Raw genomic sequence first — 72,089 nt, forward strand, 5'->3', positions numbered from 1 at the left:
GAGCTTTATTATAAATACTTTTTTTATAAGATATTCCTTCATTTGATAACTATCTCCTTCTGCCTAAACAAATATACTACCCTCCCTTGAAATACAGATCTTGTAACCATAATCTGCCTGTCGAGGTTGGCCGTTGGCTTGGCATAGAGAGAGAATTTAGAACATGTAAACTGTGTATGTCGCCAGCTGTAGCTGATGAATTCCACTACCTGTTTAAATGTGAAGCTTTTTATGAATGCAGATTCAAATTTATCCCAAATAAAGTACAACAAATTGTTGAGTAGTAGAAATGTAAAAGAAATCAAGAACCTTGCACAATTCATCTGTATAATGGAAAAGTACCTTCGAGTGTGATTGTATACATGAGTACAGAATTTCTGATGCGGATTTTATATTTATCTGTCTAGATTTATATATTCATAATTGTTTTCAGTCACAATATCTTAATGTTGCCAATTATCTGTACAATATAACCGCCATCGTGTAAAGTACAAATTATTGTTATTTTTGAAAAACCTTTCTCCTGTACCACCGTGGGTGTTTTTTTTGTTGAAAATATAATGAATTGAATTGAAAATTGAATTGATACAGCCTCTGCAGGTAACTTACGTGTTTGGACGTGGATTCTGTAGTTCAGCGTGATGAGTACATGGTTACAAATTTGTTATCAGGTTAAGTCCTTTGAGGTGGGCTTCGCCCACATCGTGACTGGTCAGTGACAATTGACACAGCTTCTGCAGGTCACTTACGTGTTTGGACGTGGCTTCTGCAGTTCAGCGTGGTAAGTACATGGTTACGAATTTGCTATCAGGTAAGGTCCCTTAAGGTTGCCTTGGCCCACTGGTCAGTGGCTATTGACGTACATGTATGCCGATTGACACAGCCTCTGCAGGTCACTTACGTAAATCATCACAGTTTACAATACCTTGGTGAAATATGTGTATTCCAAGAATCATCATGTCCGTTCTAAACTAGGTTTTAAACATTCCATCATGGCAGTTTTTGCCTTTTAAATGTTTACGTATCCTTGTTCCACCCTTAAACAGATGTGTCCAAATGACTAGATTCTGCTGTCCCTTCAATACATTAAGCAAACCTTTTCAGAACAGTATCTGCAGATTGCACCTAACTGAAACACGCCCTACGCCCCTGTTCTCTGTTGTGACAGCATTCTGGATTTCATCCTAACTGAACACCTATACGTTCTTGACAAAATAAATAACATTCACAAGAATCTGAGACGCCTATGGAGTTGTAAAGCAAAGATTTTCCCAAACAGTTTTCATTACTTATAAGTATCAGAAGCTCTGCACTTTCGCACAGCAGTCGTAATTCACACTTATCAAAGCTATCGATTACTTCATTGTCTAGTTTGTTTACAGGCTGTCGTCGCATAGCAAGAAATAGGAGAAGGTATTATTCGTAAAGTTTGTTCAATACTGTACTTCCCAACTTCAAAGATGCCACTCAAAGAGGTGTACTAAAAATAGAACACTGTGAAGAAGAAGTGAAACAACATACTCCTGATATTTGTCTTTGTCATTTCTCCACAACGTAAAAATCTCTCAGTTTATTGCATGTGAGGGAAGCTGTGCGTTCTAAAGACCACATACTTATGAACATGCTTGAAGTGAGCTGAATGGAACCACATACTCAAATCTTCATACCTCGTAAAATATGTGATTGTCTTGTAGGAAAACACACCATACATGCCCCTTTTTCTATTGATGTTTCCTAGCTTTTAAATCAAAACATTAAAATGACTATGGTTACCATGCAGTTCAAACTGCAATGTTAACATAACCCAATACGAGCAAGGAGCGTTAGTCACAACTTGACAGTTGGAGATCAAGGTGATGCAAATGTCGTCTAACCATAGCAAATGTGTTTTCCTAATTTTTGGAATCATACAGTCAGTCCGCGGTGACAACTGTAAGGACATGGATTCTCTAGTTCAGCGTGACAAGTACATGGATCACCAGGTGTTCAGAAAGTGCGGGAGTCAGTCTCTCTACACCTGTGCATCAGAATGTCTGATGTCCTCAGCATGTCTGTCCTTTGGATTTGAGAAGAAAACGCGCACCTGCCTACTATACAGTAACAGTAGTGATACTTCTAACGTTGTCGACAGATCGGGATTCCTCTTCAGTGATATTCAACACTGGCCAAAGGTTGGTGCTCACAGTAGATATTGTTCTTTCATTTCAGGTCACCTCAGTTACTTCTGAATGTCTTCAATATATATCCTAGTAGAAGGAGTTTTCCATTTTCTTGGATGTATACTGATTCAGTGAGTCTTTTGACGGCCCCAATGTCAAGTGTTCTAAATTCCTCTTGTGTAGAGGTGCTAGTAGAATCTTCTTAAAATCAAGAGATCAAGAAAAGACTGACCTTAAAGAAATCTAAACTCTTTCATACAGGAACCTGTGATTCACAGTTATATTGTTAAATATCAAACACGAAGGAAAACTATAGTAGAGTTGAAAACAGCTTTTGGGTTGTGTCTATCTGCACTGAAAGTATTTCATTGTCTATAACAGTGACGCCGAGAGTTTGTGAGGACAATGAAAGCAATGGCTGAAGTTTGTATTTATTGGTTAATACAGCATACGAGTGACACTTTGAATTATTTACATAACGCGCGTGTCACAGCTGCGGCAGTTTGCGAAGATGCCGTTTCCCGAGCAAATCTAACCGTACTGCTTAAGTCTTTGATCGGTTGTGGTGGAAGGCTGATGTTTTCACAGATGTGTCCAAATTTGAGCGTTCTGCTCAAGTCTGTCATGGATTAGAATCGCCATGGGGGTGGTTCAAAGATAATTTGGGGTGGGATGAGTGCACGTCAGAAAACCCCCTTCGTTCTTGTTCAGGGCTGAGTATTTGACAGGTTTGGGCTACAGATTCTCGGATCAGTGGCAATTCCGTTTCTTCAGCATCATGGCCCAGGATTGACATTGAAACAGGACAATACCGTCTTCACAGGGCAAGATTTGCAATGGGTTCTGGTCAATAGCAAAATATTCAAATGCTGCCTTGGCCTTCAAATTCATCAGATCTCTCCAATATTTAGCATGTGTGAAAAGAAATGGACCGACATCTACTTTGTGTACCAAATCCTCCAGATAACGTTTGGCAGTAGATATGCAGAGCATATGGCAAAGCGATCACACAAGCAGTTCGTACCATTTGATAGACTGTTCTCGATTTTCCCACGCTGGGCATACCCGTTATCATTATACATGCTTTTCTTCGAATGATCTTCATATCCACCTTCTAAAGTTCACATGGAAACTGTTTGTTTCTGTTATATTTTCAAATTGTTTGTGTGGCTAGTATAGCTTACTGATATTTTCACGACAGGTATCTATCTTCTTTTATGTTAGGGGCGGTGGGGTACGAATCGTAGCCTAGTGGTTAAAGCGTCCTCTCCTCATGCTGAAAACCCGGGTTCGATTCCCTTCATGGGTATGTGTGAAGCCCCTTTCTGGTATCCCCCGCCGTGATATTGCTGAACGATTACTAAAAGCGGCGTAAAACTAGACTCACTCATTCGTTTAACATCACAATGATCCAACCTTTAGTTTTTGTTGCATCATCTTTATATAAGCCAACTCTTTTCATGAGGCATCTTAGTTGACATTTTTAGTGCCACATTCTTTATCAATCGCACTATATTGCAGCCTGTATTTGATTGGCATTTAGAACAAGTCACACGTCAGGCACTGTAAGATATTCGTTTCGGTTAAACTCCTACATTTGATAACAGTTCGTAAGAATTTGCCTGTATAAGATTTGGAACCACTCATGCGCAGTGTGTGTGTATCTAGCCATGTGCTTATGCCGCCGAAGTTGAATACAGTTGAGAGGAGCTCACTATCGCGTCATGTTGTTAATCCACGCCAGCGCAATACAAAACATGGTGTCAGAAGTGAAGGCTTACGACTACTAGACATCGTTTCACGACCTGTGTAATAGTAGTTCAGTCAAGAAATGTCTGTGAAGATCGAAATTCCCCCGATGGACTTCGAGTCGGTGAATGTCGGCGAGGCATGGCGGCGATGGCAGCAGACGATGAAGTTGTTGTTGACAGGACCACTGTCAGGCAAGAATGACAAGCAGAAGTGTGCGTATTTTTTATTGCATATTGGACAAATAGGAAGAGATATATTCAATACGGGGACTTTGACCGCGGACAAAACTGACAAAATTGATGTGTTGTTTGCCAAGTTTGAGCAACATTGCGTACCGCAACAAAACACAACAGTTATGAGATTCCGTTTTTATTCAAGAAATCAACAACGGAGCGAAGGTGTAGATCAGTATGTGACAGAACTGAAGAATTTAGCAAGACACTGTGCTTTTGGGGGAAATTGAGAATGAGATAATTCGAGATCGAATAGTATGCGGAACGAAGGATAAACAGGTTCAAGAACGACTGCTGCAAGAGGCAGATTTAACACTGCAAAAGGCAAGAGACTTAGCAAGAAGTTTCGGAATGAGTAAAGAACAGATGAAGAAGATGGAGTGCGATGTACAGTTTTGGTAAGCATGGCAACCACAAACATGATAAAGATAAAGTGTTTCAGAGTCAGACTTGTCAAATGTGTGGAAAATTTCATTCATGTCAGGAATCATGTCCAGCAGTTGGGAGGGCATGTTTGAAATGTCATAAAATAGGACATTATGCATCAGTTTGTAAAGGTGACAATAGACATTCTCCAAAGGGAGGTAATGTTCACTCCAGACATAGTCGTGGAAGATTCCAAGGTCACAGGAATAGTGGAAATGCTCCAACAAACAGAGTTCATGGAATTGAACAGTCTACTGAGGATTTCTTTATTTGGTCTGTCGAGAAAGGTCAAGAAGTAAATAAAGATGAGATTTATATGCCAATGACTGTAAATGGCAGTGCGGAAACAAACATGAATCTTGATTCAGATGCCCAAGTGAATGTCTTACCAGATGATGAGTTTCACAGAGTTCGTAGCAGAGCAGGTCCGCTGCGTCCAACTCAGACCAGACTATTTGGTTATGGTGGTGTTCCACTGAGGATCTTAGGACTGACAACATTACAATGTCAATACAAGGAAGTGTCGAATAGGTTTGATTTCATCGTGGTGGATCATGATGATAAACACTCACCTCCAGTATTGGGACTCAAAGCTTGTAGAGAGATGGGCTTGATACAGGTTGTGTTGACAATCACAAACTCTTAAGGAAGATTCTTAAGGAATTCAAGGATGTATTCCAAGGGATTGGATGTATCGAAGATAAATATTGCATACAGATTGAGGAAAATGCAGTACCAGTTGTATATGCTGTACGAAGGGGCCCTTTAGCTTTGGATACAAAAATTCAGAAAGAATTACAAAGAATGGAGGATTTAGGTGTGATATGTAAGGTAGATGAACCAACCAGTTGGGTAAACTCAATGGTGGTTGCACCTAAATCAAATGGTGAAATTAGAGTTTGCTTGGATCCTACTGACTTGAATAAAGTGGTGAAGCGTGAACATTATAGAATGCCAACTCTGCAAGACATAACACCAAAGTTGGTCGGACAGAAGTATTTTACAGTGTTGGATGCCAAGTCATCTTTCTGGCAAGTACCACTAGACTCCCAGTCGTCCCTACTGACAACATTCAATACTCCATTCGGACGATATCGATTTATGAGATTACCTTTTGGCATCAAAAGTGCAAGCGAGATCTTTCAAAAGAGAATGGATAGTGCTTTTGAGGGTTTGGGGCATACTCACCCTTTTGTTGATGACATTTTGATCCCAGGTAGCACGACAGCTGAACATGATAGTCGTCTCAGACAAACACTCCAGAGAGCCAGGGAGAAGGGTATTAAGCTGAATCCAGATAAAACTCAGCTTTGTCAACAAGAGGTGAAATTCTTTGGTGAAATTCTTACATCTGACGGGATGAAACCAGATCCTGATAAAGTCCAGGCTGTGAAAGACATGAACACTCCAACTTGCAAGAAGGAATTGGAAGGGTACTTAGGCATGTTTACCTATCTGGCACAATACGCTCCAAGTTTGTCAGAGAAGACACACGTACTACATGAACTAACAAAGCAAGATACTTGTTCTGTTGGACACCGGAACATGAAGCAACATTTCAAGAAATCAAGAATATGATCACTAAGTCACCAGGGCCTATTTTACAGTACTTTGACCCAAAGAAGTCAGTGACTCTTGAGACTGACACATCACAGAATGGTCTAGGGGCAGTCATATTTCAGGATAAGGGACAAGTAGATTTCGTATCGAAGGCAATGACTAACTCACAGAGGAACTATGCCCAAATAGAAAAGGAGATGCTTGCCATTCTGTTTGGTTGTGAAAAATTTCACTACTATCTGTTTTGGAGAAATTTCAAAGTCAGAAACCACTAGAAGTTTTTTTCACGAAGCCATTACATGCTATTCCCTGAGACTTCAACGCATGAGAATGAGACTTCAGGTCTATGATGCAGATGTAGAGTTCACACCTGGGAAGAATGTTCCTGTAGCAGACATGCTGTCTCGGCATTTCATAGAGTCTTCGTCAAACAAAGAAGACCTGTCTCTTGATGAAGATATCCAGTCATATGTACACATGGTGACAAGCAGCTTACCAGTATCTGACAAGAAGATGGAAGAGATCAGAAAGGAAAGTAGTGACGATAGTCAACATTTAATGCTTATGAAAATAATCATGAACGGATGGAAATGAATTTGCATGATTGTCCAAGCAGTATCAAAGAAATTGGGAATTTCCGTGATGAATTGACAGTTATAGATGGAATTGTCTACAAGGGTGACAAAATTGTTATTCCAATTTCCATGAGAAAGGAGATGTTAAAAAGGATACATACAGGCCATATGGGAATTGTCAAGTGCGAAGAAAGAGCTCGTGATGTCATATTCTGGCCGCGTATGACAGCTGACATTGAGAGAACTGTTGAGATTGTGGCACTTGTCAGCAGAACAGGATGAAACAGTGCAAGGAACCGATGATACCCAGTGAAGTTCCTAAGTTACCATGGCAGTTCGTAGCAACTGATTTGTTCTAGTTGAATGGACTTGACTATCTGCTTGTAGTTGATTACTACAGTCGATATATAGAGATTGCTTTGCTGTCAAACACGAAGTCGAAGACTGTGATAACTCACATGAAGTCGACGTTTGCACGGCATAGTGTACCGAGCAGAATTGTCTCTGATAATGGGCCACAGTATGCATCAGAGGAATTCAGAGAATTTGTTCAAAAGTGGAACATTGAACATATTACCTCCTCATCCTTGTATCCACAAGCAAATGGTCTAGCTGAAAAGTCTGTACAGACTGTGATACGACTACTGCTTAAAGCTAAGCAGAGTGGTGATGATCCTTATTGGTCTTTACTTGCTTATCGCAACACTCCATTAAATGAGATGGGATCTTCTCCTGCCCAGCTACTTATGTCAAGACGTCCCAGAACTGACTTACCCAGTCATCCAGATTTACTGAAGCCAAAAGTCATCAGCTGTGAAAGTGTGCATGAGGCAATGGTGGATTCTAAAATGCGTCAAAAGCATTACTATGACAGATCTTCACATCCGAGGCCTGCATTAAGTACACTTGACAGTGTGAGAGTGAGGCAAGGCAAGGATTGGATACCAGGTGTCGTGACGGGTTACGCCAACACACCTCGTTCATACCATGTGAAGACTGATGATGGTGCAGAGTACCGTCGCAACAAGAGAGACTTGCATTCCACCAATGAGATTATCTCCAGTGTACCAGGAGATCATCTGGCTGCTAAAAGCAACGATAGTCCAACCGAGTCAACACATGTGGACAGTACACCACAGTCAGGAGTTCAGCCTATGGTCCCAGTGGACCTCCGACAACCAATTGCCTATTCATCCAGAGGACGGGCAATCTTTAAGCCATCAAGATTTGAATGACTTTAAAAACTGTGGCAGTATACCTGCAAGAACTTTGTTTCATTGAAGTGACTTTTTATTTGTAGTTAAGACAATGTTTAACAGTCAGCTGCTTTGAGCCATAAGAGAATGGACTTCTATAATTTGTTCTTTGGTTAGTGGCTGAGCTTATAAAAAAGAGGGGATGTAAGATATTCGTTTCGGTTAAACTCCTACATTTGATAACAGTTCGTAAGAATTTGCCTGTATAAGTTTTTGGAACCACTCATGCGCAGTGTGTGTGTGTATCTAGTCATGTGCTTATGCCGCCGAAGTTGAAAACAGTTGAGAGGAGCTCACTATCGCGTCATGTTGTTAATCCACGCCAGCGCAATACAAAACAGGCACGATGTCTATCTTCCAGCAACGATTTACAGATATAGGACACCAAAGCTGGCGCAACGATATCAATGCATCAAAATATCTTAATCAATACTCACAGTTCAAATACGATCTTCAACTGGAACCTTACATCACAGAACTAAAAAGAAAAGATCTCATACGTGCTCTCTGCAAATTTCGGATTGCCTACAACGATTTCAAAGTCAACATCTTTTGACATCAGGATGTGCCTCTGGAGAGCTGTACTGTACATTCGGCAATTTCCCACAAATTGAAGACGAAAGACATATTTTCTTTTTCTGTAAACAGTACCAACACTTCCGCGGAAAATATCTCATCCAACTTAGAAATGTATACAAGGTCCCACTCTCACTCCATAATATTTAAAGCTCTAAACATCCACGTATTATATTCATTACTGCTTTATTTATACACCAAATACTCTCCTGCAGATATAAAGCTACAATGTAGTTAATAAGAATGACCACTGTCCATCTGTACTTTATATTATGTAACTGTATTATGGGCCATTAGGCCGACATTACTAAATACACTCTGCCTGTCTGTCTGACTCCATACACTGTTCATGACTTGCTTGATAACCTACACCTGAACGTCGTTCCTGTTGCAATAAAGAAATCCATATATACTTATCCTTCCTTTCCAGTATTGTATAACCCAGACTATTATGAAATGTTCGTGAGCAAGTACATTTTATATAAAGGCCGCGCTTTTTCTCACGTTACAAGAATACCAGCAGTTCCGTGCAGATCACTTTCATCATACATTCTCAGCCTTTGCTTAATTTGGAAGCTTGACCATTTTTGCAGTAAGGTGTATATTATCATCACTATGTTTATTATTATATTCAATGATTATATTGAGTGAGTGAATATGGTTTTACGCCGCTTTTAGCAATATTCCAGCAATATAACGGCGGGGAACACCAGAAATTGGCTTCACACTTTGTACCCATGTGGGAATCGAACCCGGGTCTTCGGCGTGACGAGCGAACGCTTTAACCACGAGGCTACCCCACCGCCCTAAATTTCTGGAAATTAGAACTGTATTTGTAATGCCACTGAATATGCACTGCCACTGTATTCTGTACTGCCATTGTAAATACTTCGTGGTGATTTCTAGAGATTTGTAACCTTAGTTACTTTCAAAATACAGTTGTCAGTTATATTACATTTCTCTCACGGACTAATTTCTGGTTAACGTATTCGAATCAACACGTAACGAATGGGTAATTGTGCAAACAAGTCATAATTCTAATTTTGTCTGTTATTGTCTCTGACAGTTCCTTTGTTTTGAAAAGTCTTTCGGTCTTAAGAATAATATGTTATGCAAAGAACATAACACAATTTGTTAACAATTGTTTTCAATAAGTCGTATTTGGTCCGCTATATCTTAAATAAGAATTTGGCTGCAACATAATTGCTTTCCCCCAAAATGCCATTTAGCAAGTTGATGTGTGTTGGGTGGCTGAAATTAACCTTCAGATTTATCAGAAGTTAACTGTATAAATGTATTACCCTGTTGAGTTCATTATATGTGAACCTTGGTAAATTTGCCTCTTTTACATTGAGAAAGGCGTGCGTGTGCAATGGTTCATTGCTTCAGCTGCTTTTCAGCAATTCTTGTAATCTCTCTGGAATGGAAGCCTTTGGTGTCATTTCCATTGTATGACTATGGTAGTTACGTTTGTTACTGTTTATATACTAGGCACATAAAGAAACTGTGCATACAAAAATTTAAAATCTAAATTTATCAAACCTGTGTAGACACATAAGGATTTAAACTCAGAGATTAGTGACATGAATCCAACATGCATGCACGTGCCACGTTCCGTGACGTCAGTGGGTTCGTCCTTGAGACATGCAATACGTTGTTGCACGTGCATTCCTGGAAAGAGAAACAGAGCAAATGAATGCCACACAATACTGTCACTTTGGAAAGCTCAACCCCTGCCCTTGCGATCGTTCCAAAAATTAAACGGCTATTGAAACGCATAGCATGCCAAGCCTCACGTCTGCACAACGTCATGAGGCCATTGGGATGGTCCGTGGGGGAATGTCTCAACGACAAGTGGCTGCACTTTTCCACTGCCAGCGGAACACCATTCTGCACTGGTGAGACGCTACCTGAACACAAATGACGTCATCGATCGGCCACGTTCTGGACGTCCACGTGTAACAACGCCAAGGCAGGACAGATGGATAAGGGTGACCCATCTTCGCCACAGGTTTCAGACTGCAGTGATGACTGCCCGAACCATCCCAGGACTTCGCCATATCCATCCCAACAGAGTTCGACAACGTTTTCGTCATCACGGGATCAGACCACGACGTCCCGCCATACGGCCTATCCTGACACAACGAATGTGGTGCCGAAATCATGTCCGCAGACACTTGTTTTGGTGGAGAAATGTTGTTTTTACAGATGAGTCCAGGTTTATCATTTCCCATAGTGATTGACGTCAACGTGCCTATAGACGCGTTGGGGAATGTTATGCACAGGCCTGTGTCTTGGAGAGGAATCGCTTTGGTGGTGGTTCCGTGATGATTTGGGGTGGAATATCAGAACTCCTTTGGTGATTGTTCAGGGCAACTTAACTGGTGTGGACTACAGGGATCAGATTCTTCGACCTGTGGCTATTCCTTTTCTGCAACGTCATGTCCCTGGGTTAACATTCCAAAAGAACAATGCCCGCCCTCATACGGCAAGGGTTGCTATGGATTTCTTGCAACACCACAACGTTGACTTACTGCCTTGGCCTGCAAATTCACCGGATCTCTCCCTGATAGAGCATGTTTGGGACGAGATGGATCGACGTCTACGCCGTCTTCCTCATCCGCCAGGTAACGTCCTTGACCTTGCAACAGAACTTGAGAGAATCTGGCGTGACATCCCACAAGCCTTCCTTGCACGTTTGATAGGCTCTATGCGTCGTCGATGCACTGCTGTTCTCAATGCCGATGGTGGACATACCCGTTATTGAGCTTGTGACATGGTCGTTTGACCCCTGTCCCGCTTGTGGACTCGTGACGTCATTGTGAGTGACTTTTCAGTGACTTTTCAATTGAAATTCTCCCGACTTGTTATGGTCTCATGATCCCTCCATTAAAGTTTATATGTACCTTTGACATTGTTATCGTACTTATCAACTGGGATAATATTTTGACAATGCACAGTTTCTTTATGTGGCTAGTATAGATCACATTGTGTTATCTGAAACATAACATTGGCATTTGTTGTGTCGCTGTTTGTACTATAGGAGATCATTTTTATAGTTATTTTGTAATTATCCATACAACTTTCGCTCCTTTAATAAACGGAATCACGTTTTGTCCATACCAACCCGTCACTATAATTCAGATATTGGCATGTTAGTGTTTAATGACAGTTGTAACAAGGGGGTATGCACAATAAACAGCAACTAAAGGGTAATGCGAAACACAGGGATAAACTAAAAACCTTTGCTCTGAAGTATTTTCATTGTCACTGTCACTGTCACTGTCAACTGAAATAACAATTTGACTGATGACATTATGTAAACAGTCTTTTCCCCTATATGAAGCTTCGATTTTGGTCTCAACTTTGTGGGGCGGTGGGGTAGTCTAGTGGTTAAAGCGTTGGCTCGTCACGCCGAAGACACGGGTTCGAATTCTGGTGTACCCGCCGTGATGTTGCTGGAATATTGCTAAAAGCGGCGTAAAACCAAACTCAGTCAGTCAATCTTCTTTCAAGTATTTCTGACCAGCTTCTCCACATCAGATAATTTGTATGTTGTATTGTTTCTGCCAACATCGCCCTTTACAATTCCCCAGACAAGTTCTATGGGGTTTAGGTCACAATGATACGGTGATAGCCTCAGGACCTCGTGTCCATGTTATTGTACGCCAATGTCCACCTTGTACCTTGTTGGCCTTCACAATGTCATACAACACATGTTTGATACTCTTAGGGGGAAATGGAATACCCTATCTGGAGTATCAATATTACATGTAATACCATAAAACGAGCTATATACCACCAGTCACCAAAGCCAGACCACCTTACTGGGGATACGGTAATGGGAAGCATTGTCCATAACGAACAGAGAATTCGGAGGTAGAACATTTTAGAAAGACTTGACTGTTCATTTGGTTACATTAATCTCAGTTATCTTTAGATTTTGCACGAAATACCACAGCACATCCAGGAAGAAACAATGTGCTTTGGCATCCTGAATCAGAAGGATCAGTCTGTCATATGTACCTAAAGGTAGTTTACGAGAAGAACCTCACTGATGTTGCACAGAATGAGATGCATTGCCTCATATTTCATCAAGGTAAATCAATTGATATCCCTGTTTCCGCTTCATGCGTATGGTTTGCAGGTAATTGTTTCCCAGAGACACTACATCCTTCCGTTCACATAAATAGAAGCGACTAAACCCTGTCCGCACTCATAAGGAATCCCTGCTGAAAGCAGAGTCGATTGTACAGTTGTGACTATATGATGAGCACATACACTAAACGCCAAAGAAACGTTACCCTCGTTCCTTAATGAATTTCTTAAAATCTACTCAAGTGAGGATAAAACCTTCTGCTCCATGTTATAGCCAAACAATACGGAATCATCTTGTCACTAAAGGTCTGATAACATTGGTTGATTCTCCTGCTGCTGCAATGATATATTAGGTTAATCCCACACAAAAAGACATCAACACAATGTAAAGTTCATAATTTTGTTATTTCATGATTTTTTCAATATCTAGCGTGGCCACCATTGGCATGCAAACATGCCAGAAGACGTCTCCTCACAGAAAATTTTAATCGTCTGATGAAGGGGGATGGAATACGACGCCGTTCTTCTCTCAAAGCAGTGATCAGTTGCCTACGCGTGTGGGGCTGTGGGTGGCGCGAGCGAACCCTGCGATCTAGATGGTCCCACAAATGTCCTATGGGGTTCATGTCTTGCGATCTTGAAGGCCATGGCAAAACGTTGACGTTTTTGACGTTGAAGACGTTTGTCGCCAATCTTGCTACGTGAGGGGGTGCATTGTCCTGTTAGTAAAGGGTGTTTGGCTGACTCTGCAAGAAAGGGAGAACCACAGGCTGGACGACTTGGTCAATGTAGGCTGCCATACTGCCATCAATGACGACAAGTTCGGTGGCAACGTCGTCCCTGATTTCGCCCCAAACCATCACACTGCCTCCCCCTTGTGGAATAACGTCCTGAACGCAGCATGGGGCTTCTCTTTCACCCCGACGACGGTAAACCCTCCTTCTCCTATCTGCATTGTGGATCATAAAAGGGCTCTCATCGGTGAACATCACTCGCCGCCAGTTCTGGTTCTGCCAACGTCGGACATTACGTGCCCACACAACCCTGTGTTGACGGTGCTGCCGCGTCAGCTGTATCCCCTGCCTTGGTCTATACTGCCGTAAACCTTGGACCCGAAGTCTTCTTCTAACTGTTGTCGATCTGATTAACGTCCCAGAGCTGTCCTTGCTGATGACGTCACCGGTAGAAATCTGTTCCTCAGGTGTATTTGACGGAGGTACTAATGTTCAGCTGGCGTTGTGATGCGTGGACGTGTCCACTTCTCGGTCTGTCTGTAGCGCTGCATAAGTCTTATAACGGTGATACGGTGGCATCCGAGGACGTTGGCAAACAGCATTGTACGTCGACCCCATCTGCACCATCCAAATGGCTCTTTCTCTTTCTTCAGCTGTTAGTCGTGACATATTTCTCGTACTTGTGTATCATATCATGCATTGTAGGCGCTCTTTATACCCTAAGGAATCATTCTACATGTGAAATAAATGCAAATACCGCTTGAATATTGCTAAGTTTTGGCGACTGATTTTGCTATGTGTAAACAAGAAAAATGTACCTTTGCAAGCAAAATGTACACAAAGATAATCTTAGGTGTTCCTAAACACTTTTCACAATATCAAAGACGTTGTGCATGTGTTCACTTATGCAAATCAGCAGAAAATGTTTTAAAAACTGAAAATTATATGTATGATTCTTTTACAAATTTTTCACACTCTACAACAGTTGTTCTTGTTTCAATAGTTGAAAAATGGTCACTTTCAATGGTTTTATCTTTGTTTCAAAGCAGCTCTTTTTACAGTCGATATATAGAGATTGCTTTGCTGTCAAACACGAAGTCGAAGACTGTGATAACTCACATGAAGTCGACGTTTGCACGGCATAGTGTACCGAGCAGAATTGTTCTGATAATGGGCCACAGTATGCATCAGAGAGGAATTCAGAGAATTTGTTCAAAAGTGGAACATTGAACATATTACCTCCTCATCCTTGTATCCACAAGCAAATGGTCTAGCTGAAAAGTCTGTACAGACTGTGATACGACTACTGCTTAAAGCTAAGCAGAGTGGTGATGATCCTTATTGGTCTTTACTTGCTTATCGCAACACTCCATTAAATGAGATGGGATCTTCTCCCGCCCAGCTACTTATGTCAAGACGTCCCAGAACTGACTTACCCAGTCATCCAGATTTACTGAAGCCAAAAGTCATCAGCTGTGAAAGTGTGCATGAGGCAATGGTGGATTCTAAAATGCGTCAAAAGCATTACTATGACAGATCTTCACATCCGAGGCCTGCATTAAGTACACTTGACAGTGTGAGAGTGAGGCAAGGCAAGGATTGGATACCAGGTGTCGTGACGGGTTACGCCAACACACCTCGTTCATACCATGTCAAGACTGATGATGGTGCAGAGTACCGTCGCAACAAGAGAGACTTGCATTCCACCAATGAGATTATCTCCAGTGTACCAGGAGATCATCTGGCTGCTAAAAGCAACGATAGTCCAACCGAGTCAACACATGTGGACAGTACACCACAGTCAGGAGTTCAGCCTATGGTCCCAGTGGACCTCCGACAACCAATTGCCTATTCATCCAGAGGACGGGCAATCTTTAAGCCATCAAGATTTGAATGACTTTAAAAACTGTGGCGAGTATACCTGCAAGAACTTTGTTTCATTGAAGTGACTTTTATTTGTAGTTAAGACAATGTTTAACAGTCAGCTGCTTTGAGCCATAAGAGAATGGACTTCTATAATTTGTTCTTTGGTTAGTGGCTGAGCTTATAAAAAAGAGGGGATGTAAGATATTCGTTTCGGTTAAACTCCTACATTTGATAACAGTTCGTAAGAATTTGCCTGTATAAGTTTTTGGAACCACTCATGCGCAATGTGTGTGTGTATCTAGTCATGTGCTTATGCCGCCGAAGTTGAAAACAGTTGAGAGGAGCTCACTATCGCGTCATGTTGTTAATCCACGCCAGCGCAATACAAAACAGGCACGATGTCTATCTTCCAGCAACGATTTACAGATATAGGACACCAAAGCTGGCGCAACGATATCAATGCATCAAAATATCTTAATCAATACTCACAGTTCAAATACGATCTTCAACTGGAACCTTACATCACAGAACTAAAAAGAAAAGATCTCATACGTGCTCTCTGCAAATTTCGGATTGCCTACAACGATTTCTTGCAAAGTCAACATCTTTTGACATCAGGATGTGCCTCTGGAGAGCTGTACTGTACATTCGGCAATTTCCCACAAATTGAAGACGAAAGACATATTTTCTTTTTCTGTAAACAGTACCAACACTTCCGCGGAAAATATCTCATCCAACTTAGAAATGTATACAAGGTCCCACTCTCACTCCATAATATTTAAAGCTCTAAACATCCACGTATTATATTCATTACTGCTTTATTTATACACCAAATACTCTCCTGCAGATATAAAGCTACAATGTAGTTAATAAGAATGACCACTGTCCATCTGTGCTTTATATTATGTAACTGTGATATGGGCCATTAGGCCGACATTACTAAATACACTCTGCCTGTCTGTCTGACTCCATACACTGTTCATGACTTGCTTGATAACCTACACCTGAACGTCGTTCCTGTTGCAATAAAGAAATCCATATATACTTATCCTTCCTTTCCAGCATTGTATAACCCAGACTATTATGAAATGTTCGTGAGCAAGTACATTTTATATAAAGGCCGCGCTTTTCTCACGTTACAAGAATACCAGCAGTTCCGTACAGATCACTTTCATCATACATTCTCAGCCTTTGGCGAATTTGGAAGCTTGACCATTTTTGCAGTAAGGTGTATATTATCATCACTATGTTTATTATTATATTCAATGATTATATTGAGTGAGTGAATATGGTTTTACGCCGCTTTTAGCAATATTCCAGCAATATAACGGCGGGGAACACCAGAAATTGGCTTCCACTTTGTACCCATGTGGGAATCGAACCCGGTCTTCGGCGTGACGAGCGAACGCTTTAACCACGAGGCTACCCCACCGCCCTAAATTTCTGGAAATTAGAACTGTATTTGTAATGCCACTGAATATGCACTGCCACTGTATTCTGTACTGCCATTGTAAATACTTCGTGGTGATTTCTAGAGATTTGTAACCTTAGTTACTTTTTCAAAATACAGTTGTCAGTTATATTACATTTCTCTCACGGACTAATTTCTGGTTAACGTATTCGAATCAACACGTAACGAATGGGTAATTGTGCAAACAAGTCATAATTCTAATTTTGTCTGTTATTGTCTCTGACAGTTCCTTTGTTTTGAAAAGTCTTTCGGTCTTAAGAATAATATGTTATGCAAAGAACATAACACAATTTGTTAACAATTGTTTTCAATAAGTCGTATTTGGTCCGCTATATCTTAAATAAGAATTTGGCTGCAACATAATTGCTTTCCCCAAAAGGCCATTTAGCAAGTTGATGTGTGTGTTGGGTGGCTGGAAATTAACCTTCAGATTTATCAGAAGTTAACTGTATAAATGTATTACCCTGTTGAGTTCATTATATGTGAACCTTGGTAAATTTGCCTCTTTTTACATTGAGAAAGGCGTGCGTGTGCAATGGTTCATTGCTTCAGCTGCTTTTCAGCAATTCTTGTAATCTCTCTGGAATGGAAGCCTTTGCGTGTCATTTCCATTGTATGACTATGGTAGTTACGTTTGTTACTGTTTATATACTAGGCACATAAAGAAACTGTGCATACAAAAATTTAAAATCTAAATTTATCAAACCTGTGTAGACACATAAGGATTTAAACTCAGAGATTAGTGACATGAATCCAACATGCATGCACGTGCCACGTTCCGTGACGTCAGTGGGTTCGTCCTTGAGACATGCAATACGTTGTTGCACGTGCATTCCTGGAAAGAGAAACAGAGCAAATGAATGCCACACAATACTGTCACTTTGGAAAGCTCAACCCCTGCCCTTGCGATCGTTCCAAAATTAAACGGCTATTGAAACGCATAGCATGCCAAGCCTCACGTCTGCACAACGTCATGAGGCCATTGGATGGTCCGTGGGGAATGTCTCAACGACAAGTGGCTGCACTTTTCCACTGCCAGCGGAACACCATTCTGCACTGGTGAGACGCTACCTGAACACAAATGACGTCATCGATCGGCCACGTTCTGGACGTCCACGTGTAACAACGCCAAGGCAGGACAGATGGATAAGGGTGACCCATCTTCGCCACAGGTTTCAGACTGCAGTGATGACTGCCCGAACCATCCCAGGACTTCGCCATATCCATCCCAACAGAGTTCGACAACGTTTTCGTCATCACGGGATCAGACCACGACGTCCCGCCATACGGCCTATCCTGACACAACGAATGTGGTGCCGAAATCATGTCCGCAGACACTTGTTTTGGTGGAGAAATGTTGTTTTACAGATGAGTCCAGGTTTATCATTTCCCATAGTGATTGACGTCAACGTGCCTATAGACGCGTTGGGGAATGTTATGCACAGGCCTGTGTCTTGGAGAGGAATCGCTTTGGTGGTGGTTCCGTGATGATTTGGGGTGGAATATCAGAACTCCTTTGGTGATTGTTCAGGGCAACTTAACTGGTGTGGACTACAGGGATCAGATTCTTCGACCTGTGGCTATTCCTTTTCTGCAACGTCATGTCCCTGGGTTAACATTCCAAAGAACAATGCCCGCCCTCATACGGCAAGGGGTTGCTATGGATTTCTTGCAACACCACAACGTTGACTTACTGCCTTGGCCTGCAAATTCACCGGATCTCTCCCTGATAGAGCATGTTTGGGACGAGATGGATCGACGTCTACGCCGTCTTCCTCATCCGCCAGGTAACGTCCTTGACCTTGCAACAGAACTTGAGAGAATCTGGCGTGACATCCCACAAGCCTTCCTTGCACGTTTGATAGGCTCTATGCGTCGTCGATGCACTGCTGTTCTCAATGCCGATGGTGGACATACCCGTTATTGAGCTTGTGACATGGTCGTTTGACCCCTGTCCCGCTTGTGGACTCGTGACGTCATTGTGAGTGACTTTTCAGTGACTTTTCAATTGAAATTCTCCCGACTTGTTATGGTCTCATGATCCTCCATTAAAGTTTATATGTACCTTTGACATTGTTATCGTACTTATCAACTGGGATAATATTTTGACAATGCACAGTTTCTTTATGTGGCTAGTATAGATCACATTGTGTTATCTGAAACATAATATTGGCATTTGTTGTGTCGCTGTTTGTACTATAGGAGATCATTTTATAGTTATTTTGTAATTATCCATACAACTTTCGCTCCTTTAATAAACGGAATCACGTTTTGTCCATACCAACCCGTCACTATAATTCAGATATTGGCATGTTAGTGTTTAATGACAGTTGTAACAAGGGGGTATGCACAATAAACAGCAACTAAAGGGTAATGCGAAACACAGGGATAAACTAAAAACCTTTGCTCTGAAGTATTTTCATTGTCACTGTCACTGTCACTGTCAACTGAAATAACAATTTGACTGATGACATTATGTAAACAGTCTTTTCCCCATATGAAGCTTCGATTTTGGTCTCAACTTTGTGGGGCGGTGGGGTAGTCTAGTGGTTAAAGCGTTGGCTCGTCACGCCGAAGACACGGGTTCGAATTCTGGTGTACCCGCCGTGATGTTGCTGGAATATTGCTAAAAGCGGCGTAAAACCAAACTCAGTCAGTCAATCTTCTTTCAAGTATTTCTGACCAGCTTCTCCACATCAGATAATTTGTATGTTGTATTGTTTCTGCCAACATCGCCCTTTACAATTCCCCAGACAAGTTCTATGGGGTTTAGGTCACAATGATAAGGTGATAGCCTCAGGACCTCGTGTCCATGTTGTTGTACGCCAATGTCCACCTTGTACCTTGTTGGCCTTCACAATGTCATACAACACATGTTTGATACTCTTAGGGGGAAATGGAATACCCTATCTGGAGTATCAATATTACATGTAATACCATAAAACGAGCTATATACCACCAGTCACCAAAGCCAGACCACCTTACTGGGGATACGGTAATGGGAAGCATTGTCCATAACGAACAGAGAATTCGGAGGTAGAACATTTTAGAAAGACTTGACTGTTCATTTGGTTACATTAATCTCAGTTATCTTTAGATTTTGCACGAAATACCACAGCACATCCAGGAAGAAACAATGTGCTTTGGCATCCTGAATCCAGAAGGATCAGTCTGTCATATGTACCTAAAGGTAGTTTACGAGAAGAACCTCACTGATGTTGCACAGAATGAGATGCATTGCCTCATATTTCATCAAGGTAAATCAATTGATATCCCTGTTTCCGCTTCATGCGTATGGTTTGCAGGTAATTGTTTCCCAGAGACACTACATCCTTCCGTTCACATAAATAGAAGCGACTAAACCCTGTCCGCACTCATAAGGAATCCCTGCTGAAAGCAGAGTCGATTGTACAGTTGTGACTATATGATGAGCACATACACTAAACGCCAAAAGAAACGTTACCCTCGTTCCTTAATGAATTTCTTAAAATCTACTCAAGTGAGGATAAAACCTTCTGCTCCATTTTATAGCCAAACAATACGGAATCATCTTGTCACTAAAGGTGTGAGAACATTGGTTGATTCTCCTGCTGCTGCAATGATATATTATGTTAATCCCACACAAAAAGACATCAACACAATGTAAAGTTCATAATTTTGTTATTTCATGATTTTTTCAATATCTAGCGTGGCCACCATTGGCATGTAAACATGCCAGAAGACGTCTCCTCACAGAAAATTTTAATCGTCTGATGAAGGGGGGATGGAATACGACGCCGTTCTTCTCTCAAAGCAGTGATCAGTTGCCTACGCGTGTGGGGCTGTGGTTGGCGCGAGCGAACCCTGCGATCTAGATGGTCCCACAAATGTCCTATGGGGTTCATGTCTTGCGATCTTGAAGGCCATGGCAAAACGTTGACGTTTTTGACGTTGAAGACGTTTGTCGCCAATCTTGCTACGTGAGGGGGTGCATTGTCCTGTTAGTAAAGGGTGTTTGGCTGACTCTGCAAGAAAGGGAGAACCACAGGCTGGACGACTTGGTCAATGTAGGCTGCCATACTGCCATCAATGACGACAAGTTCGGTGGCAACGTCGTCCCTGATTTCGCCCCAAACCATCACACTGCCTCCCCCTTGTGGAATAACGTCCTGAACGCAGCATGGGGCTTCTCTTTCACCCCGACGACGGTAAACCCTCCTTCTCCTATCTGCATTGTGGATCATAAAAGGGCTCTCATCGGTGAACATCACTCGCCGCCAGTTCTGGTTCTGCCAACGTCGGACATTACGTGCCCACACAACCCTGTGTTGACGGTGCTGCCGCGTCAGCTGTATCCCCTGCCTTGGTCTATACTGCCGTAAACCTTGGACCCGAAGTCTTCTTCTAACTGTTGTCGATCTGATTAACGTCCCAGAGCTGTCCTTGCTGATGACGTCACCGGTAGAAATCTGTTCCTCAGGTGTATTTGACGGAGGTACTAATGTTCAGCTGGCGTTGTGATGCGTGGACGTGTCCACTTCTCGGTCTGTCTGTAGCGCTGCATAAGTCTTATAACGGTGATACGGTGGCATCCGAGGACGTTGGCAACAGCATTGTACGTCGACCCCATCTGCACCATCCCAATGGCTCTTTCTCTTTCTTCAGCTGTTAGTCGTGACATATTTCTCGTACTTGTGTATCATATCATGCATTGTAGGCACTCTTTATACCCTAAGGAATCATTCTACATGTGAAATAAATGCAAATACCGCTTGAATATTGCTAAGTTTTGGCGACTGATTTTGCTATGTGTAAACAGAAAAATGTACCTTTGCAAGCAAAAATGTACACAAAGATAATCTTAGGTGTTCCTAAACACTTTTTCACAATATCAAAGACGTTGTGCATGTGTTCACTTATGCAAATCAGCAGAAAATGTTTTAAAAAACTGAAATTATATGTATGATTCTTTTACAATTTTTCACTCTACAACAGTTGTTCTTGTTTCAATAGTTGAAAAATGGTCACTTTCAATGGTTTATCTTTGTTTCAAAGCAGCTCTTTTTTTCAACCTGTCTTTTGGACATCGAAATCACTGTTATTGGTTTATTTCGGCATGGTCGAAAATAGGACAATTGAACTCTTCTGAAAAAGATGCATTTCACCTAAATATGAATGCATTTGGGAATTGTTTTCATGATTTGCGTACGGCTGTGTTGTTAAGCTTTCTTGTGAACTAATACCTTGATAGTTTTTAAGTAATTCATAAAGATAGGAGGGTAATGTCTAGGGTTTAATTGTTCACCTGAAATAATTCGGGAACGTATGGTATAAGTCAAAATAGGGAATTGCATCGAACATTATTTTTAATTGTTCTGTTTATTTCTTTCTTCGTTTATTTTTTGTTTTTGTGTGTAATAAAAGATAGTCAGAGATATAATGATGGATGTTTTGGTCAAGACTAACAGAGTACTTATTGTATGCTAAATACTAGCCACAAGATTTATGAGTAAAGTGCATGTTACAACAAATGTAACAAGAGCAGCAATAACTAAACCATCCATCATTACACACACTAGACAATAACATTAATTTGTATAGAAAACAAGGTTAGCCTTAGTTCTAGGCTAATTGTTGGGTGTTATGGCATCACAAACAATATTTGTTACAACTTTCAGCTTCAACTCGCACCTTGCACAATTCACATAAGAATAACTGTCTGGCGAAAGTCATTTTTTGTTCGGTTCCCCTATAGAAAGCCTATGATAAGACATTGAAGTATGGTATTATGATACGAGTCTTTGAGACCATATGCCTGATTTTATTGCACAGAAGCTTGAACGTCAGAGTAGGTTCCACATTTTCTGATGTATTTGATCAGGAAATAGGAGTCTCGAAGGAAGCATTGTATCAGTTACTCTTTTTAGTGTTGCGATAAATAAATGGACTTGCAAACGTTTTGACTGATAATATTGTTGAGTTGATGACTTTAATATTTCACGTATTAATGAATACTCTGAATATCAACAATATATACTATTTTTTTATTTGCTTTCGTTCCTTCAGGCTATTACAGTTTTGTCTTGTCAACATCCACTCATAATCAAATACTTGCATCACATAATGACTGGCAAGTTCTCCCTGGTCTGTTGTATAGTCAGGAGCGTTGGTATTTCTGGTAACAATAGCCGATTTTACTGTTAATGCGGCACTCAACAAGTCTGTGACACCACTTCTTATACCATATCCGACGCAACAGAAGGTGGACACACAAGTAGGTAGAAAATTATACTACATGAAACCAAATATCAGTTACACCTACTTGGGTTGTCAGTCCAGATTTGAAGAGGTTATTTTGTGATTAAGATATATTCATCAGTATTTATCAAAGATTGAAGATCCTCCGTTTTGTATATTCAGTGATGAAAGAATCACGGTCAAGCATGGCTTGCTGTATCGATTTTTCCACCACATGGGATAAATATTTCAGTTTCAAATATCAAAAAGCATGTTTTTAATGTTAATTCTCATTTGATTATTGCATTTTAGAATATACACTTAGGGGCAAAAGAAACGATACCAAGTAAATTTCACAACGTGAGAAAAAACAAGACGTCATAAGCATAAGGTGACAAATTATATTGTCAGAACAATCAAACAACTACAACATATCGTAAATTCATACAGTCATAACCAAAGAAGGTACAGATATTCAACAATTAAAGAGGGTGGGGTCGATTGTCCAGTATTCGATCACGTACAAGTTTACACAGTCCCACCGAAACAGTCATTTGAGCACATTTTACCACAAGTTAGAGTCAGTATCGAGTGTGTGCTCCTCCAGCATCGATACAGGCTCGAACTCGACGTCGGGCAGATGACGTCAGACGTCTGATCACCGGACGTTGGATCCTGTTCCACTCGTCTTGCAGTGCTCTGGCAAGAGCTCTCCTGTTGGCAGGCGGATGTGGTCTGGCGCGAATTTGCCTCCCAAGATGGTCCCAAAGGTGCTCAATGGGGGAGAGGTCAGGGGAACGTGCTGGCCATGGTAAGACGTGAACGTTGTTAGCGTTAAGGAAACCCCTAACGCGCTGTGCTGTATGGCATGGAGCATTGTCGTGTTGGAAGACAGTTCGGGGTTCTGCTGCAGGAATGGCAAGACGACTGGTCGGAGAACCTGGTCGATGTACCTTTGACCATTCAAGTTACCGTCTACGATCACCAAGTCTGTCTTTCTGTCTCCAATTATGTCTCCCCAAACCATGACGCTGCCACCGCCGTAGGGCTCCACTTCTTGTACGCAGCAACGTGCAGTACGTTCACCTCTGCGTCGATGTACCCGTATCCTGCCGTCTGGTCTGTTAAGGTGGAACCTGCTCTCATCTGTAAAGAGTACTCGAGCCCATTGCCTGTTCTGCCAGCCTGCAACTTGGCGTGCCCATCTCAGACGTTCACGTCGATGTTGACGGCTCAGTGCTATGCCACGGAAGGGTCGGTAGGCGCGAAGGTCGTGCAAACGTAGCCTCCTAGACACCGTTCGTCTGCTGACACGATGGCCGAGCGCTGTCACTGCCGATGACGTCAGTCAAACGGATAAGTGTTGAATAAATTTTGATAAATATGTTGTAAATTGATAACTGTTTTGTCATTGGTAGTTCAAGTTAGCCACTGAGATTGTTAGTGGCTGTATCCTTACAAAGAGGTTGAAGGATATTAAACCTATTGTCATCCTGTTTGAGTTCGTGCGAAGGTAATCCTAAAACATTCACAGTAAATTCAAGCTTGGTACCAGTTTGTTTGTTGAAAACTAAGTAATTTGTGGTTATATAATTATATGTTTTCAACATTTATTTAGAACTTGTTTAAGTCACGATAAGGCTCACTCACTAAAAGTTTACGTAGGCAATATCACAGCAATATAGTGACGACAAACAGTGATATACTGAGATAGATATAATTTTTAAAAAGATGTCATCGAGGAACAGTATAGCAACTATAACATATGTTATATTTGTGATTACGCTTTCTTAGTAAAGTAACATTTGACCACATTCTAAATGACATTGTATAATCATAATATAACAACTAGATTGTCACAGATAATAATAAACTCTATTCAGAGATCATTTTAAAATGCTAAATCATTATTCAACAACACAAAATATATTCAGCTATAGACTATATATATGCATACTTTTGCTTCCTGCAGTTCCCCAGCCGATTTTACAACATCCCTCCAGCTGCTGGCGATTGTATGCAAAATTAACCAACAGTAAAAATGATACTGCAAAGTCAAAATAATTCATTTCTCCGAGTGTGAAATCAAAATAAGCTGTCGCTAAAAGGCCGAAACAATGCGGATACGACAATAAAAAATGTAAGTTAAAGAGTAAGTTACATGACTTGGTTAATTAACATCACAAACCAACATTTACCTTTGTAACCTTGAATAAACCGAGAAGGGATGTGTAATGGATCATTGATTAGGTAACGGCCATGCCTGGAATCTTTACCTATAGAGTTTGGTGTGGTTGTTGTTTAACGCCGCACTCAGCAATATTCCAGCTATATGACGGCAGTTTGTAACTGATCGAATCTGGACCTGACAATGCCGTAATCAAGATACAATCACATGTGTCAACCAGGTCAGCGAGCCTGACCGGCCGACCCCATCAGTCGCCCCTTAACGACAAGTATGGGTTACTGAAAACAAATTCTAACCCGGATCTTCACGGGTCTTATCAATTAAGTGAGTGAGTGAGTTACAATTTATCGTCACATTGTATCGTGACGAGAGAACCGCATACATCAATAACAAATGTATGAAACATATTTAAACCATATAAAATCCTGTCGTCAAAAGACAGAATAACAACTACTATATCACATTTTATTTGAAACTAGTTTGGAGCATTTAAAATAGTAAACTGTTAATTGACAACACAATATATAAATGAGCTATAGATCGCCAGCAACTGAGTGAGTGAGTGAGTGAGTTAAAATTTATAGTCACATCGGCAGTATTCCAGCCATATTGTGACATAAAAAGTTATAAATTAACAATAAACACAATTACATTATAAAACACCTGTCGACGAAGGACAGTAAAACAACTAGATAATCATAGGAATAAATTTGAGACTAGTAATTAAATCTAACATATTTTACCTACAAATGACAATACAATATAAAAAACGGCTATAGATTGCCAACAACTGAAGGTAGATCACCATACTAAAGACCATGGGGTTACCCATTAAGAGACTTTGGTGTCATTTATATTGTATGATGATGGTAGTTATATGTGCTGTTATTGTGTTGATGTCACACTGTGTTTTATGTTCTGCAGTTATGTGTATAAACTCTCTATAAAAATACCACTTGACGACTGTTATAAAATCATTACCGTAGATTGCTATATTACTTTTATTACGTACCCTAGATTACTTTAAGGTATAGTATATTTGCTCTCCGTACAGTACACATATCTGTGTTAATTTTGTCATTATCAAGATCCCTTGTGGTGAAATATGGAGTGATTTAAATTGTAAAGTCAGATGGGCAGTATTTCAGCCATAACTGTATGTTTGTCCCAAAGACATTTGTCTCATGCACTACAACCGCTGGAGGCAGCCACGCACCTGTCGATTGATTATTTACAGTCTACTTTGTTTGTTCAAATTAACTGACTTGTTAAATAATAAATCGTTATTTGTCTAGTGGATTGGTTTATGAAAGCTCTGAGATTTCAATTAACTTCAATAGAATACATTTTATATGAATTGATGTGATTACTATTGATGTAGCGATGTTCCCAGCTTAAACATTAAACCTGAATGCTTGTTATGAACAGACGTTGGCAGGGTTAAAAAGACTCAACAGAAATAAGGAGTGAAAGTAGCAACTTGACAGTTGAAGGTCCAGGTGGTGAAAATTGTTTTACTAATTTTAGGAATCACGAAGTTAGTCAGTGGTGACAGCTGTTTGGACGTAGAATGTCTGATGTCCTCAGCATGTCTGTCCTTTGGATTAGACAAGAAAACGCGCACCTGCCTACTATACAGTAACAGTAGTAATATTGCTAACGTTGTTGACAGAAGGGGATTTCTTTTCAGTGATATTCAACACTGGCCAAAGGTTGGTGTTCACAGTAGATGTTTTTCTTTTATTTCAGGCCTTCTTGTTTAAGGGCGTTATGTTGTTGCCATGCTGCAAACCCCATGTTACCTCAGTGGCTTCTGAATGTCTGGCATATTTATCTTTTTAAACGTTTTCTAGTTTCTTGAAGGTATAAACATTAAGTCATTCTTTTGATAAAATCGGTACAAATGTCAAGTGTTCTAAATTTATCTTGTGTAGAGGTACAAGTAGAATCTTCTTAAAGCCTCAAGACCAAGAAAAAACCCACCTAAAGGAAATCTAAAGTCTTTCATGCAGGAAACTGATGCACAGTTACATCGTTAAATGTTAAATTATTCCAGAGCTTACCATTAACCCAGGAGATTAGAAATAGCGAGTAAAACAAACCACAGTAGAGCTGAAAACGCCACAGCTTATGGATTTTCTATCTGCATTGGACGTTTTAGTCATTGTCCATAACAGTGACGCCAAAAGTTTTGGAGGACAAGGGGAGCAATGGCTAAGATGCCTGGCTAGTGATCCAGCATGCTTGAGGTGTCGGGATCGAGCCCACATGTGACTGGGTGTGAAAACCTTGGAGTCAACTTTGTGTGCAGACTCTTTCAGTGTTGTCATAACCCCTAATGTACTGTGATGAAATCGTAAGGCATCATTTTATTCCATACATGAACCATCAGAACGTCAGTATCAGCCTGACAATGCCCGACCGCATACAAGAATAACCAGATATTTTCTTGCTCAGCACAACGTTCAGGTTCTTGAATGGCCCTCCCGATAACCAGAAATGAACCCAGTTGAACATTTGTGGGACGAACTGGATCGAAGTGTAATACAGCGTAATCCTTAGCCGCAGACCTTAGCTGCTTTGTTTTTTGCTTTGCTTTTCATAGACATTTCATCCGGAATCCAATCTATGGGACGCCGATGCCAGGCAGCCATTGATGCTGATGGTGGTCACACAAGACATTGACTGCTCCGTGACCTTGACCTTTCTGCGCGCCATTTGTTACGTCCCACCTCTACTTCAGTTGAACAATGCATGTTTAACAGTGTTTTCTTTATCACTGTCCTGTATCACTCAATCCTACATGCATAAATATATGGCGAATTTCAGCTATGAGTTTCTTTTTTTTTTAGAAGTATATTTTGTGTATGGATTCTTTTGTTCCTAGTCTCTCTCTGGCCGATGCGCTCAACAGATATGTCCCACCAACAACCGCTGTGAAGTTACTCGACTTGGTCTTGCAAGGTGTGTTCCAGGTAACCAATGTTCTTCCAGTGCCTCAAATACATTTAACATACATTCCGATGCATATAGGAGAATAGTTTGGCAAAGTTTCAGTTGGCATTACTGTACATGATTTAAACTGATTGCCTTGTTGCGTTCCCGATAAATTGACATAAGTAAGTTAAATTTTGTGCAATTTAACGACATTTTAGACAAGCAATTGCTGAGGCAACACACAGATGCAGTGTAAAGACATCGAACATGAGTAGAATGGTAAAGCTGCTATGTTTCATCGAAACAAAGGTGTAAGCGTGAACATCTCCTTGTGCTGTTCTGCGCCGGTTTAACATTCTTGGAGTGTAAACTTTGGAATGCTATTTGAATCATTTACTTCAGAACGTGGTGTTTTGCTGCCTTGATTTCTAGTCAAGCTGATATATTAGGTGGAATACATGCATGCTGAGAGGATGTATTTCCCAAAACACGACTGTTGACATATTGACTTAGATTCATAGTTTAAATCGATGTGACATTTTGTGTGAAGAGTTCAAGGGTTGTGGTGAACCCCGGAAGTGAATGGCGCCAACACCACGTATGACGGTCACTACCAGGGAGCGGTGGCGACCTACTTCTGTGACCCTGACTACAGAACCTGCCACAACAATGTCACCAGCACCTGTCAGTCATCTGGAGCGTGGGAGAGTTTAGCCGGTCTTTGTGGACAGTTCAGGTGGCACGATCCGGTAAGATGTTATTTTGGTCGGTCTGTTTAAGGATCTTGCACAGACGTGGTACGCCTTTCACACAGGCACTAAACACCACCAACCCTGCCACCTCCTAGTGCGGATTCCTTGTTAGACTGGTACCCAGCAACATATAACTGATCTTTAGTGGGTGCCTTGGATTTTCTTGTCTAAACACAACACGTAGGTTTAGATATCAGTATGATTTCTATTTTCCAGGTCAAGTAATTCCGATAATCTTTGACAAAATATATCGAATATATTTAATATAATTGAATCAGGGTTAGTCCCCCACAAGTAATCTTACACAACAAAATCACATCTGTCCATGTGAAACAGTGAATTATGAAATGTGCTGGTATACATGCTGCAGATTAAAGGCGTGTATTCAATTCCGTGTGGCCCATCAATGAAGTTCCAGTTGATAATGAATGGGGCAGGGACAGAAGCTACAAGGTAAAGATTGATGACACTTGGAATTAAATGATAAAATAATTAAATGATTAAATAATTAACATATTTAGTTATATTTCAACTGTGGTCTGTAAATTTGACCGAAACCGAACGTAAGGCTATCATAAATACATGAACATTTGTGTTTATGGACATTGCTGAACAATTTCCTGCTTGATCATGAACGAAATGTGTTATATTAAGTTGTTGAACTAGTGTACAAATATGAACTGTTTCATTTCTTTTATCATTCATTGCAGATGGAGTATCAGGATTGAGAAACAAGCCGACAAATTATTCTTCTTAGAGCTTCGCTTAGGCTACAATACGATCAGCAACGTGATCGTTATCAACACAGTGAAAGATGGTGTTTGGGGGACAGAGGAGCGTTTCGATCTAGCAATGGCTGTTGGAAAAACAATGGAGATTCAAATAACCCTCCAAGATGGAGTATACGAGGTATGTATGGAATGTAAATGACAAACATAAAGGATATGTACATGGTTAAAATAAAACTTAAAGGTCTAGAGGATTTACACATGGAATGTAAATTGCAAACCGGTTTATTAGGGTATGTATATCAGTGAAAGTAACCCGAGAACAATATGGAATGCACCACAGTTCCATTTGATATTCCAGTGCGTGACAATTTGTAATTATTGTACGTTGTATATTGGGTGCTTGGGTAAAGCATTCACACTAAAATAAGGTAATGGTCGTTTTTTTTCCAGTTAGTAATCGATGGTGCCATCATTCACCACTTCACGGAGAGAGACCCTGGAGCAAAGCCTGACCACTTTGCATTTTTGGGTGACGTCTCTGTTAGTATGATGAAGTGGATGTCTTAACCGAACGACTCAAGAGCAACAGGTGGTTTTCATAACTTTGGTGCCTTTGGCCAACAGAGATGTTTTCTTGTCTCATATGAGACAGTGATTGTATTGCAAACACCAAGGTTGAATGAGTTTATACTCTTAACTTAATGACTCGATTTGAGAATTCATTGTTTGTCAAAGAGTTATGTGAGTGAGTGAGTTAAGATTTTAAGTCACGTCGACAGTATTTGAGCAAAATTGTGACTAAAGCAAGCAGTAGATTCACAATAAATAAAGTTAAAATATAAAAACATTAACAGTAAAATAAAGTAAGGGCCGGTTTATTCCAGTTAGTAAGTAATGGTGCCAGCACTCACAACCTCACCGCGAGAGAGCCTGGGGCAAAGCCTGACCACCTTTCATTTTGGGGCGATGTTTCTGTTAGTATGATGGAGTGGATGTCTTAACCGGAAAACCCGAGAGCAACAGGTGGTCTTCATAACTTTCATGACTTAGGCCAATGATGTCTCTTGTCTCACACAATACAGTGATTTTATTACTACATGTAACACCAAGGTTTAATTTAAACATCAACTTTTTGACTCGATATAATTGTTTGTCAAAGGGTCATGAGAATAACAAAATGGGCATTACAACAAACGTAACATGAAGTTATTTGACGGCCGCAGGACTATTTGTAGTCGTTCTGTTAAATGTCTGTGGGCACATAGTGTTTTATTAGTAATTGTAACGGAAACTCGTGGATTTTAATTTTTGTTTCAGACGATTGATTTTTTTGATGTATGTGTTTGACATATGATGTGTTGTTATTTTTCGCTTCTGTTTATGACGAAACTCCTAAAATGATAAAGTGTGTTGGAAAACTTTGTCAGGGTAATGAAACGGAGACGCAGAATAGTTTTTTTCCCCAAAGGGATACAAATGTGCACGGGAGATAACCCAATACGAAGCAAAAACAAAAGTGTAACATTGTGTTGTGTTTTCCTCTATATATACCTGTGGTCATACATGTATAACGATCTATGTACCTTTGCAATAGCTATTTGCAATAGCTCTGATACGATATCAGTCTGGTTAGATATATTAGACTGAGAACTCTGAAATGTACTTCAAGGTGTCACAACCGCATCGGCCTTACTAACACAACTTACTTGAGAAGAATTTAGGAGTAATGTAAAGGAAGGATAAGAATATATGGATGAAGAACTTCTTGATCACAATAGGAGCAACTTTCCGGTTCTAACACCGTTATTATTCAAGCGATGAGTATTGACTGAGAGGCATGATGAGTTGATGTACTTGATCTCCATGTTGGTGAGTATGTTGATCGTTGAGATTGTCACGTCCATGCCTCTCAATCTGTGCATAACTTGCTTGATGACAGTGTTAGAACCTACACCTGAACGTCGTTCCTGTTGTAATAAAGAATTTGTTCATCCATATATACTTATTCTACCTTTCCAGCATTTTGTAACCCAGAATATGATGAAACGTTCGTGAGCAGTTATATTATATATAAGGGCCGCACTTTTCCTCCGTTATCTCACGTTACAAGAATACCATCAGTTCTGTGCAGATCACTTTCACCCTAGATTCTCAGCCTAGGTCCATTTTGGAAGCTTGACCACTCTTGCAGTAAGGTGAATATTATCATCACTGTGTTTATTATTATAGTCAGTGCTTTATTATGTAATATTGCCACTTGATTTGTAATGCCACTAAATATGTACTGTCACTCTATTTTGAACTGCAGTTGTTTTTCCTTTGAAGTGATTTGTAGAGATGTGTAAATTTAGTTACTCTCAAAGTACAGTTGTCAGTTATATTACATTTCATCGTTGTGTCGTAGTTTCACATCAAATTCTTTCACGGACTGATTTGTGTTCAACTTATTGGTATCGACACGTAAAGAGATGAAAGGGTAATTGTGCAGACAAGTTCTACTGCTGTCTGCTATTGTCTGTGACACTTCATTTGTTTTGAAACATTTTTGGATGTTTAGAGTATTATGTTATTCCAAGAACATGCATTTTGCTAAACTTTGTTTTCAACAAGTCGTATTTGGTCTGCTTTATTTTAAATGAGAATTTGTCTTGAACACAATTGCTTTTCCCCTTACGGCCATCTAGGAAGTTATTGTGTGTCGGGTGGCTGAATTCAACTTTCAGACCTATCAGAAGGTAACTGTAAAAATGCATTTCCCTCTTGAGTTCATTATATTAGAAGCTTGGAAAAGTTGCCTCTTTTTTCATTGAGAAATGCATGTGTGTGTAATGGTTTATTGGTTCATCTGCCGTTCAGACATTCGAGAGCAACACGTGATCTTCATAACTTTGATGACCAAGGCCAACAGAGATGTTTTCTTGTCTCATATGGGACAATGATTGTATTACTAACACTAATGTTGAATGAGTTTATACTCTTAAACACCTTCCATAAGGCTTTATAGGAGAAACTAGGCAGAACATATAGTCATTTCACGACCACAGGACTATCTGTAGTCGTTCTGTTAAATGTCAGTGGGCTTATTTCGTTTTATGGGCAATTGTATAGGACATTTATGGATTCAATTTTTGGTTCTGACAATTAATTTTTGAAGCGTGTTGTTTGACATACAATGTGTTGTTATGTTTCGGTCCTATTTATCACGAAATCCATTTATTAATAAAAGACCCGTGAAAGTCCGAGTTAGAATTGGCTTTCAGTAAACCATGCTTGTCGGAAGAGGCAACTAACGGGATCGGGTGGCGAGGCTCGCTGGCTTACTTGACACGTGTCATCGGTTCCCAATTGCGCAGATCGATGCTCATACTGTTGATCACTTGATTGCCTGATTATTTAAGGACCGCTGCCATATAGCTAGAATATTGCTGATTGTGTCGTAAAACTAAACTCACTCACTATTAAAATGTGTTGGAAAATTTGTCACGATAGCGAAAGGGAGACGTTGAATGGTCTAACACCTTTATTCCAAAGGGCTGCAAATATGTAACTGCATGATAGGCAAAAACAATAGAGAAACATGTAAAAGTGGAACTGGTGAACGGATATAACATTCGAAGGAGTGTTTTGTTTCGTATGTTCCTGTGGCAACACAGCAAAATATATAACTTTATTCATTCTAATTGTAATAGTTATTTTATTAGACTGAGACCTCTGGAAGGTACTAGAAGGCATCAAAACCGCATAGCCCTTTCCAGCATAACTTATTTGAGAAGAATTTAGAAGAAATTGAATTGGTGAATATCATCATCACTGTCTTTATTGTTGTATTCACTGCTTTTTTTTTATCATATTGCCACTGTGTTTGTAATGTCACTAAATATGTACTGTCACATTATTTTGTACTGTCATTGTACTTCCCTTGAAGTGTTTTGTAGAGATTTGTAAATTTGTTACTGTTAAAGTACAGTTTCAGTTATATTACATTTCTTTGTCGATTGACAGTTTTACATCCAATTCTTTCACAGACTGATTTCTGGTTAACCTAAGGTTTAATTGAGAATCTGTTGAGTAACTTGAGAATCACCACTTACCAATGGAGATGAATGGGCAGTTGTACAGAAAAGTCTCTGGCACTTCATTTGTTTTGAAAAGTCTTGTGATTTACATGTAATATGTTTAGCAAAGAACATATACTTTGTTACCAATTGTTTTAAACATGTCTCATTCGGTCTACTTTATCTTAAATTAGAATTTGTCTGCAAAACAATGGCTTTTCCCTAACAGCCATCTGGGAAGTTAATACGGGTCAGGTGGTTGAATTTAACTTTCAAACCTATCAGAAGGTAACTGCAAAACTGCATTTCCCTCTTGAGTGCAAAAGCAATTTAGAAAAATTAGATTCTATCCACCACCAAGGCCTGAGGCTCTGCCTGGGAGCTTTTAGGACCTCTCCGGTACACAGTCTATATGCAGAGGCTAACGAACCTTCCCTTGAACAACGCCGCATTAAACTTTCACAGCAGTATATCACTTAACTACGTTCAAATCAGTCCAATCCAGCATACAATTGTGTTTTCAACCCTCTCTCTGAAAACTTGTTTCCTAAACTGCCAAGCCTGGTTCCACCACTTGGAATCAGAATTCAACCACACATATCTGTAGCTAAAATTGATCTCAATAGCATAGCACCTTACCGACTCCTGTCTTCACCACCCTGGCAGATGGTGAAACCACAGGTCGATCTTACCCTCACTAAATTCAAAAAAGTCTGAAACAAATCCCTTGGTGTTCCAGCAGGAATACATCCAGTTACGTTCAAATTATGACACCCATAGATCCATTTTCACAGACGGATCCAAGGATGAGGGCCAAGTTGCCAGTGCTACAGTCATTGGATCTAAGACTGTTTCCTCTAGGATTCCCGACAACAGTTCCATTTTCACTGCCGAGGCCAAAGCTATCTTTTCAGCTTTGACCTATATTAAACAGCAGAATCATTCCAAAAACTTCATCGTTTTCACAGATTCATTATCATGCCTTCAAGCACTTCAAAATGTTACTTCAAGTCATCCAATCATTCTGGACATTTTAGAACTTTACAACGACCTCTCTACTGGCCAATGTGACATCGTCCCCTGCTGGTTGCCGGGTCACGTCGGCATAGCAGGTAACACAAAAGCCGATGCTGCAGCAACAGCAGCTCTTGACAAGCCCTTTTCTCCACTGCTGATCCCGTACAGTGATTTCAAACCCACTATCAAAAGCTATACTCGGGACCTCATGCAAAAACGATGGGACACTCAAGTAGGAAGAAATAAACTGTATGAATTGAAACCAACAATTGGTTATACCTACTTGGGTTGTCAGTCAAGACGTGATGAGGTAATTTTACGACGATGTCGTATTGGCCACAGTCGATTTACTCATGACTATCTGCTGAAAACGGATGGGGATGGACCCCCATGTGTGTCTCTTGCGATGAGGTTTTCACCATCAAGCATATTCTGCTTGAATGCGTGGACTTATCGTCTGCAAGGGACTCACATTATGATGCAACAAACCTGAAAGATCTGTTCTCCCGCGTGAGCGCTCATCTGATAGTGAACTACCTGAGGGAAGTTGATCTGTAGCATAAATTGTAACTGTGAAATGTGACTATCATAAATTGTAACTGTGAAATGTGACTAACAAATTGCCTGCCTTTAAATTTGATGCTATGGCTTTTTCTGCTTTTAAATGACAATGTAATGAATAAATGTTTTGAAATAAAACTCATTCCGAGTATGTACTTACAATGTTTATTAATGCAAACTTGTTCTCGTCACTATATGGCTGGAATAATGCCGATGTGACGCAAAACCCAACTCAACTCAACTCCCTGTTGAGTTGATTATATTTCAGTGAGTGAGCGAGACTAGACTATCACAGATATATTTAAAACTGGTAATGGAATCTAAAAAAACTTTAACTAGAGAGGACGATACAATATAAAACACGGGATATAGATTGCCAACAACAGAAGGTAGATCACCATACTAGGGACCATGGGGACTTACAGTGCCTTTGCTACCTGCATGGACCCTATTTGGATTTACACCATCCCTTCAGCTGCTGGCGATTGTAGGAAAAGTTTAGCCGAATTTTAAAAGAACAAAAATACTACGTTTAAAAATCTGGTAATCTTAAATTAAACTTTGAAAGTTTTGGGACTTACGTACTGATTATATTTGAGTCTTAGAAAAGTAACCTCTTTTAATGTCTCTCCTGAGTTTTGATGTCATTTCCATTGTATGACTATGGTAGGGTTACGATTGTTATTGTTTTCATATCACACTGTGTTATCTGTACACAAATCCTGGCATTTAATGTGTTGCTGTTTGTACTCTTGGCGGTAAGAGCGTGTCAGGTGGCTGAATATGACTTTCAGATCTGTCAGAAGTTAATTGCAAAAATTGGTAAGCTTGGCAAAGTTGCCTCTTTTTCATTGCGTGTGCAATGGTTCATTGCTTCGTCTGCCTTTCAGACATTCTTGTAATCTCTCTGGAATGGGAACCTTTCCTGCCATTTCCGTTGTATGACTATGGTAGTGATGTTTGTTACTGTTTATATATCACATTGTGTTATCTGTACATATAACCTTGGCATTTGTTGTGTTGCTGTTTGTACTATAGGAGACCATTTTATAGTTATTTTTTATTATCCATATAATTTGTGCTCCATTAATAAAGGATTCACGTGCACTTACGGTTTCCTTCTACAACGTTATCAGTCCTGAAAATCAAGAAAACCCTTTTAATGTCTATAAGAAATGTCTACTAAAAGCAGAATCGATTGTACAATTCCGACTATATCATGAGCATATGATTATTGATAACTATCCCATTGTCATGATACCAGGCTAGCTATTCTCGAAAGGTTTGTAGCCCTACAAACTTCTTCAGCCCATTCTTAACACATTGGCTACGAACGTTTCGGGAATAAGGGCCCAGGTGTTCACGTGTCTCACGTACATTATAAGAGGCCACTTAACAATATCTACACTCAGATACCAATTGAATATTAAGTCTTGACCGTAACAGGGATAGAAACACGTTTAAGACAGTGTCAAGGCACTATATAGTCAACATGAGAAGGCTTCAAACAATTTAATCTGTCACCAAGCATGGAGCTCTATAGTCTGTTTGCTGAAAAATCGTAAAGATGAATTGGTGAGTAAATATACATTGGAAAGAAACAAATCGTCTTAAATGACATGAAACTTTGTCCATTCCAACTCCTCACCATAATTTCAAGTATTGGCATGTTAGTGTTTTAAATACTATTGTAATAAGGTGTTCTGCACAATAAACTGAACAGCTGAAGGGAATTGCGGAACACAGGGATAAACTCAAAACTTCTGCTCTGAAATATTTTCATTGTCACTGTCAATGTGAACTGAAATAACAATTTGACTGACGGTTGCATTATGTAAACCATCTTTTTCCCTATATAAAGCTTCGATTACGGACTCAACTTGGTGAATGCACTTTGCATTTACCAATCTTGTCTAAACTATTTCTGACCAGCTTCTCCACATGGGATAATTTGTATGTTGTATTGTTTCTGGCAACATCGCCTTTACAATGCCTCAGACAAGTCCTATAGGATTTAGGTCACAATGATAAGGTGTTAGTCTCAGGACATGAAAGTTTGTCCATACCAACCCGTCACTATAATGTCAGATACTGGCATGTTGATGTTTTCATGACTGGTCACAATGATAAGGTGATAGCCTCAGGACCTCGTGTCCATGTGATTGTAGGGCAATCTCCACCTTGTACCTTGTTTTGTTGGCCTTCACAATGTCATTCAACACAGGTTTGATACTTTTACTGGGAAATTGAAAATCCTTTCTGGAATCTGATGTTGGTACCCTTTTGTTTTGGTCTTGTGCACTGTGATAGTGAGTGAGTGAGTTAAAATGTATAGCCTCATAGGCAATATTTCAGCCATATCGTGACTAAATTAAGTTATAGATTAAGTTATAGATTTATATTATACATATCTGCCAACGAAGGATAGTAAAACAACTAGTAATTTAATCTTAAATATTTTACCTATACATGATGATGCAAACAGGCTATAGATCACCAGCAACTGAAGGTACTTACAGTACCCACAAAATAAAATGACAATAATACTACAATTACAATGTGGTGGATACTTCGAATGTTTTGGGACTTATGTATCCTCTCAGGAGGACAATAATTATACGGTACTTCAACCTCCCTTGAGGATACCGCCAATAACAATCAGAGTTGCTAACTTAAAATACCATTTAAAGATACTATTTATATATTTACAAAACATATAGTTCAAAATTTATCTTGTATTTCTATTTCCTTAGAATACAACAACAATTATTAATGATAATTTTCATTATAAAAAAAAATCCTTTATAGAGACAGTGATTCCATATGAGACAGTGATTGTATTGCATCTTTGAAAGTTGTCCGAATGTTTTAATTTGTGTGATTTTGACACGACCCCCTACCTGCTTCGCATCACCCTCGCAATGTTTGTGTTCCAGAACATTTGTCAGTACCCTTGCTGATACTCCTAAAGCTTTTGCTGACCACTTACGGAATTTATTAATGGCATAAAATGGTTTGCCCCTTTCGGCTTCAGCACTGAAAAAATCGTACACTTTAATCATCAACTGTTTCACGTCAGCATTCAACTTCATATTTCATCAGGCATGTGTATATCGTGCACGACGAGATAGTGGCTGTTCCGTTTCTGCGGTTTCGTCCCGCCGCGACAGATAACAACTTTTGCGTTTTCAATGATGATAGTTTCTTAAACAACTTTTTTGGTGGAGTCCGGAAAATTTTCAAATATAAGAAAGCTGTTGGGTATTAGCAAATAATAAACATGTGTACTATTTATATTTATGTGGCAATTTTGTACAATGATAAAATTTGCAATTCATCGGTCCGTTTCGGACTCAAACGGACTGTAAATATGAATGCATTTGGGAATTTTTTTCGTGACTTGCGTAAGGATGTGTTTTTCACTTTCTTGTGAACTAATACCTTCTAACATATCTTTGATAGTTTTTAAGTAATTCATAAAGATAGGAGGGTAACGTTTCTTTTGGCGTTTAATGTAGTTGTTTCAGCAGCATTACAGCTCTGTGATGTTGTTTGAAAAGAAATCGAGTCTAAACCAGACAATCCAGTGATTGTCACCAAGCGATAGGATGGCAGAGTATGTGTTTATGAATCACTATAAAATAGTGATGATACAAAGCTTTCGCGAAAAGGTAAGCGTATCCTGCCCCATAAACATATGCCAAGTCTAGTTAATTGTTCACCTGAAATTTTTCGGGAACGTATGGTACAAGTCAAAATAGGAAATTGCATCGAACATTATTTTTAATTGTTCTGTTTATTTCCTTCTTCGTTTATGTTTTGTTTGTGTGTGTAATATAAGATAGTCAGATATATTATGATGGATGTTTTGGTCAAGACTATCAGAGTACTTATTGTATGCTAAATACTAGCAACAAAGATTTATGAGTAAAGTGCATGTTACAACAAATGTAACAAGGGCAGCAATAACTAAACCATTCATCATTACACACGCTAGACAATAACATTAATTTGAATAGAAAACAAGGTTAGCCTTAGTTCTAGGCTAATTGTTGGTCGTTATGGCATCACAAACAATGTTTGTTACAACTTTCAGCTTCAACTCGCACCTTGCACAATTCACATAAGAATAACTGTCTGGCGAAAGTCATTTTTTGTTTGTTTCCCCTATAGAAAGCCTATGATAAGACATTGAAGTATGGTATAATGATACGGGTCTTTGAGAGTAGGTTCCACATTTTCTGATGTATTTGATCAGGAAATGGGAGTCTCGAAGGAAGCATTGTATCAGTTACTCTTTTTAGTATTGCGATAAATAAATGGACTTGCAAAGGTTTTGACTGATACTATTGTTGAGCTGATGACTTTAATATTTCACGTATTAATGAATACTCTGAATATCAACAATATATACTATTTTCTGATTTGCTTTCGTGCCTTCAGGCTATTACAGTTTTGTCTTGTCAACATCCACTCATAATCAAATACTTGCATCACATAATGATCTTGCTACTGGCAAGTCCTCTGTTGGTTAGTCAGAGCGTTGGCATTTCTGGTAACAATAGCCGAGTTTCCTGCTAAGGCGGCACTCAACAAGTCTGTGACACCACTTCTTATATCATATCTGACGCAACGGAAGGGGGACACCCAAGTAGGTATAAATTACACTAGATGAAACCAAATATCAGTTACACCTACTTGGGTTGTCAGTCCAGATTTGAAGAGGTTATTTTGTGATTAAGATATATTCATCAGTATTTATCAAAGATTGAAGATCCTCCGTTTTGTATCCCCAGTGATGAAAGAATCACGGTCAAGCATGGCTTGCTGTATCGATTTTTCCATCACATGGGATAAATATTTCAATTTCAAATATCAAAAAGCATGTTTTTAATGTTAATTCTCATTTGATTATTGCATTTTAGAATATATAGAAGTGTTGAATAAATTTTGATAAATATGTTGTAAATTGATAAATGTTTTGTCATTGGTAGTTCAAGTTAGCCACTGAGATTGTTAGTGGCTGTATCCTTACAAGGGTTTGAAGTATATTAAACCTATTGTCTTCCTGTTTGAGTACTTAATCCTAAAACATTCACAGTAAATTCAAGCTTACCATTTTGTTTAAAAATAAGTAATTTGTGATTTTATAATTATATATGTATTCAACACTTATTTAGAACTTGTTTTAGTCACGATAAGGCTCACTCACTAAACGTTTACGTAGGCAATATCACAGCGATATCGTGACGACAAACAGTCATATACTGAGATAGATATAATTTTTAAAAAGATGTCATCGAGGAACAGTATAGCAACTATAACATATGTTATATTTGTGATTACACTTTCCTAGTAAAGTAACATTTGACCACATTCTAAATGGCATTGTGTAATCAAAGTGTAACAACTAGATAGTCACAGATAATAATATAATCTATTCAGAGATCATTTTAAAATGCTAAATCACTATTCAACAACATAAAATATATTGAGCTATAGACTATGTATATGCATACTTTGGCTTCTTGCACAGTTCCCCAGCCGATTTTACAGCTGCTGGCGATTGTATGCAAAATTAACCAACACTAAAAACTATACTGCAAATTCAAAATAATTCATTTCTACGAGTGTGAAATCAAAATAAGCTGTCGCTAAAAGGCCGAAACAATGCGGATACGACGGGAAAATGTAAGTAGAGTAAGTAACCTTGGATAAACCGAGAAGGGATGTGTAATGGATCATTGATTCAGTAACGGCCATGCCTCTAATCTTTATTCAATGGAGTTTGGTGTGGTTGTTGTTTAACGCCGCACTCAGCCATATTCCAGCTATATGACGGCAATCTGTAAATGATCGAATCTGGACTTGACAATCCCTTAATCAACAGCATGAGCATCGTTCAGCGCAATTGGGATACAATCACATGTGTCAACCAAGTCAGCGAGCCTGACCGGCCGACCCCATCAGTCGCCCCTTAACGACAAGTATGGGTTACTGAAGACCAATTCTAACCCGGATCTTCACGGGTCTTATCAATTAAGTGAGTGAGTGAGTTACAATTTATCGTCACATTGACGAGAGAACCGCATACATCAATAACAAATGTATGAAACATATTTAAACCATATAAAATCCTGTCGTCAAAAGACAGTATAACAACTACTATATCACATTTTATTTGAAACTAGTTTGGAGCATTTAAAATAGTAAACTGTTATTGACAACACAATATATAAATGGGCTATAGATCGCCAGCAACTGAGTGAGTGAGTGAGTGAGTTAAAATTTATAGTCACATCGGCAATATTCCAGCCATATTGTGACTTAAAAAGTTATAAATTAACAATAAACACAATTACATTATAAATCACCTGTCGACGATGGACAGTAAAACAACTAGATTATCACAGGAATACATATAAGACTAGTAATTAAATCTAAAATATTTTACCAATAAATGACAATACAATATAAAAACCGGCTATATATTGCCAACAACTGAAGGTAGATCACCATACTAGGGACCATGGGGTTACCCATTAAGAGACTTTGGTGTCATTTATATTTCATGATGATGGTAGTTGTATGTTGTTATTGTGTTGATATCACACTGTGTTTTATGTTTAGGAGTTATGTGTATAAACTCTCTATAAAAATACCACTTTACGACTGTTTTAAAATCATTACCGTAGTAATTATTTTTATCACTTACCCTAGATTACTTTAAGGTATGTTATATTTGCTCTCCGTACAGTAAACATCTTTGTGTTATTTTTGTCATTACCAAGATACCTTGTGATGAAAAATGAAGTGATTTAAATTGTAAAGTCAGATGGGCAGTATTTCAGCCATAACTGTATGTTTGTCCCCAAGACATTTGTCTCATGCACTACAACCGCTGGAGGAAGCCACGCACCTGTCGATTGATTATTTACAGTCTACTTTGTTTGTTCAAATTAACTGACTTGTTAAATAATAAATGCATTATTTGTCGAGTGGATTGGTTTTATGAGAGCTTTGAGATTTCAATTAACTTCAATAGAATACATTTTATATGAACAGATGTGATTACTATTGATGTACCGATGTTCCAAGCTTAAACATTAAACCTGAATGCGTGTTATGAACAGGCGGTGGCAGGGTTAAAAAGACTCAACAGAAATAAGGAGTGAAAGTAGCAACTTGACAGTTGAAGGTCCAGGTGGTGAAAATGTGGTCTTACCGGAGAGAAGTTGTTTTGCTAATTTTAGGAATCACGAAGTTAGTCAGTGGTGACAACTGTTTGGACGTTGATACTGTAGTTCGGAACGACAAGTACATGGAGCACCAGGTGTTCAGAAAGTTCTGGAGTCAGTCTCTCTACACCTGTGCATCAGAATGTCTGATGTCCTCAGCATGTCTGTCCTTTGGATTTGAGAAGAAAACACGCACCTGCCTACTATACAGTAACAGTAGTGATACTGCTAACGTTGTTGACAGAACGGGATTCCTCTTCAGTGATATTCAACACTGGCCAAAGGTTGGTGTTCACAGTAGACGTTTTTCTTGAATTTCAGGCCTTCTCGTTTAAGGGCGTTATGTTGTTGCCATGCTGCCAACCCCATGTTACCTCAGTGGCTTCTGAATGTCTGGCATATTTATCTTAATAAACGTTTTCTAGTTTCTTGAAGGTATAAACATTAAGTCATTCTCTTGATAAAATCGGTACAAATGTCAAGTGTTCTAAATTTATCTTGTGTAGAGGTACAAGTAGAATCTTCTTAAAGCCTCAAGACCCCCCCAAAAAACCACCTAAAGGAAATCTAAATTCTTTCATGCAGGAAACTGATGCACAGTTACATCGTTAAATGTTAAATTATTCCAGAGCTTACCATTAATCCAGGAGATTAGAAATAGCGAGTTAAACAAACCACAGTAGAGCTGAAAACGCCACAGCCTATGGATTGTCTATCTGCATTGGACGTTTTAGTCATTGTCCATAACAGTGACGCCAAAAGTTTTGGAGGACAAGGGGAGCAATGGCTATGATGCCTGGCTAGTGATCCAGCGTGCTTGAGGTGTCGGGATCGAGCCCACATGTGACTGGGTGTGAAAACCTTGGAGTCAGCTTTGTGTGCAGACTCTTTCAGTGTTGTCATAACCCCTAATGTACTGTGATGAAATCATAAGGCATCATTTTATTCCATTCATGAACCGTCAGAACGTCAGTATCAGCATGACAATGCTCGACCGCATACATCAAGAATAACAAGATATTTTCTTGCTCAGCACAACGTTCAGGTCCTTGAATGGCCCTCCCGATAACCAGAACTGAACCCAGTTGAATATTTGTGGGAAGAACCGGATCGACGTGTAATACAGCGTAATCCTTAGCCGCAGACCTTAGCTGCTTTGTTTTTGCTTTGCGGGAAGAATGTCATAACATTCATAGACATTTCATCCGGAATCCAATCTATGGGACGCCGATGCCAGGCAACCATTGATGCTGATGGTGGTCACACAAGATATTGACTGCTCCGTGACCTTGACCTTTCTGTACGCCATTTGTTACGTCCCACCTCTACTTCAGTTTAACAGTGTTTTCTTTATCACTGTCCTGTATCACTCAATCCTACATGCATAAATATATGGCGAATTTAAGCTATGAGTTTCTTTTATTTAGAAGTATATTTTGTGTATGGATTCTTTTGTTCTTAGTCTCTCGCTGGTCGATGCGCTCAACGGATATGTCCCAACAACAACCGCTGTGAAGTTACTCGACTTGGTCTGGCAAGGTGTGTTCCAGGTAACCAATGTTCTTCCAGTGTCTCAAATACATTTAACATACATTCCTATGCAAGTAGGAGGATAGTTTTGCAAAGTTTCAGTTGGCGTTACTGTACATGATTTAAACTGATTGCCTTGTTGCGTTCCCGATAAATTGACATAAGTAAGTTAAATTTTGTGCAATTTAACGACATTTTAGACAAGCAATTGTTGAGGCAACATACAGATGCATTGTAAAGACATCGAACATGAGTAGAATGGTAAAGCTGCTATGTTTCATCGAAACAAAGGTGTAAGCGTGAACATCTCCTTGTGCTGTTCTGCGCCCGTTTAACATTCTTGGAGTGTAAACTTTGGAATGCTATTTGAATCATTTACTTCAGGACGTGGTGTTTTGCTGCCTTGATTTCTAGTCAAGCTGATATATTAGGTGGAATACATGCATGATGAGAGGATGTATTTCCCAAAACACGACTTAGATTCAAAGTTAAAAGCGACGTGACATTTTGTGTGAAGAGTTCAAGGGTTGTGGTCAACCGCCGGAAGTGAATGGCGCCAACACCACGTATGACGGTCACTACCAGGGAGCGGTGGCGACCTACTTCTGTGACCCTGACTACAGAACCTGCCACAACAATGTCACCAGCACCTGTCAGTCATCTGGAGCGTGGGAGAGTTTAGCCGGTCTTTGTGGACAGTTCAGGTGGCACGATCCGGTAAGATGTTATTTTGGTCGGTCTGTTTAAGGATCTTGCACAGACGTGGTACGCCTTTCACACAGGCACTAAACACCGCCAACCCTGCCACCTCCTAGTGCGGATTCCTTGTTAGACTGGTACCCAGCAACATATATAACTGATCTTTAGTCGGTGCCTTGGATTTTCTTGTCTAAACACAACACATAGGATTATATATCAGTATGATTTCTATTTTCCAGATCAAGTAATTCCGATAATCTTTGACAAAATATATCGAATATATTTAATATAATTGAATCAGGCTTAGTCCCCCACAAGTAATCTTACACAACAAAATCACATCTGTCCATGTGAAACAGTGAATTATGAAATGTGCTGGTATACATGCTGCAGATTAAAGGCGTTTATTCAATTCCGTGTGGCCCATCAATCAAGTTCCAGTTGATAATGATTGGGACAGGGACAGAAGCTACAAGGTAAAGAGTGTTGACACTTGGAATTAAATGATAAAATAATTAAATGATTAAATTATTAACATATTTAGTTATATTTCAACTGTGGTCTGTAAATTTGACCGAAACCGAACGTAAGGCTATCATAAATACATGAACATTTGTGTTTATGGACATTGCTGAACAATTTCCTGCTTGATCATGAACGAAATGTGTTATATTAAGTTGTTGAACTAGTGTACAGATATGAACTGTTTCATTTCTTTTATCATTCATTGCAGATGGGGTATCAGGATTGAGAAACAAGCCGACACATTATTCTTCTTAGAGTTTCGCTTAGGCTACAATAGGGACAGCAACGTGATCGTTATGAACACAGTGAAAGATGATGTTTGGGGGACAGAGGAGCGTTTCGATCTAGCAATGGCTGTTGGAAAAACAATGGAGATTCAAATAACCCTCCAAGATGGAGTATACGAGGTATGTATGGAATGTAAATGACAAACATAAAGGATATGTACATGGTTAAAATAGAAACTTAAAGGTCTAGAGGATTTACACATGGAATGTAAATTGCAAACCGGTTTATTAGGGTATGTATATCAGTGAAAGTAACCCGAGAACAATATGGAATACATCACAGTTCCATTTGATATTCCAGTGCGTGACAATTTGTAATTATTGTACGTTGTATATTGGGTGCTTGGGTAAAGCATTAACACTAAAATAAGGTAATGGTCTGTTTATTCCAGTTAATCATCGATGGTGCCATCATTCACCACTTCACGGAGAGAGACGCTGGAGCAAAGCCTGACCACTTTGTATTTTGGGGCGACGTCTCTGTTAGTATGATGGAGTGGGTGTCATAGTCGAAACACTCGAGAGCAGCACGTGATCTTCATAACTTTGATGACCAAGGCCAACAGAGATGTTTTCTTGTCTCATATGGGACAATGATTGTATTACTAACACTAATGTTGAATGAGTTTATACTCTTAAACACCTTCCATAAGGCTTTATAGGAGAAACTAGGCAGAACATATAGTCATTTCACGACCACAGGACTATCTGTAGTCGTTCTGTTAAATGTCAGTGGGCTTATTTCGTTTTATGGGCAATTGTATAGGTCATTTATGGATTCAATTTTTGTCTCTGACAATTAATTTTTGAAGCGTGTTGTTTGACATACAATGTGTTGTTATGTTTCGGTCCTATTTATCACGAAATCCATTTATTAATAAAAGACCCGTGAAAGTCCGAGTTAGAATTGGCCTTCAGTAACCCATGCTTGTCGTAAGAGGAGACTAACGGGATTGGGTGGCGAGGCTCGCTGGCTTAGTTGACACATGCCATCGGTTCCCAATTGCGCAGATCGATGCTCATACCGTTGACCACTTGATTGCCTGATTATTTACAGACCGCTGCCATATAGCTAGAATATTGCTGAATGTGTCGTAAAACTAAACTCACTCACTATTAAATGTGTTGGAAAATTTGTCACGATAGCGAAAGGGAGACGTTGAATGGTCTAACACCTTTATTCCAAAGGGCTGCAAATATGTAACTGCATGATAGGCAAAAACAATAGAGAAACATGTAAAAGTGGAACTGGTGAACGGATATAACATTCGAAGGAGTGTTTTGTTTCGTATGTTCCTGTGGCAACACAGCAAAATATATAACTTTATTCATTCTAATTGTAATAGTTATTTTATTAGACTGAGACCTCTGGAAGGTACTAGAAGGCATCAAAACCGCATAGCCCTTTCCAGCATAACTTATTTGAGAAGAATTTAGAAGAAATTGAATTGGTGAATATCATCATCACTGTCTTTATTGTTGTATTCACTGTGTTTTTTTTATCATATTGCCACTGTGTTTGTAATGTCACTAAATATGTACTATCACATTATTTTGTACTGTCATTGTACTTTCCTTGAAGTGTTTTGTAGAGATTTGTAAATTTGTTACTGTCAAAGTACAGTTTCAGTTATATTACATTTCTTTGTCGATTGACAGTTTTACATCCAATTCTTTCACAGACTGATTTCTGGTTAACCTATGGTTTAATTGAGAATCTGTTGATTAACTTGAGAATCACCACTTACCAATGGAGATGAATGGGCAGTTGTACAGAAAAGTCTCTGGCACTTCATTTGTTTTGAAAAGTCTTGTGATTTACATGTAATATGTTTAGCAAAGAACATATACTTTGTTACCAATTGTTTTAAACATGTCTCATTCGGTCTACTTTATCTTAAATTAGAATTTGTCTGCAAAACAATGGCTTTTCCCTAACAGCCATCTGGGAAGTTAATACGGATCAGGTGGTTGAATTTAACTTTCAAACCTATCAGAAGGTAACTGCAAAACTGCATTTCCCTCTTGAGTGCAAAAGCAATTTAGAAAAATTAGATTCTATCCACCACCAAGGCCTGAGGCTCTGCCTGGGAGCTTTTAGGACCTCTCCGGTACACAGTCTATATGCAGAGGCTAACGAACCTTCCCTTGAACAACGCCGCATTAAACTTTCACAGCAGTATATCACTAAACTACGTTCAAATCAGTCCAATCCAGCATACAATTGTGTTTTCAACCCTCTCTCTGAAAACTTGTTTCCTAAACTGCCAAGCCTGGTTCCACCACTTGGAATCAGAATTCAACCACACATATCTGTAGCTAAAATTGATCTCAATAGCATAGCACCTTACCGACTCCTGTCTTCACCACCCTGGCAGATGGTGAAACCACAGGTCGATCTTACCCTCACTAAATTCAAAAAGTCTGAAACAAATCCCTTGGTGTTCCAGCAGGAATACATCCAGTTACGTTCCAAGTATGACACCCATAGATCCATTTTCACAGACGGATCCAAGGATGAGGGCCAAGTTGCCAGTGCTACAGTCATTGGATCTAAGACTGTTTCCTCTAGGATTCCCGACAACAGTTCCATTTTCACTGCCGAGGCCAAAGCTATCTTTTCAGCTTTGACCTGTATTAAACAGCAGAATCATTCCAAAAACTTCATCGTTTTCACAGATTCATTATCTTGCCTTCAAGCACTTCAAAATGTTACTTCAAGTCATCCAATCATTCTGGACATTTTAGAACTTTACAACGACCTCTCTACTGGCCAATGTGACATCGTCCTCTGCTGGTTGCCGGGTCACGTCGGCATAGCAGGTAACACAAAAGCCGATGCTGCAGCAAAAGCAGCTCTTGACAAGCCCTTATCTCCACTGCTGATCCCGTACAGTGATTTCAAACCCACTATCAAAAGCTATACTCGGGACCTCATGCAAAAACGATGGGACACTCAAGTAGGAAGAAATAAACTGTATGAATTGAAACCAACAATTGGTTATACCTACTTGGGTTGTCAGTCAAGACGTGATGAGGTAATTTTACGACGATGTCGTATTGGCCACAGTCGGTTTACTCATGACTATCTGCTGAAAACGGATGGGGATGGACCCCAATGTGTGTCTCTTGCGATGAGGTTTTCACCATCAAGCATATTCTGCTTGAATGCGTGGACTTATCGTCTGCAAGGGACTCACATTATGATGCAACAAACCTGAAAGATCTGTTCTCCCGCGTGAGCGCTCATCTGATAGTGAACTACCTGAGGGAAGTTGATCTGTAGCATAAATTGTAACTGTGAAATGTGACTATCATAAATTGTAACTGTGAAATGTGACTAACAAATTGCCTGCCTTTAAATTTGATGCTATGGCTTTTTCTGCTTTTAAATGACAATGTAATGAATATATGTTTTGAAATAAAACTCATTCCGAGTATGTACTTACAATGTTTATTAATGCAAACTTGTTCTCGTCACTATATGGCTGGAATAATGCCGATGTGACGCAAAACCCAACTCAACTCAACTCCCTGTTGAGTTGATTATATTTCAGTGAGTGAGCGAGACTAGACTATCACAGATATATTTAAAACTGGTAATGGAATCTAAAAAAACTTTAACTAGAGAGGACGATACAATATAAAACACGGGATATAGATTGCCAACAACAGAAGGTAGATCACCATACTAGGGACCATGGGGACTTACAGTGCCTTTGCTACCTGCATGGACCCTATTTGGATTTACACCATCCCTTCAGCTGCTGGCGATTGTAGGAAAAGTTTAGCCGAATTTTAAAAGAACAAAAATACTACGTTTAAAAATCTGGTAATCTTAAATTAAACTTTGAAAGTTTTGGGACTTACGTACTGATTATATTTGAGTCTTAGAAAAGTAACCTCTTTTAATGTCTCTCCTGAGTTTTGATGTCATTTCCATTGTATGACTATGGTAGGGTTACGATTGTTATTGTTTTCATATCACACTGTGTTATCTGTACACAAATCCTGGCATTTAATGTGTTGCTGTTTGTACTCTTGGCAGTAAGAGCGTGTCAGGTGGCTGAATATGACTTTCAGTCCTGTCAGAAGTTAATTGCAAAAATTGGTAAGCTTGGCAAAGTTGCCTCTTTTTCATTGCGTGTGCAATGGTTCATTGCTTCGTCTGCCTTTCAGACATTCTTGTAATCTCTCTGGAATGGGAACCTTTCCTGCCATTTCCGTTGTATGACTATGGTAGTGATGTTTGTTACTGTTTATATATCACATTGTGTTATCTGTACATATAACCTTGGCATTTGTTGTGTTGCTGTTTGTACTATAGGAGACCATTTTATAGTTATTTTTTATTATCCATATAATTTGTGCTCCATTAATAAAGGATTCACGTGCACTTACGGTTTCCTTCTACAACGTTACCAGTCCTGAAAATCAAGAAAACCCTTTTAATGTCTATAAGAAATGTCTACTAAAAGCAGAATCGATTGTACAATTCCGACTATATCATGAGCATATGATTATTGATAACTATCCCATTGTCATGATACCAGGCTAGCTATTCTCGAAAGGTTTGTAGCCCTACAAACTTCTTCAGCCCATTCTTAACACATTGGCTACGAACGTTTCGGGAATAAGGGCCCAGGTGTTCACGTGTCTCACGTACATTATAAGAGGCCACTTAACAATATCTACACTCAGATACCAATTGAATATTAAGTCTTGACCGTAACAGGGATAGAAACACGTTTAAGACCGTGTCAAGGCACTATATAGTCAACGTGAGAAGGCTTCAAACAATTTAATCTGTCACCAAGCATGGAGCTCTATGGTCTGTTTGCTGAAAAATCGTAAAGATGAATTAGCGAATAAATATACATGTCCATGTGATTGTAGGGCAATGTCCACCTTGTACCTTGTGTTGTTGGCCTTCACAATGTCATACAACACAGGTTGGATACTCTTGGTGGGAAATTGAAAATCCTTTCTGGAATCTGATGTTACCCTTCTGTTTTGGTCTTGTGCACTGTGATAGTGAGTGAGTGAGTTAAAATTTATAGCCTCATAGGCAATATTTCAGCCATATCGTGACTAAATTAAGTTATAGATTTATAATAATTAAAGTTATATTATAAACATCTGCCAACGAAGGATAGTAAAACAACTAGATTATCACATATATTGATTTAAAACTAGTAGTTTAATCTTAAATATTTTAACTATACATGATGATACGAACAGGCTATAGATCACCAGCAACTGAAGGTACTTACAGTACCTTTGGTACCTGCATGGACCATAATTGGATTTAAACATTATTTGATTTTCTTTTTTGTTTAAAGTGAAATTCATCGGTACGTTTTCACTGCAAGCAGACTATAGGGAAAGTGCAAGGCCCAGTCGATTTTGGTGACCTTCACTTAATTTTCAAGGTCACAAAGACACTTCGTAAATTTCACCATGTTAATTGCATGTTAAGATAGTCTGCAAGATAGCGCAAAAACCATTCACTGTTTTTTTTTCATATTTAACACCAATCTTCATCTAATGAAGGCTCAGCGCATAATTTTCAAGGTCACTTCGACACTTTGAAGATTACAGCATGTTAACCTGATATACTGGATTTTCTTCATAGACTTTCAAGACAACCCTTGAATGTTTTTCAATAAGCAATTTCTTTAGTACCATTTTTGCATATTTCATACACTATGACATTCATGTCAAGGTCAAAGTCAGTCTTGAAAATATTTGTGTGTTTGAACAACTAAAGCGCAAGATATCAAGAGAGGTTGACCGGTCATGTTTTTGTTGACATTTAACTTCATCTTAAACTTTCATTACTTTTTAAGTATGATTTGATAATTTGCGGCGGGGGATTACGTCACCTCAGTGACAATGCTTGTTATAGTTTTGTAATCGGAGTTTGGAATGAGAAGTGGTGTCACAGATTTGTTGAGTGCTGCCTTAGCAGCAAAATCGGCCATTGTGTTACCAGAAATTCCAACGTGGCTTGATAACCAAGAGGACAATGTCGTATTGGGCAGTAGCAAGATCATTATATTATTCAATAATTTCTATTAAACGTGGATGTTTACAAGACAGATGTTGAATAGCCTGAAGGCGCAAAAGAGAGTCTGAATAGATGATATGTTTATGTTTAGGGTGCGTTTTAAATATGTTTAAGAGTGGTTAAAATAGCGTTGGCTTCTGCTGTAAAAATAGAACTGTTGTCCGGTATTCTAGAAGATATTGTTCTGGATCCAATGACAGTGGCAACGGCCACTGCCCCACCATCCTTGGACCCATCTGTAACTAAGGATTTGTATGTATTATAATTACTTTTTAATTCGCTAAATTCCAGTTTATATTGTAATTTCATTAGTTTCTGATTTTTTAAAACTTTGTCAGGGATTCGTTACAATATAGATAACTTTACACGGTGTTGGGTAAGAGATGGCTCATCTGCCCCGACGTAGATATTGTCAAAAGGAGAAGTTCGAAAAAATCCAAGACAAAGTCTTAGACCTTGTAATGGACTGAATCTAATAATTTCAGATTGATTTTGCAGGCTCCGCCATATACAATGGAGCCATAATCAAGCTCAGAACGGACCAATGATCGATATAGTTGTAGGAGGTAAGCTTAATAAGTGCCTTCGGGTATTTATATTTTTAGCATTTCATACGAGGTAAGAAAGTCAGATGAGAGACACATCTGGCCGCTTTTACAACCTTTTAAAAAATAGTTACGGGTCCTTATGCGGTCTATATTTTCTACAGAAATGTATACAATTTGTTTTGGATTTGTAAAATCTAAAACCGTTTTCAATTGACCATTTATGAATTTTATTGAGACATAGTTGTAATTGCCTCTCTATTGTATGTATAGTTTTACCACGACAAGAAACATTAAAATCATCCACGAAAAGTGATCTATCAACTGAATCAGTAAAAAAACCTTGAAAGGCTGTTTACTTTAAAACTAAATAATGTTGCAGACAAAATACTGCCTTGTGGGACACCCTGATCCAATTGATCTCACTTGAAATTGTCTGTGTGTTAAAAACTGTGATAGAAAAAGAGGTAAACGACCCCTTAAACTAAAATCGTGTAAATCTTTTAGAATACCATGCTTCCAGGTAGTATCGTAGGCTTTTTCCAAATCAAAGAAAATTGATATGACGTGTTCTTTAGTTGCAATCGCATTCTCAGCATATGATTCCAATCGTACTAAATGATCAGTCGCACTACGATTTTTCTTGAAACCACATTGTATATTTGTCATTAAGTTATTGGATTCCAGGTACCATATTAATCTATTGTTTACCATTCGTTCCATGGTTTTACACAACTCGTCAAAGATATTGGTCTGTAATTCTCTGTTTAAAAGTGCGTCGAGCCTTGGCACATACAGTTTTAACTTTGTCTAAATTATGGACTGTAGGATGTCGGAAATACTTTTCGGCTTTCTTCCTACACTTTCTGGCCTGTTACATTCATTATTGAACCATGGTATGCGAATATGTGGAATTGAAGAGGACTTGAATATAGTTTGGTCAGCATTGTCATTGTGTATATCTGAAGGATCTTTGCTGTTCGCAAAAATATCTTTCTTGGTGAAGGTGGATCATCACCAGGGTTGATTGTTTTGAGAATGGTGGGGAAGTGATCACTCTCACATAGGTCATTATGGACCATCCATTTGAATTCATTTTATATAATGGAGTCAGCAAGTGATAGATCCAAGGAAGGATATGTTCCCGTAGCTGGATGCATATAAGTGGCTGAATCACCATTGAAAATACATTCTATCTCAAAAGAATTCCTCAATGACTTTACCTTTATTATTTGTGTTGGCACTTCCCCAGAGCGGGTTGTGTCCGTTAAGATCACCCATAATGAGATACGACTTCGTCATTAGATCATACAGATTTTGCAGATCTGATTTTTTAATATTAGAAGAGGGAGGGATACATAAACTGCACAATGTCAGCGCAATGTGCAGCCAGACGAACAGCAACAGTGTGAAGATCCGTATTTAGACTGACAGGGCTATGAATGACGCTCTCATGTACCAAAATAGAACCACCTCCAGTAGCTTTATCACCTGGATTAGAATCCTTTGTTAAAAATGCTATAGTAAATAAACAACATGCTGTATCAATTTTCTTTGATCTTGAGAAAGCTTGGCATTTTGAAGGATTTACATGATTTTGGTTTGAGAGGCCGTTTGCCTTTTTTTTATATCAGTTTTTAAAAGACAGGCAATTTCAAGTCCGAGTGGGTTCAACTCTGTCTGATCATTATAATCAGGATCAGGGTGTCCCACAAGGCAGTATTTTGTCTGTCACACTGTTTAGCATCAAGATCAATAGTTTATCAACGGTTTTACAGGATTCAATTGATGGCTCATTATTTGTGGATGATTTCAACATTTCTTGTCGTGGTAAAAATATGCATACTATTGAACGGCAACTGCAGTTGTGTTTAAATAAAATAAATAAATGGTGTCTTGAAAACGGCTTCAAATTTTCTAAATCCAAAACTAATTGTGTACATTTCTGCCGTAAATACAAACCGCATAAGGACCCTGAACTATCTCTAAATCGCACCCCCATCAAAGTTGTCAAGGAGGCCAAATTCTTGGGTCTTATTTTTGATTCCCATTTGACATTCCTACCACATATTAAATCCCTAAAAGCTAAATGCCTGAGGCACTTGATTTGTTAAAGGTTGTTTCCAATTCTAAGTGGGGAGGGGACCAAACTACCCTCCTTCACTTATATAGATCATTGGTGCGAGCTAAACTTGATTATGGCTCCATCGTATATGGTGGAGCCTGCAAAAGCAACCTAAAACTACTCGATTCTGTCCACCACCAAGGCCTAAGACTTTGTCTTGGGTCTTTTAGAACTTTTCCTGTTGACAGTCTCTATGTTGAGGCCGATGAGCCATCACTTAACCACCGTCGTATAAAATTATCATTACAGTATAAAACAAAACTCTTCTCTAACGAGTCTAATCCTGCATTTAACTGAGGATATATGAGGATATATAGAGCAAAAAGTCTTCTCTTGTTCCGCCTCTTGGTTTAAGAATTAAACCATTCATTTCTGCTGCCGGCATTGAGCTGGAAAAATATAGATCCTTCCCGTCTCTTTTTTTCTCCTCCTTGGCAACTCGTGAGGCCTGAAGTTGATCTGACTCTGACAAAGTTTAAGAAATCAGAAACAAATGAATTACAATATTAACAAGAATATAATCAATTAAAAATACAATATGATACATACAAATCCTTCTTTACAGATGGGTCCAAGGATGGTGGCGCGGTGGCATGCGCCACTGTCATTGGATCCAGAACAATATCTTCTCGAATACCAGATCACAGCTCAATTTTCACAGCAGAAGCAAACGCCATCTTAACAGGCTTAAAATATATTCAAACAATATATAATCTATTCAGATTCTCTTTCGTGCCTTCAGGCTATTAAAAATCTTTCTTGCAAACATCCACTTTTAATTGAAACATCCACTTTTAATTGAAATTATTGAATTATATAATGATCTTGCTACTGGCCAATACGACATCGTCTTTTGTTGGTTACCCAGCCACATTCGCATTTCTGGGAACACAATGGCCGATCTTGCTCCCAAGGCAGCACTCAACAATTCAGTGACACCACTTCTTATTCCATACTCTGATTATAAAGCTGTCATCAGATCTTATATCCGTGATCTAATGCAGAAGAAGTGGGACGCCCAAGTAGGTATCAATAAATTACATGAAATAAAACCCTACATTGGTTACACCTACTTGGGTTGTCAGTCCAGATTTGAAGAGGTCATCATGCGACGATGTCGTATTGACCACACAAGATATACACATGAATATTTGCTTAAAGGTGAGGATCCTCCGTTTTGTATCCCTTGTGATGAAAGAATCACGGTCAAGCGTATGTTGCTTGACTGCATTGAATATTCCATCACAAGGGATAACTATTTCAAATCACGAACTATGAAGGATCTTTTTAATAATGTCAGTTCTCATTTAATTATTGACCCGTGAAGGTCCGGGTTAGAATATTGGCCTTCAGTAACCCATGCTTGTCGTAAGAGGCGACTAACGGGATCGGGTGGTCAGGCTCGCTGACGTGGTTGACACATGTCATCGGTTCCCAATTGCGCAGATCGATGCTCATGCTGTTGATCACTGGATTGTCTGGTCCAGACTCCATTATTTACAGACCGCCGCCATATAGCTGGAATATTGCTGAGTGCGGCGTAAAACTAAACTCACTCACTCATTTAATTATTGCATTTAGATTTGTTAACTGATCTGTAAACAGATAAATATTTTATTATTGGTAGTTTAGATTAGCAACTGAGATTGTTAGTGGCTGTACTCTCAAAGGGGGTTAAAGTACTGTAAAATTATTGTCCTCCTGAGAGGGTACGTAAGTCCCAAAGCATTCTAAGTAGATTTAAACCCACTGTTTTAATCGTAGCATATATGTTCTTTTTATTTACGGCTAGATTGTCAAAAATTGCTGACAGCTGAAGGGATGGTGTAAACCCAACTAGGGTCCGTGCAGGTAGCAAAGGTACTGTAAGTCCCCATGGTCCCTAGTATGGCGATCTACCTTCAGTTGTTGGCGATCTATAGCCTATTTTTATATTGTGTTGTCCCCTATAGTTAGAATGTTTTAGATTTAATTACTAGTTTTACAAGTATATCTGTGATATTCTGGTTGTTTTACTGTCCTTGTAACAGAGGTCCAATTATCATAAAAAATATGTAAGAGTGTCTCTAAACAGGATTCTGGCAACTGCTTCAAGAGTTGATAATGTATATTATCAGCTCCTGTAGCAGTATCATGAGCTTGTTCAAGAGCAGTGTGGAGCTCATGAATAGAAAATATCTCGTAATCTTCCCCATTATCTGAAGTGAAATTAATAGTTGTCTTTTCTTGCTGCTTTTGGTACTTTTGGAAACGAGGCACATAATTAAATGAGGAAGAGTGTTTCGCCAAAGTTTCACGAAGTTTGTTTGCAAAATCAGATTTATTAGTTAATATCTGGTTTCCGTCTTTAAGATGGTGAATGCTCGCTTTGGAGCCCTTTCCTTTGATTTATTTTATCATATTCCATACCTTTGACATTGGCGTACGTGAGTAAAGCTTCGATACATAGTTTTGCCAAGATTGGCGTTTATTTTGTTTAAATGTTCGCCGTGCTTTAGCATTTAAAATCTTAAATTTATTCAAATTATGCACCATGGGGTGTTGACGGAAATAATGCTCGGCCTTTTTCCGTTCCTTCCTAGCTTGTTTGCAGGTATCGTTAAACCAGGGTTTTAGAATGTGTTGAATTGCAGAAGAGTTTGGGATACATTCGTCAGCTATGGTAGTCAATTAATCGGAAAAACAATTTAGAGCATCAGGAACATCAACAAAAAGTTCAGGTTTAAGTTTGGCAGCACACAGCGTTTCATATAAAGGCCAGTTAGCCTTCTTGAAATTCCATCTTGATGATGGAGGAACATCAGATGGGGCTACAGCCGTTAGTATTGTAGGAAAATGGTCACTTCCACAGAGGTCATCGTGGACTGACCATTCAAATTCATTTAGCACATTTGAGTCTGTAATGGACATGTCGAGAGCTGAATTCGTTCTTGTGCCAGGGTGTAACTATGTGTTGGAACCATCATTATAAATACATAAATCATTATTCGAAATGAAATCCTCCAAAATCTTACCTTTAGCGTTCGTGGTAACACCACCCCAGAGTGGGTTGTGCCCATTTAAATCACCCATAAGTACGCATGGCTTGGGTAGTTGATCATAGAGAGTTTGCAGATCAGCCTGCTGAAGAGTTAAAGAAGGTGGAATGTACAATGAACACAAAGTAAGAGTAATGTTCAATGTAATTCGCACTGCAACTGCTTGTAGATTTGTTTTTAGTGTGACAGGGCTATAGATAACATCATGCCTAACAAGGATTGACGATCCTCCAGTGGCCCTATCGCCCGGTGGAGAAAAATGATGATATTCATTATACTGACGGAAGTTAAAAGTATCTGTCTGCTTTAGATACGTTTCTTGTAAGCAGAATGCTGAAGGTTTAAAGTCTGGAATTAATAGGTGGAGTTCATTAAGATTAATCTTCAGGCCTCTGCAATTCCACTGAATAATATGTGAAGAAACTATTTCTTCGGAGGGTTTATTGGGGATCTACCCCTTGCTTTCCTTGAGGGCGACAAGCTGTGTGCCCTAATTTGGATGTTTTCGGACACATCCATGTCCTCTAAAGATCCGAACTTATTAAACAGTTGGATTTTGTCATTCGAACCATTTGAGGCTCTGCCACTTTGACATTTTTGCGAATCATTTCTAGTTTTGATTTTAGTTTTGGACTGATGTTTCCCATTATTTTGACATTGATGTTTTGGCACGGACTGTGGATCTGCTGCTGCTGCTGATTGTTCCTTTGTAGATGATTGAGACTGAACATGAGCAAGTGTTTTAGGGAGTGATTCAGCAGTCTGAGTGGACTGGTTGGGAGAGTAAACTTCAGGCTTAGCTGTATCCACCCATGTCAAATCAGTTTGGCACAGTGTTGATGAAGTGGACACAGTGATAGTAGTTGCTTTGTGGCTGATTACTGAGGGTGTTCTCGTAATTGAGGCATAAGATGCAGTTGGTTCTGTTGTGGGAACAACAAGGTTCTTAGCATCAGCAAAACTGATATTCTCTGTGAATTTAATTTTGTTAATCTCCATTTGTTGCTTCCAGAGTGGACATTGTTTAGAAAAAGATGAATGTGTTCCAGAGCAGTTGGTGCATTTTTTAATGTTGTTAGTGCAGTCCTCAGTAACATGGGTTTTCTCACTGCAATGAGCACATGTTACAGAGTTGGTGCAGGTATTGACACCATGGCCGTACTTTTGGCACTTGAAACATCTCAATGGGTTTGGAAGATAGGTATCAACACTGATATTGCAATGTCCTGCTCTAACTGATTTTGGAATGTTTGGAGAAGAAAAGTGGAAGAGATAGGTGTTAGTAGGTTTTGTTTCAGAGTTAATCCGGGTTGTAAATCTTTTAACGAAAGTCACTCCTTGCTCTTTCATTTCTGATACGATGTCAAGTTCAGTCATATCAGCAAACAATCGATCTCGATCTCTGACAATCCCTCGTGTTCAGAGTTCTGTGTGGATAAACTGAAACCGGAACTCCAACAAACAGCTCGGTTGACAACAGGTTGGTTGATTGCTGTTTCCTGCTACATTCTATAAGAAGGGGAGCCTGAACGCAATCTTTTGATATTCTTTACCTCACCTGCAAAAACCATGTACAGTCAGACCTCGTTAATACGAACACTTTGTTTTTTTACAAAAACCGTTCGGATAGTGAAACGTTCGTACTGCTGAAACCACAGTATATGCACCGAGTTACTTCCCCTTGATACAACTACAACTTAAATAAAAAAAATTTTGAATGAAAATGCAAGCTTACATTTATAACGTCCAGATAAACTTTTAGATTTAGACGAAAGTTTGGGGTAAAATAATGCTATTTTGAATATATTCAGCAAGAAATCGCTACCTATACGTAAATTATGGAACTTATTGGACCTATACCTTTTGATACTGCAAAAGGGTTTTATTTTATAGGTGATTTGTCAAGAGTCTCAATCACGAGAAATCGTGGCCAATATTCGATTGACGTGGGCGGTCGTGGTTCATCATCATCATTGTCAAGCTGACGTTTGTTTCTTTTAAGGGGGGGTTGTGTAAGCCATAGTTAGTTTTGTATGGTTCATCAACTGAGCTCCTCACCCAGCACGGAGTATCACAAGGACAATGCTAAAAGCAAGTGGGCCTCCGACTTGCAGCACCAAGGATACTCAGATGATATACTCCAGCAGAAGAATTATAAATAATTAATCCACTAGTTTGGCCCATGAGCCACCGCCTTCTTGGCATACGACTCTAGGCATATTTAACATTTGTTGAATTTTAAATCAATATAAATTTAGTGAAGTAATTTGACCAATGCCCTTATCAGGATCATTTATATCAATCAAATTTGTGCAATTTCAAATACAATGCACAGGGCATGGTATGACCAGCCGATTGGTTAAACCGGGCCAGTTCTACCACCCGTCTAGGTGAAGAAAGGGGCGAAGTGGTGTGTTGGGCAAAGGAACACTCTTCCTGGAACCAGTGCCCTCAACAACCAGACTCCCTTCCTCCACCGACACAGGGGTGCAACCCACGGCAAACAGGTTGGTGGACCAAATATAGCCCCGGGTCCACACGGGGGGTTGAAGAGCTCTTAGCATTACCCAGCACCCACCACGAGGAGGTGGCTGTTCACGGGTGCCAGTCGTACTTTTAAACTCAGTTAGCTTCAATCTTGGAAGAACGTTCTATCAAAGATCAATTCACCTACACCTATGACGAAGGTGTGGAACATGGTACAGAAAACCAAGGGCAAATGTACACATTCTAGTGTTCATCATCTTACAGATGGACACAATATCTGAAGTAATCAACTGGACACTGCAAACAATTTGATTGAAAGTTTAGCTACATATTCTTCATTATCAAATTATAATCAAAAGTTTCAGAAATATAAAAGTCCTCAAGAAAAACTGAAAATAAACATTTATTATTAGTCTGGTGAAGAGAATAATGAAGTGTAATACTCATGATACGGCAACAGCAGTGTCCTCTTTTACATTTACCCAATACAAATGTCAACATTTGTTGTCATATTTGTACCAAGGGACGCTTTCCTTCTTTGTGGTGTCATGCCCTTGTTGTACCAATGCCTGACCGGGTTGATACAGATCCAAAAAACTACAGGCCTATTTCAAAACTAGCTGTTTTTGCAAAACCATGGAACGCATGGTCAATAATAGACTCGTATGGTTTCTGGAAGCCAAAACTCGTATTACAAACATTCAATGTGGTTTCATTCAAAAACAGAAGTATTAATGACCATTTGGTTCGGTAGGAATCGTTCATAAAAAATCCATTGTAAATAACCAGCATGCTGTATCAATCTTTTTCGATCTGGGAAAAATGATACAACGTGGAAGCATGGTATTTTAAAAGACTTTCTGTTAAGAGTCCTTTTGCCTCATTTTATATCTCAGACAGACAATTTCAAGTTCGTGTTGGATCAACCCTGTCTGACCATTATATTCAGGATCAGGGGGTTCTACAAATCAATATTTTGCCGGCTACTTTGTAAGGCATTAAAAAAATAGTTTTTCAATGTGTTAAATGACTCAATCATCTGTGAATGATTTAATGTCTCATGTCGTGAGAAAAATATGCAGATGTGATTAAATAAGATTCATAAATGGTCACTTAAATCACATAAATTTCACTGATAAATGACCAAATGTATATTTCTGCCGAACCTAATAGCCCCGTAAATACCATGAATTATTTGTAGATGGCACTCTAATTATGGTTGTGAAGGAGGCCTAGTTTCTGGGATTGATTTCGACCACCATTTGACTTTTTGTCCAAATGCAAAAAGACAGACAACCCACCTTCCCTTACATGTATATAGATCACTGATTCGCTCTAATTTGGACTGTGGTTCTATTGTATATTCTGAAGCCTGCAATAGTAATCTAAAAACGCTAAACACAATCCACTACGAAGGACTCGGATAATGTTTGGGTGCATTTTTAACAACTACTGTAAATAGCCTTTATGTGGAGGCAAATGAGCCGACTTTAAAGCAAAAGCGCATAAAACTGTGTCTTCAGTATAGAATCAATGCACGATCGTTTTGCCCCTCTGTATAAGTAATCAAAGTTGCCAAACTCGTCTCCCCTACCATATCTTCTCCTTCAACACATAAGGTACAAAAACACTAGTATGACTGCGACTTTAACATGAGTACTATCAGTGATGATACCAGGTGCTCGAGAAAAGGTGAGCATGTCCTGTCAAATTTGTAAATTTCCTCCACCACTTGTTTCAAAGCTTTGAATGAGACCTTGATATCATTGATCAAACACCTTCTCAGCAAGAGTTGTATGATGCTCTTTGAAATCGTAGTGAATGGAGCATGTTCGAGTGTCCTTCAATAGTTGTCAAACATATACACGCAAGGCCGGAGCCACATGAATGGTGGTCAGCCGGAAGTAAGTTGAAGTCATCATTCTTGTTCCACACCCATAGGTCTTAAGAGACTCAAAAGAAAAGTAAATTTTTTACCCAAACGCAACTGTTAGATTACAAAATTTTGAGTAAATTCTATGGGTATTTTGAGAATCCTATTTTTTGGGGATTTTTTGTCGTTCCCTGACAATAATACCAAATATGCTCGACATGCAAAATAGAATAACGATTTGTAATATAGTTGCAACAGGTACTGCTCACAGACGTGCTGTGGACAATTTATTCATTGTGTGTTCCTTTTTAGTTGGCACGTGAGAGTTGTTCTCGAATCCCCGATGGGACTCAACCCAACAAAAGTACTAGAAACTGTACTTTACTAAGAAAGTGTCATACCACATATAACACATGTTACTGCTGAATTTGAACCGTGAAGACACAGATCGATGCTAATGATGCCAATCACTGTATTGTCAGGTCCAGACTCGTTTGCGTTAGAGACCGCCATCATCCAACTGAAACATTGCCGAAGCGTTTGCAGCGTTAAACAGCAAACAAACAGAGAGAAGCTGAATCTGATCACTGCCGTAGCTCCACAGTAATTGAGCATTGTAATTGTAGCCTATTCAGACCACGTAGTCTTGCAGGCTGGCTTGACATGTTAAAAAGAATGGCTAAAAATACATGTACTTTTCATGATTTATTACTCTTAAGTGTCAAAGAATTTTCAATACATTGCTAAAGACCAGACAAGTACATTGTAAATTCAAACATATTCAAATTTAATCTTTGAACAAAGACGTTTTCAGAATTATATGACAAAACATATATTTTCAGAAGAATGCTTTCTAACACGTTTCATGGATATGAGGGTTTTCTTTATAAACACGACTGTGCAACCAACAACACAAAACAGCACAACACGATTGTGTACATATACCCAAAATGAGGTGCCACAGACGGTTGGTGACAAAATTGCATGAATGTATGTTTTACACAAAATTAACAGAACTATTACAAATACAATGAATAAAGTAATTTATATTGTTATATTATACATCCACACTTACAGGGACACAAAATACACCCTTGAAATCAATATCAGTTTACTAGTTCCACTTCTATGTTTCACGAGTGACTTTGCCTCATATGCTATTCCCTCCCCGTCCTGTACACGTTTGTAAACTCTTGGAATAAGCCAGCAGACTATTTAGGGTCGCCTGCATAGATCCCGTCAGTCAAAACTGAATTTGTAAAAAAACCTATTTGGTTCCTTCTTGTTTGGAGGTCTTCCTGCCATTGGTTTTGAATAGGGTGAGTGAGTGAGATACTACTGAACGTCACATCAGCAATATTTCAGCCATATCGTGACGAGAACAATTTAATTTATATCAATATGAAAAGCAATAAATATAGAACATTAAAAAAACCTGTCATCGAAGGACAGTCAAACTACTAGACTACCACAGCTCTTAATTTAAAACTGGTACACTATCATAAAAAATATATCACTATAGACAACAATACAATATAGAAACGGGCTATAGATCGCCAACAACTGAGTAAGTGAGTTAAGATTTAACGTCACATCGGCAATATTTCAGTCATATCGTGACGAGAACATATTTGACATTGAAATGAAACATGTGTATAACATATAAACCTGTCGTCAAAGGACAGTAAAACAACTAGTATATCACAAGTAGAATTAAAACAAGTGAAGAAAGTTAAAACTAATATCACTATTTGGACAATACAATATAAAAACAGGCTATAGATCGCCAACAACTGACGGTAGATCACCATACTTGGGGCGGTTTTGAATATGGATTTAAGTAGTGTGGAACTGGTAAATTAGATTTCAGTTGTTTTCGTTTCCAGAAGGGTTGTCTTACAAAATCAGAGGGGCTTGTAACTCAAAAACAGGCATTACGGTATATATTGTCACTGACGGGGACTAAGCACCATATAAAAAGAAAGGGGTGTAACGAGGTCAAAACTAGTTCGTTTAACGACGAATTCATTTGTATGCCTCCCTTTAAAACCACACATGCATACCAAGCCATAGATTTACCTACAAAAAAAAAAGTCATAACAGATCACAAAACACGAAGCCGTACTTTGGGAGCTAAAGTCTTCGTGAAATTCAAACACTATGCAACCAAATCGACACCACAGAATATACATGACCGAGACACTAACACCTTAAACAACAACCTAACTACAATAATACAAGAAATAACACCCGAATGTATCCCTACAATTAGAATAAACCGCGCACGAAAGCAGTCCCCTGGTGGAGCACATTAACGCTAGAGAAGAAAGAAGGAGGGTCTAAGATCTAAAAGGGACCGTTCCAAACTACATTTGACCAAACAGTTAAGACATCATACGAAATAAGTAAAATGTCAACAAAGGAAAAACAATGGCATACTTTTATGATCTCCCTCAAAATTGATAACCTTAACACCAGGACCCGTGGAACAAATTTAAAGCCATAAAGGAAATTCTAAATCCTATATCTATCCAAACTTCAAGGACGTCTTGTAAAAGAAAAAATCAAATGCTGTTGCTGCCCACTTTTAAGCCGCATCAGAGCGGCTGTACTCAAAACAGTGAGTGAGTGAGTTAAGATTTTAAGTCACATCGGCAATATTTCAGCCATTTCGTGACTTTTAGCAAGTTGTGAATTGACCATAAATACATATAAATTATAAAAACAGTAATGACAGTAAAATTAACTAGAATATCACAGTATCAAGGAATACAGCTAGCAACTCTCTCTAAAATTGGATTTCAAATTAGGACAACACAGTATACACTCAAAACAGACAAACTTTATATAACATTTTACATTGTAGCAAGATGTCAAGACAGCACAAGATAGACAAGGCACACCGTGCATAACACAAGAAAATATCAACTACATATTCACCAGATGCCTGTTTATACCAGCCCTCCCGACTCCAACTAAAACATACAAAACCCACAAAAAAACAGAAACAACATCACCCTACTTATTAACCTTCACAGTCTCCCTGCCATTTTCAACGTCATATGTTCTTTCATTAAAATACCTCACTCCTAAACAAACTTCTGACTCTCCCAAATAAACACCCTATCATCCTAACAGTTAGGATCGGGGTCTAATTGCACAACGTGGACTGTCTTCTACGACGTCCACGCCAATAACCATACACCATACCGACACACATTTTCTATTTGCCTGTTAATCCATACAGCCACACAACGTCAAGGGCACACACGCACGCACGCATGGACACTTACACATACTGCTTAAGGGTTAGAATTGGTCTTCAGTTTGTCGTAAGAGGCGATTAACGGGATCGGGTGGTCAGGCTCGATGACACATGTCATCGTATCCCTATTGCGTAGATCGATGCTTGTGTTGTTGATCACTGGATTGTCTGGTCCAGACTCGATTATTTACAGATGGCCGCCATGTAGCTGGAATATTGCTGAGTGCGGCTCTAAACAACAAACCAACCGACACTGCTAAGGCCACACACACGCCAGCTGCCGTCCTTCGCCTCCTGTTGCCCAGCCTTTTAACCTCAGACTTAGATTAAACTCCCTTTTCATATTTAGTAGGTCCATTTTATCTTATAACCACAGCTTAACTGTGGAGTAAATCAACTAAAGTCCTACGGTGCTTTACCTTATTTATTAGCAATACCTCCCAGTTACCAAGTTCACTCTTGTCCGCGCCTGTGCCCACTCCCCAAAATCTATTCATTCTTATTTTACCTCCCTAATCTCATTTACATTCTCTTCATTTTTCATTCTCAAAAACCATAGGTAAGTTAACAGTTTTGCATACGGTGTATATCCCCTATCAAATACCTTATTACAATTGATAATATCTTTATCCTTCAGTCTATTATCCAGAGGTACCTTAGTAAGCAAAAGGTTAAACGTTATTGTGTGTTCGTGGATTTTGCTAAGGCATTCGACAGTGTAAATCGTTTGAAATTATAGCCAGTTGTGATATCAAGAGGTGTTTCTCCCAAAATGGTTAACTCTATACAGTCCATCTATTCATCCGTTAAGGCTAGCGTAAAATGTTTAAAATGTTGTCAGGATTTTTCCCTTGTTCACGTGGTGTTCGTAATCGCTGCGTCCTAAGCTGCCTGTTGTTTTCTATTTTTATCAACGAGTTGGCTGTTGCGGTAGAACGAAGTTCAGGTCCAGGTATTCAATTACATCCTGATGTTATTCAGATATTTTTTCTGCTTTTCGTTGATGACTTCGTAATCATATCTGAGACTATTAGAGGGCTACAGAAGCGCATCAATGTTTCAGAAACGTTTTGTATAGAATATGGCCTCGAGGTCAATTTGGATAATACAGTTGTCGTTTTTCAGAAAGGTGGTATCTTATCAAAAATAGAAAGTTCTTTTTACAATGGTAGAAAATAGGAAGTTGTATCTTCGTATAGGTATCTAGATATAACATTTACAAGGGGTTTGTCTTGGCCTAGTCATTGCTCTAATGCAGCAGTGTAAAAAGACTTTATTTGGTTTTCTTAAAATATTAAGTAAGCTAGGTAGTACTTCATAATATTTGATATAACAATAGATACTATTTTATTCTATGGTGATGAGATCTGGGGATTCTGTCAGAATGATTATATTTAATCTGTTCATACATTGGCATGCAAACGGTTTTTAGGCATTAAGACCTCTACACCTACTTATATAGCTCGTGGTGAATGTGGGCGGTATCCCCTATATATCCTAGCATACAAAAAGGTAAAAAAGTATTGGTTAAGTTATTATGTAAGTCTGGTTCTCGCCACCCCATTACATGATCATTATAAAGTTAATTGGGCTTCGAAGTGTCGATATCTGTTTTGGTTTCGTGTAGGAACGGCAATTTGTATAGTTTCCTGCCTCGTTTTTATCTGAATTTGTGAGACGGCTTAAATGTATAATTCACGAACAGAATTAGTATAGTTCACTTCAAAATGATAGCAAATCTATGTCGTATTCTTACTTCAACATATCATTTTCCAAGGAATTGTATATAAATGAAATTAACATTAAGTTTAGAACAGCACTTGCTCAGTTTAGATGTTTTTCACATCAGTTACGTATTGAAACTGAAAGGTATTATAAAATAAATAGACATGATAGACTATGTTTACAGTGCGATGAAGGTTATATTGAGGATGGATACCATTTTCTTCTCGTGTGGTCAAAATTTAAACAGCTCTGCTTGATCGATTTATCTTAAACCTATTGTACCAATCCATGTAAAGCTAAATTTAAATTCCTCATGTCATCATCAGATTGTAAACTTATCAGTAATTTAGCCAGCTTTATTCACCATGCAATGTATCTAAGATGTTAAAATAATTAATGTGTCCTGTACACACCATGTTTTCCCATGTACAATGTAACCTATGTAGTTCTGGGCCCCGTTTCACAAAGCTATCGTAGCGCTACGACTGTCGTAAGTCTATGCTTCAGTATAGGAGGTACGATTACTATGGAAAAGGTTACGAGATCTTAGGCTTACGAGAGCTTTGGGAAACGGTGTCCTGGGTCGATGGCCTGCACTTCTGTTAATTAAGAATTGAAGAAGAGTATTAGCCATACCTTCCAGTTACCAAGTTCACTTTCTTGACCGCCCCAAGCCAACTCGCCAAAATGTATTCATTCATATTTCACCTCTCTAATCTCTTTACATGTTTTCGTTTTTCATTCTAAAGAAAACATAAGGTAATTTACCCAAAGTTAAGGTAAGTTTGAACACATTCAACCTTGGTGTTCACTATCTCGAAAGAAAACATCTCCGTTCGCCTTGATGATCCAAGTTATGAAGTGTTGCTCTCGGGTAGATCGTTCAAGACATCAACTAGGATCAGGCTAAAACGGCCCCATTGCCAAACGGCCCAAATTTTGCTTGGCTAAAACGGCCCCTGTGCAAAACGGCCCCGATGTTGCTAAGTGAAAACAGCCAGAGATTGCTTGAAATGACCCCGTACAATTGCAAAAATAGACGTGAAATATATTTGAGCATTTACATTGACATGTAACATATATTGAAAACAGAAAAAAGTCCTAAAAATACTCTCCTTGCGGCACACACAGCAGTACCATTAACGTGCTTGACCATGTATTTGTTTTCAATTTTAGTTTAATATGAAGTTACATAATGGGTATTAAATAGAATAACGACACAGACAATAAACTTCCAATGGTTCTTTCTGTAATTGCTTGACACCCTCTCTATTTATTGCAAACGTGTTAAGCGAGGGCACCCTCCTGAGTGTCGAAACAAGATCGCGGGAAAAGATCGTTTTAACACGAAATATGACAACCTCATCAGCAAACAACACTTTCTTCTTAGAAATAGTTGTTTTAGGCCTTCATTTAGAGTTTAGGCTTTAATGCATCAGTATTTTTTCAGTTATCGTCGAAAAATCAAACTGTACATTTCATATGCAGTTGTGTTGAAACTGTCCATTGCTTTGAATGTTTACGTTGAAGTAACTGTCCATTTATTGCATGGATTTTAGAGCATGGTTTTTCCGGACGGTCTTATTGCAAACCACACAGCGTTGGGTCATTATGAATGTACAGTAACCATCTATCCCCATCAATAAATACTGTATATCATTGACACAGAGAACACTATGCCATAGTCTTGAGTTCATAGACTTGTATTTTATAATATTCATTTATGTACTATTGCTAATGTTTGTCAAAACACCAGCGCTGTCAGGATTCACTCGACAGAGTATAACTGCTACTTCAATGTTGTTTTAATGACTGTATGTGTGACTTCATGGTATGGATGTGTTTTTAACAATTTAAATTCTGATTCTGAAATCTAATGTTTTATTTGTCAAACTTAAATTCTAGTGAATATTGTTAGACGATCTGTACATTATTCAGTTCGTTTGATTCATATCTTCCACATGTATTATTGGCCTCATGGTCAGTTAAACAGAAGAAAATCATGATGAAAATGTCAAAGTTAATTAATTTAATAAGTAATTGAAAAATATGCGTTTTGATCTATCATTTATGACTAAGGACACACATTGAAATAAAACTGATTATTTTGGGGCCATTTTGGCAAATATGGGGCCGTTTTAACTTGGGGCCGTTTAGTCATGGGGCCATTTCAGCCAAAACATTTGGGGCCGTTTTAGCCAATTTGGGGCCGTTTCCACTTGGGGCCGTTCTGCCGTGGGGCCGTTTCAGCTATAACCCCATCAACTCGATCATACTAACAGAGACGTCAATCACAATGGCAAATTTGTCAGGCTTTTCCCCAGGGTCTCTCTCCGTGAAGTTGTGAATGCTGACACCATCGATTACTAACTGAAATAAACCGGCCATAACTTAATTTAACTGTTTTACCCAACATCGTATACAAAGTGTCAACTAGTTCTATAATTTGTTTTCTCGGGTATGTATTCGTTCTTATAACAAAGATAACCATTCTAAATATATACTATGCATTATGTTTCACACTGATAAACAAATAGTCAAACACTGAAACATGAAATGAAACTGTTCTCGGTTTACCTTCACTGATATAAATTCCGTAATACACTGGTTTGCAATTTACATTCCATGTATAGATCCTCTATTGTCTACAGTCTGTAGTTGTATATGCAACTGATATTTTAACCATGTATATATCATCAGTGTTTTTCGTATCCATTCCATACCTACCCTGAAAACTCCATGCAGGAGGGTTATTTGAATATCCATTGTTTTTCCAACAGCCAGTGTTAGGTCGAAATGTAACGGACTTCCCCAATTACCATCCTTCCGTGTGTTGATAACGGCCACGTTACTTTGCCCATTATAGTCTAAGCGAAACTCTAAGAAGAATATTAAGTCAGCTTGTTTCAAAATCTGGATAGCCCATCTGCAAATGAATGATAAATGAAATGAATCAGTTCATATTTGTACACTAGTTCAACGACTTAATATAACAAATTTCGTTAATGATGAATGTGAATGTTATATGGTATACCATATCTAAAGATTTGTTGAAGACTGATAATGATTTATTTTGGAAATGTATACTTACCCCCCGAAAGCTCTAAATATGCTACAGAGGATATGTACCCTGTTCTGGAGCAATCAGTTTTACATATGCAAAGTAAAAGTTATTACCTTTTGCTTATGGGAGACTTTAACGCAAGGACAAGTAATCTGAAGGACGTTTGTACTATAGACAAAGATATCATTGAAGAACTTGATATTGATATTGATAAAATGAATGATATTTATGAAACTGAGAATATCCTTTGCACAGCCTCCCTTCCATCGCCGTAAAAACCCCAACACAGTTCGACAACGTTTACGTTTTCACGGGATCAGACCACGACGTCCCGCCAAACGGCCTATCCTGACACAACGCCATCGACAAGCTCGCCGAATGTGGTGCCGAAATCATGTCCGCAGACCCTTGTTTTGGTGGAGAAATGTTGTTTTTACAGTTGAGTCCAGGTTTAACATTTCCCATAGTGATGGACTTCAACGTGCCTAAAGACGCGTGGGAGAACGTTATGCACAGGCCTGTGTCTTGGTGAGTGAGTGAGTGAGTTAGAATTTAACGTCACCTCGGCAATATTTCAGCCATATAGTGACGAGAAATGTTTTACATAAACAATAAATTAAAGTTGCTAAATAATCAGTCATCGAACCACTGTAAAATAACTAGAGTATCACAGATGGAGTCTAAAACTAGCATGAACATGTAAAACTATTTTATTTACGAAGACAATACAATATAAAAACGGGCTATAGATCGCCAACAACTGAAGGTAGATCACCATACTAGGAACCATGGGGACTTACATTACTTTTGCTACCTGCATGGACCCTAGCTGGATTTACACCATCCCTTCAGCTGTTGGCGATTGTAGGAAATTTAGCCACAAATTAAAATGACAAGAATACTACGTTTAAAAACACAGGGCGTGAAAAATTTACCTTGAAAGTTTTTGGGACTTACGTACCCTCTCAGGAGGACAATAATTTTACGCTACTTCAACCCCCCTTCGAGGATACAGCCACTAACAACCTAAGCTGATAATCTACACTACCAATCATTAAAACACATCTATCTACAGAACATATTTATCAAAATTCATTAATGAAATCAATTTCTTTTAAAAAAGCAAGAATTTAATGAAGATGAACAGAATTAAAAAGATCCTTAACAGTTTTAACATTGAAATATTTATCCCTTATGATGGAGAATTCAACACAGTCAAGCAGGAGATGCTTGACTGTGACTCTATCATCACAAGGGATACAAAACGGAGGATCTTCACCTTTTAACAAATATTTGTGAGTGTACCTTGTATAGCCAATACGACATCGTCGCAAGATGACCTCTTCAAATCTGGACTCACAACCCAAGTAGGTGTAACCAATATAGGGTTTTATTTCATGTAATTTATTAATACCTACTTGGGTGTCCCACTTCTTCTGCATCAGATCGCGGATGTAAATTCTAATGCTAGCTTTGTAATCAGAGTAAGGAATAAAAAGTGGTGTCACAAATTTGTTGAGTGCTGCCTTAGCAGCAAGATCGGCCATTGTATTCCCAGAAATGCCAACGTGGCTGGGTAACCAACAAAAGACGATGTCGCATTGGCCAGTAGCAAGCTCATTATACAATTCAATAATCTCTATTAAAAGTGGATGTTTACAAGAAAGATTTTTAAAAGCCTGGAGACACGAAAAAGAATCGAAAAATATTATGTATTCTTTATATTTACGGTGTTTATTAATATATTGAAGAGCTGTTAATATGGCCTTAGCTTCTCCTGTGAAAATAGAGCTGTTGTTTGGTAGTCGAGAAGATATTGTTCGGGATCCAATGACAGTGGCACATGCCACCGTGCCACCATCCTTGGACCCATCTGTAAATAAGGATTTGTATGTATTATATTTATTTTTTAATTGATTATATTCTTGTTTGTATTGCAATTCATTAGTGTCAGATTTCTTAAACTTTGTCAGAGTGAGGTCAACTCCAGGCCTCACCAATTGCCAAGGAGGAGAAGAAAGAAGACGAGAAGGAGATATATTTCCCAGCTCAATGCCGGCAGCAGTAATGAATGGCCTAATTCTTAGCCCTAGAGGCGGAACAAGAGAAGGTTTCTTGTTATACAAATCGTCATAAAGAGAATTAAAGACACATTTATAAACAGGGTTAGACTCGTTAGCATGTAGTTTTGTAATATATTGTAAAGCTTATTTGATACGGCGTTGATTAAGTGATGGCTCATCAGCCTCGACGTAGAGACTGTCAACAGGAGAAGTTCTGAAAGACCCAATACAAAGTCGGAGGCATTGGTGGTGGACAGAATCAAGTAATTTTAGGTTGCTCTTGCAAGCTCCACCATATACGATGGAGCCGTAATCAAGTTTGGACCGGACCAATGATCGGTATAAATGTAGGAGGGTAGCTTGATCCCCTCCCCACTTTGAATTGGAAACAA

General features: G+C 39.0%; 3 protein-coding genes and 1 long non-coding RNA gene across 4 annotated transcripts in view; 2 read left to right on the forward strand and 2 right to left on the reverse strand.

Moving 5' to 3' along the window:
- Positions 1 to 2,398: 2,398 nt before the first annotated feature.
- LOC124285618 lies at positions 2,399 to 20,226 on the reverse strand. The gene is made up of 3 exons (XR_006900853.1): positions 20,142 to 20,226; positions 18,516 to 18,519; positions 2,399 to 2,409 (listed from the first exon to the last, which is right to left on the reverse strand). It is a non-coding gene; the product is annotated as an uncharacterized LOC124285618 (long non-coding RNA).
- An 8,948-nt stretch (positions 20,227 to 29,174) lies between these two features.
- On the forward strand, positions 29,175 to 30,654 carry LOC124285626 (32 kDa beta-galactoside-binding lectin-like). Its single transcript, XM_046721890.1, has 3 exons — positions 29,175 to 29,252; positions 29,510 to 29,708; positions 29,981 to 30,654. Exons 1-3 carry the CDS (start codon positions 29,206 to 29,208, stop codon positions 30,095 to 30,097), a joined length of 363 nt encoding a protein of 120 aa, XP_046577846.1. The 5' UTR covers positions 29,175 to 29,205; the 3' UTR covers positions 30,098 to 30,654.
- An 11,830-nt stretch (positions 30,655 to 42,484) lies between these two features.
- LOC124285368 lies at positions 42,485 to 45,951 on the forward strand. Its single transcript, XM_046721592.1, has 6 exons — positions 42,485 to 42,685; positions 43,864 to 43,951; positions 44,449 to 44,648; positions 45,024 to 45,106; positions 45,364 to 45,562; positions 45,835 to 45,951. Exons 1-6 carry the CDS (start codon positions 42,485 to 42,487, stop codon positions 45,949 to 45,951), a joined length of 888 nt encoding a protein of 295 aa, XP_046577548.1.
- Positions 45,952 to 68,491: 22,540 nt separating this feature from the next.
- Positions 68,492 to 72,089, reverse strand: part of LOC124285376 — a 14,278-nt gene continuing 10,680 nt past the window's right edge. The window contains exons 5-6 of the mRNA XM_046721604.1: positions 69,298 to 69,496; positions 68,492 to 68,940 (exon numbers count right to left, since the gene is read on the reverse strand). Of these exons, the coding sequence (XP_046577560.1) occupies positions 68,821 to 68,940; positions 69,298 to 69,496 (319 nt within the window). The 3' untranslated portion in view covers positions 68,492 to 68,820. The remainder of the gene's footprint in view (positions 68,941 to 69,297; positions 69,497 to 72,089) is intronic.

This window comes from Haliotis rubra, unplaced genomic scaffold (assembly GCF_003918875.1).
Source record: "Haliotis rubra isolate DU_JTF1 unplaced genomic scaffold, ASM391887v1 Scf11, whole genome shotgun sequence".
Classification (NCBI taxonomy): Eukaryota; Metazoa; Mollusca; class Gastropoda; order Lepetellida; family Haliotidae; genus Haliotis; species Haliotis rubra.

Excerpts from the sequence above, each read along its gene's own strand:
- LOC124285368 (XM_046721592.1), top strand. The coding sequence starts at position 42,485 with ATGGAGCACCAGGTGTTCAGAAAGTTCTGGAGTCAGTCTCTCTACACC. Across the intron at positions 42,686-43,863 it reads ATATTCAACACTGGCCAAAG|TCTCTCGCTGGTCGATGCGC; the intron begins GTTGGTGTTCAC and ends TTTTGTTCTTAG. Across the intron at positions 43,952-44,448 it reads TCTGGCAAGGTGTGTTCCAG|AGTTCAAGGGTTGTGGTCAA; the intron begins GTAACCAATGTT and ends TTTTGTGTGAAG.
- LOC124285626 (XM_046721890.1), top strand. The coding sequence starts at position 29,206 with ATGAAGTTCCAGTTGATAATGAATGGGGCAGGGACAGAAGCTACAAG. Across the intron at positions 29,253-29,509 it reads GCAGGGACAGAAGCTACAAG|ATGGAGTATCAGGATTGAGA; the intron begins GTAAAGATTGAT and ends CATTCATTGCAG. Across the intron at positions 29,709-29,980 it reads TCCAAGATGGAGTATACGAG|TTAGTAATCGATGGTGCCAT; the intron begins GTATGTATGGAA and ends TTTTTTTTCCAG.